At 47.1% G+C, this 70,281-nt stretch overlaps 3 protein-coding genes across 3 annotated transcripts; all 3 read left to right on the top strand.

Moving 5' to 3' along the window:
* The first annotated feature begins 15,008 nt into the window (after positions 1 to 15,008).
* Positions 15,009 to 23,268, top strand: LOC101595748 (serine protease 42). The gene is made up of 5 exons (XM_045136957.1): positions 15,009 to 15,291; positions 16,075 to 16,231; positions 17,115 to 17,377; positions 21,582 to 21,736; positions 23,053 to 23,268. The coding sequence occupies exons 1-5, from the start codon at positions 15,009 to 15,011 to the stop codon at positions 23,266 to 23,268; spliced, it is 1,074 nt and encodes a 357-aa protein (XP_044992892.1).
* An 11,671-nt stretch (positions 23,269 to 34,939) lies between these two features.
* LOC101596041 (serine protease 44) lies at positions 34,940 to 39,996 on the top strand. Its single transcript, XM_045136956.1, has 5 exons — positions 34,940 to 35,240; positions 35,500 to 35,668; positions 36,623 to 36,893; positions 38,124 to 38,261; positions 39,760 to 39,996. Exons 1-5 carry the CDS (start codon positions 34,940 to 34,942, stop codon positions 39,994 to 39,996), a joined length of 1,116 nt encoding a protein of 371 aa, XP_044992891.1.
* An 11,049-nt stretch (positions 39,997 to 51,045) lies between these two features.
* On the top strand, positions 51,046 to 68,215 carry LOC101596332 (putative serine protease 45). The gene is made up of 7 exons (XM_045136955.1): positions 51,046 to 51,128; positions 54,392 to 54,505; positions 54,905 to 55,080; positions 64,718 to 64,865; positions 65,305 to 65,579; positions 67,464 to 67,627; positions 67,936 to 68,215. Exons 1-7 carry the CDS (start codon positions 51,046 to 51,048, stop codon positions 68,167 to 68,169), a joined length of 1,194 nt encoding a protein of 397 aa, XP_044992890.1. The 3' UTR covers positions 68,170 to 68,215.
* Positions 68,216 to 70,281: the final 2,066 nt, after the last annotated feature.

Here is a 70,281-nt window from a genome sequence, read left to right as displayed (position 1 = left end):
AGTCTCAAGGAAGTCTCATGGAGGGGCTGCTTCTGCTAGAAGGTTCTTGAGAAGAACGAGGAAGCCTCCTCTTTCTCCTGATGACCCCCAAAACCTTCCCAGAATCCTATGGGCAGTCACTGTGTCACCTGCTTTTTTTTTTTTTTTTGTAGAGAGAGAGAGAGAATTGGCACGCCAGGGCCTCAGCCACTGCAATCGAACGCCAGATGCTTGCGCCACCTAGTGGACATGTGTAACCTGCACTTGTTTCACCTCCGTGCTCTGGCTAACATGGGATCTGGAGAGTCAAACATGAGTCCTTAGACTTCGCAGGCAAGTGCCTTAACTGCTAAGCCTTCTCTCCAGCCCTCTCCTGCTATTTTTTTTTTTTTTGAGGTAGGGTTTTGCTGTAGCTCAGGCTGACCTGGAATTTACTATGTGGTCTCAGCGTAGACGCAAGCTCACTGTGATCCTTCTACCTCTGCCTCCCAAGTGCTGGGATTAAAGGCATGCACCACCATGCCCAGCTCACCTGCTACTCTTTAAATAAAAAAAAAAAAAAAAAGGCAGGAAGAGAGAGAGAGAATGGGTGCACCAGGGCCTCTAGCCACTGCAAACGAACTCCAGGTGCATGGGTCCCCTTGTGCATTTGGCTTATGTGGGTCCTAAAGAGTCAAACCGGATCCTTTGGCTTTGCAGGCAAGTGATTTAACTGCTAAGCCATCTCTCCAGCCCTCACCTGCTATTTCTGACTCAACAGTTATGGCACAGGATGAGAGAATGGTGACTATTTCTACACTTGGGTAGTGGAGTGAATAGGGTGGCATCTGTCAATGGCCAGAGCTTCTCAGAGATCAGTGGGCACCTTATGGGGCAAGGGGAAGCCACCTCCAGACACTGAAAGTGTGGTCACACCCTGTGAATACAGCACAAGCTTTCTGCCGCTGTCCAAATTGGACCACACTTCACACATCATTCTTCATTTCACATTTTAAAGTATTTTACTTATTTATTAGAGAGAGTCAGAGGAATATAGATGCACTAGGGCTTCTTGCTACTGCAAAAGAGATGCATGAACTACTTCGTGCATCTGGCTTTATGTGGGTACTGGGGAATTGAACCCTGGCCAGCAGGCTTTGCATGCAAGTGCCTTTAACAGCTGAGCCATCTTCCCAGCTCCCACATGTTTTATTTATTTATTAAGTCAGAAAGAGAGAGAGAGTGAGAGTAAGAATGGGCGCACCAGGGCTTCCAGCCACTGCAAATGAATTCCAGACACGTGCGCCCCCTTGTGCATCTAGCTAACGTGGGTCCTGGGAAACTGAACCTGGGTCCTTTGGCTTTGCAGGCAAGTGACTTAACCGCTAAGCCCTCCCTCCAGCGCCCCCCCCCCCATGTTTTAGTTAGTATGCATGCACATGGAGGCCAGAGGAGAACAAAGTGAACACGGAGCTGTGGGTTTTGCCAGCCCAGCGGTTCTCTGGTCTCCACTCCCCTCAAGCTGGGATTACCGATGTGCACGGCCACACCCAGCTGTTTACAGAGAGTCCTGGGGAGTTGAAACTATGAAGTCTCAGACCCTCATGCTTGTGGCAAGCGCTCTTACTCTCCAAGCCAGCTCCCAGCCCGTAGATTTTTTTTAAAGTTTCTTATAAAACTGAGTATAGGAGATTATTCAGCAATTAAAGGCATTTGCTTGCAGAGTCTGCCCACCAGGGTTCAATTCTCCAGCACCTACATAAAGACAGACAAGTATTTTACTGTCATGCCAAGAGAATCTTGGTGCACACCTGTGCACGCACACGCACACACAAGTGAGTATGCTAATAAATACATCATTAAAAATTAAACGGCATATAGCGGTGCACCCTGTAATCCTACCCCTCAAAAGACTGATGCAGAATGATCTCCAACTCCAGGCCAGCCTGGGTTACATATTGAGACCCTGTTTAAAAGAAAAACGAGGGCTGGGTGTGGTGGCGCACGCCTTTAATCCCAGCACCTGAGAGGCAGAGGTAGGAGGATCACCGTGAGTTCGAGGCCACCCTGAGACTACATAGTGAATTCCAGGTTGGCCTGAGCTAGAGTGAGACCCTACCTTGAAAAAGCAAAAATAAAAATAAATAAAGTGAAATGAAAACAAGGGCTGGAGAGATGGCTCAGCAGTGAAAGGCGCTTGCTTGCTAAGCTTGATGCCTTGGGTTGGATTGCCCAGTACTCATGGAAAGCCAGAAGCTCAAAGTACCGCATGCGCCTGGAGCTTGTGTGCAGTGGCAGAAGGTCCTGCTGCGCCCTTACTCACTCTCTCTGTTTACTTTATCTCTGTCTCTCCCAAATAAATAAATCAATAAAATATATTTTTTAAAAAAGAAAATCAAGGGGCTGGAGAGATGGCTTAGCGGTTAAGCGCTTGCCTGTGAAGCCTAAGGACCCTGGTTCGAGGCTTGATTCCCCAGGACCCACGTTAGCCAGATGCACAAGGGGGCACACGGGTCTGGAGTTCGTTTGCAGTGGCTGGAGGCCCTGGTGGTCCCATTCTCTCTCTCTCTGTCTGTTGCTCTCAAATAAATAAATAAAAATAAAGCAAAACAAATTAAAAAAAGAAAGAAAATCAAAGCAACAAAATCTTTCAAACTTACTATTTATTGTTCTTGTTTCTTTTGAAACAGAATCTTTTGCTATATAACCCAGACTGGCCTTGAACTTTCAGCCATCCTGTGACCTCAGCCTCCTCAGCCTCTCCAGCACTCACTGGTGTGTGCCTCCATGGCTGCCTTCAACCTTCCATTCAGGACAACCAAAAAAAAAAAAAAAAATGGAAATTTGTAATAAGCCAAGTTATTGATATTTTAAGTGCATTTTCAACTTAAGGTATTATTATTTTTTAAATATTTATTTATTTTTATTTTAGAGAGAAATAGAGAACTGGCACACCAGGGCCTCAGCCATTGAAATTCAACTCCAGATGCTTGTGCCACCTAGTGGACATGTGCAACCTTGCTCTTGCCTCACCTTTATTTGTCTGGGTTATGTGGGATCTGGGGAGTTGAACATGGGTCTTTAGGCTTTGCAGGCAAGCACCTTAACCGTTAAGCCCTCTTTCCATTCCCTTAAGGTATTAACCAGAGCCCTGATGTCAAAAAGGTATACATTGGGCTGGAGAGATGGCTTAGAGGTTAAGGCATTTGCCTGCAAACCCTAAGGACCCAGGTTTGATTCCCCAGAATCCACATAAGCTGTGTATCTGGAGTTCATTTGCAGTGGCTAGAGACCCTGGTACACTCATCCTTTGCTTCCTCTCTTTTTATCATAAATAAATAAATGAAGAAAAAAAATTTAAGTACTCATCAAAGCTGGGTGTGGTGGCCCCACCTATGACCCCAGCACTCATTTGGGAGGCAGAGGTAGGAGGATCACCTTGAGTTCTGCTGGAGACTACATAATGAATGCCAGGTCAGCATGGGCTGGAGCGAGACCCTACCTTGAAAATAAAAGTACACAATACCCCTGACAACAAATTTTGTTCATTTTAATTGTATATACTTACAAAGTTTATAATTTTTTTAAAAACTATTTTTTTTTTTTTGAGCAGAGAAAGAGGAGAGAAAAAGAGAGAGAGTGAGTGAGTATCAGGCCTCGTGCTGCTGCAAATTTCAGAACGTGCCACTTTGTGAATCTGGCTTTCCTGAATTGAACCCTGGGCCAGCAGGTTTTCCAACCAAGTGCCCTTAATAGATGAGCCATCTCCCCAGCTGGATTTCTTTTTTTTCCTTTTGTTTTTGAGGCAGGATCTCATGCAGTCCAGGCTGGATTAGAACTCACTCTGTAGCTTCAGGCTGGCTTCAAATTCACAGCGATCCTTCTACTTCCACCTCCCAAGTGCTGGGATTAAAGGCATATGCCACCATGCCAGGCAAGTTTATGAAATTTAAATTATTTTTTTCTTTTTAAAAAAATTATTTATTTATTTGATAGAGAAAGAGGGACGGGGAGGAGAGAGAGAGAGAGAGAATGGGCGCGCCAGGGCCTCCAGCCACTGCAAACGAACTCCAGCCGCGTGCGCCCCCTTGTGCATCTGGCTTACGTGGGTGCTGGGGAATCAAACCTGGGTCCTTTGGCTTTGCAGGCAAGTGCCTTAACCACTAAGCCATCCCTCCAGCCCTAAATTATTATTATTATTTTTTCAATCATCACAACAAACCAACTGTAACCTTTTTCTCTTTCCCGGTAGAAGAAGCATCTGTCCTGTGAGAGTTGGGTGGGGGAGAACGCCAAGAAGGAGAAGGCCAAGGGGCAACGAGAGAGGCTGAGGCAGAAGTCCAGCAAAGCCGCGTGTGTATCCAGGGAGGCCGCGGGGCAGAATAAGGAGTGCTGGGGACGCTGATCCAAGTCGTTGGACAGCACACTACCATTGACAATTTGTCTCTCAATGGATCGAGACCTTCCATCACAGCCCTTTTGCCAAGACCACCTCTGAGAGACCTGCTTTGCTCATAACCATGATAGTCTCTGTTGGTCTTTTGCCCTGGGCCTGTGGCATTTGGGACCAGCTCTCTTCTCAGTTGTGGTCAAGTGTAACGTGTGTACAATAAAAGATCTCTTTTGCTGCCTCAGCTGAAGAGGCCAAAAAAAAAAAAATTAGTTTTCGAAGCCATAATTTGCATAGATTTTTTTTTTTCAGATGATGAACGCATGATTAAAGCCAAACAAACAAGAAAGGAAACCTTTGGTGACGTGAGAGAAAATAGCTGGGGAGGCTCTTGGTTTTCATAGTTGAGGAAGAACTAACTGTTAGTGGGTAATTCCTGATCCAAGATGCCACTCATGCAAATGTCTCAGGGCCGGGTGCCCCCCCCCCCCCGTGTTGGCTAATTGTCTTTGTTTTTGTTTTCATGATAGGGTCTCACACTGGTCCAGGCTGACCTGGAACTCACAGCCTTCCTTCTACCTCTGCTTCCCAAGTGCGGGAATTAAAGGTGTGTGCTACCACACCTGATTTATGTTGGCTATTTTGCAGCAATTTTCTATGAAAATGATGTGGTCTGTTCTCACTTAAATAATTAAAATCTTCCTACATCTGTGGGAAATTCCATAATAAATATTTTAAAACGTATTTCCTCATATTTAGTTATTTTTTTTTTTCTTTTTTTGAAGCAGGATCTCACTGTAGCCCAGATTGTCTTGCATCCTGTAATCCAGACTGGCCTTGAATTATGACAATCCTCCTACCTCAGCTTCCTGAGTGCTGAGATTAAAGGTGTGTGCCACCATGTCTGCCTGTCATATTTATTTAAATCTCTGTGTCAGAGACCCCACTTATCTTTAGCTGTTCTATAGTTCTCAGTGTCTATTAGTGGTATCCCAATTACTGAAATCTCCTAAAAACATATTTATATTTATTTATTTATTTGAGAGTGCATGAGAGAGAAAGAGGCAGAGAGAGAAAGCGAGAGAGAGAGAGAGAAGGAGAATGGGTGTGCCAGGGCCTCCAGCCACTGCAAACAAACTTCAGAAACATGAGCCAACTTATGCATCTGGCTTACTTGGGTCCTGGGAATTGAATCGAAGTCCTTTGGCTTTGCAGGCAAGCACCTTAACTGTTAAGCCATTTGTTCAGCTCCCCTGAACCCTTTTTAAAAAAATATTTTATTTATTTATTTGCAAGGAGAGAGAAACACACACACACACAGAATGAGAGAGGGAGGGAGAGAGAGAGAGAGAGAGAGAGAGAGAGAAAGAGCGAATGATTGCACCAGGATCTCTAGCCACTGCAAACAAACTCCAAATGCATGAGCCACTTTGTGCATCAGGGTTTACGTGGGAACTTTGCAAACAGGTGCCTTAACTGTTGAGCCATCTCCTCATCTCCTCTTTTTATTTATTTCTTTTTTTCCAAGGGGAGAGAAAGAGAGAACAAAGTGTGGGGGCGGGGGTTGGGCATGCCAGGGCTCCTAGCCTTTGCAAATGAACTCCAGATTTATATGTGCTACCTTATGAACCTGGCTTTACATAGGTACTAGGCAATTGAATCTGGGTTCTTTGGCTTTGCAGGCAAGTGCCTTAACCTCTGAGCCACCACTCCAGCCCTGAATCTTTCAGTATTTAATAATAAATTCCTAGCAAGTGCTTTGGGGGACACTTCCTTGCTTTAGAATTTTGATGTTTTTCAAGTGGGTATTTTCTGCCTGCTGGTGCTATTCATTGATTGTTTTTCACAGTTGCAGTGCATCAAGTTCTTTCCCTTTCTTTGTATTTTGCTTATATTTTTGGTTTAGATTTTCTCTTTGGCTCCCCTACCCCTCCATCTGAGAGCTGTTTGTTGTACCCTTCACAGTTGTGGTTTGAATACTGGGCACTTTCTGTTTTCTTAAAGAGTTTTATTAGGATATAATTCACATATCACACAATTCACTCGTTTCAAGCGTACATTCCAATGGTTTTCATATGCTCACAGAGTTGAGCAACTATCACCACAATAAATTTTAGAACACTTTCATCACCCAAGAAAGAAACTCTGTAACCATTAACAGTCATTCTCAATTTTTCACCCTCCCTGTCCAACCACCTAGCCTTTTCCCGTCATTCCCCTGGCAATCACGTGTCTACTGTAGGCTCTGTGTTTGCCTATTCTGGAATTTTTTCCCCCTGTACTATCTAACTATAATTATATATCTTTGGAACAGCATCTCCCTCCTGACCCTCCCACTAGCCACCCAAGCTTCTGGTAACCATCATTCTGTTCCATCTTTCTACATGACAGTTTTTAAATTTATTTTATTATTTTAGAATATTTATTTATTTATTGGAGAGCAAGAAAGAGGGAGTGAGAGAGAATAGGCATACCAGGGCCTCTAGCCACCGCAAACTCCAGGCACATATGCCTTGTGCATCTAGCTATCTGGCTTACATAAGTAGTGGGGAATCAAACCTGGGTCCTTAGTCTTTGCAGGCAAGTGCCTTAACCACTAAGCCATATCTCCAGCCCTATTATTTTTTTATTTTTATTTATTTACTTATTTTTGTTTTTTTTCAAGGTAGGGTCTCACTCTAGACCAGGCTGACCTGGAACTCACTATGGAGTCTCAGGGTGGCCTTGAATTCACGGTGATCCTCCTATCTCTGCCTCTTGAGTGCTGGGATTAAAGGCATGTGCACCACCAAGCCTGGCCCTATCATTTTTAAAAAATATTTTACTTTTATTTATGAGAGAGAGAGAAAGAGAGAGAGAGAAAGAGGATGGGTGTGCTAGGGCCTCTAGCCACTGTAAATGAATTCCAGATGCATGCACATGGCTTATGTGGGTTCTGGAAAATTGAACCTGGGTCCTTTGGCTTTGCAGGCAAGCACCTTAACTGCTAAGCCATCTCACCAGCCCTAAGTTTATTTTTGTTTATTTATTTATTTTGGTTTTTCGAGGTAGGGTCTCACTTTAGCCCAAGCTGTATTTTTATTTTTATTATTACTTTTTTTTTCTTGAGACAGTGTCTTTGTCTCCTGAGTTCTGGGATTATATATATATATATTACATTACATGCATATATATTCTTTATTTCAAAATATTTATTTATGTGTGTGAGAGAGAGAGTGGTGGGGGAGAGAGAGAATGGAGTGCACCAGAACTTCTTGCTAATGCAAACAAACACCAGACACAAGAGCCACTTTGTGCATCTGGCTTTACGTGGTACTGGGAATTGAACCCAGGCTTGCAGGATTTGCAAACAAGTGCCTTTAGTTCCATTTCTCCAGTTCATCATCATCATCATCTTCTTTTTTTGTTTTTTAGAGAAAGAGAGAGAGAGAGAATTGGTGTACCAGGGCCTCAGCCCCTGCAATTGAACGACAGATGCTTGCGCCACCTAGTGGGCATGTGTAACCTTGCACTTGTCTCACCTTTGTGTGTCTGGCTTATGTGGGATCTGGAGAGTAGAACATGGGTCCTTAGGTGTCGCAGGCAAGCACCTTAACCACTAAGCCATCTCTCCAGCCCATCATCATCTTTTTGTTTTCAGGTAGGGTCTCACTCTAGCCCAGGCTGACCTGGAACTCACTCTGTAGCCCAGGCTGGCTTCAAATTCATAGTGATTCTTCTACCTCAGCTTCTCCAGGGCTGGGATTGTAAGTGTTTGAAACCACACTTAGTTTTGGTCTGGAACTTTCCATTTTCCTCTCAAGTGCTGGGAGTATAAATATGTGCCACTTTGCCTTTATCCTTTGTATGATTTCTTTTTGAAAATATTATTTCTTTATGTATCTAGCTTTATGTGGGTCTTGGGGAATTGAACCCAGGCTGGCAGGCCTTACAAGCAAGTGCCTTTAACCACTGAGCAATCTCCCCAGTCTCTATTCTTTAAAAAAAATTTTTTTCATTAAAAATTTTATTTATAGCTGGGCGTGGTGGTGTACACCTTTAATCCCAGCACTTGGGAGGCAGAGGTAGGGGGATCAACATGAGTTTGAGGCCACCCTGAGACTACATAGTGAATTCCAGGTCAGCCTGAGCTAGAGTGAGATCCTACCTTGAAAAACAAAACAACAACAACAACAAAAAATTTGCACACATGGTGTGTGTGTGTGTGTGTGTGTGCATGGATGCTAAGGTCTCTTGCCACTGCAAACAAATGCCTTTCTGGCTTTACATGGGTGGCGTGGCTGTAGAATTGAACCCCAGCCAGCAAATTCACAAGCAAGTGCCTTTAACTACTGAGCCATAGCCAAGCCTTTTAAATCTTTTTTTTTTAAAGAAGTGTGTGTGTATGTGTGTGTGTGTGTGTGTGTGTGTGTGTGTGTGTGTGTGTGTGTATTTTGCCTGTGTGTAAGTTCTGTGTGCACATGTATATATGGAGGCCAAGGGACAACCTAGGTGTCATCCTTAGGAATGCCACCCACTTTTAGGACAACATTGTTTATTGGTCTGGAGCAACTGGGCTAGCTAGCCCTGGGGATCCTGCTGCCTCTGCACTCCCAGTGCTGGATTGTTCCGTGGCCTGCCACTGGGCGTTTTTCCACGCTTGTGAGGTAAGCTTGTTACTGACTGAGCTATGTCCCAGCCCTATTCTTTGTATTTCTGTGGTATCAGTTGTAATACCTCCCTTAAAAAATATCTGGTTTTAGCTGGACGAGGTGGTGCACGTCTTAAATCCCAGCACTTGGGAGGCCGGGAGTTTGAGGCCACCCTGAGTGAATTCTAGGTCAGCCTGAGCTAGAGTGAGACTCTACCTTGAAAATCAATCAAACAAACAAACATACAAAAATCTGTTTTTATCATATGTGGATCCTAGCTACAGATGATTGGGCTTCTGCATGAGAAGGAAAATACTTAGTAGCAGAGGCCAGTAAGTTAAAAAGGAGACATAAAGGGAAGAGAAAGGAAGGGAGGAGGGTACTTAATAGGTTGATATTGTATAAATATAAGTACAATGATTGAGATGGGGAGGTAATATGATGGAGAATGGAATTTCAAACGGGAAAGTGTGTGTGGGGGGAGGGAAGGAATTACCATGGGATTATTTTTTTTATAATCATGGAAAATGTTAATAAAAATTAAAAAAAAAAAGGGCTGGAGAGATGGCTTAGCAGTTAAGTGCTTGCCTGTGAAGCCTAAGGACCCCGGTTTGAGGCTTGGTTCCTCAGGTCCCATGTTAGCCAGATGCACAAGGGGGCGCATGCGTCTGGAGTTCGTTTGCAGAGGCTGGAAGCCCTGGCACGCCCATTCTCTCTCTCTCCCTCTATCTGTCTTTCTCTCTGTGTCTGTCGCTCTCAAATAAATAAATAAAAAAATTAAAAAAATTTTTTTTAAAAATCTGGTTTTAGCCAGTCATGGCAGCAGAGGTAGGAGGATCCCTGTGAGTTCAAGGCCAGTTTGGGACTACAGATTGAGTTCCAGGTCAGTTTGGGCCTCTAGACCTCAGATCCTGCCTCAAAACAAAACAAAACAAAACAAAACTCTGGTTTTATTTAATTGAGTCTTACCTCTTTTTTTTTTTTTTTTGTCTTAGTATATCAAAAAGTTAAGCAATTTTATCTTTTTAAAACCCAATTTTGGGGCTGGAGCAATGGTTCAGTGGTTTGCTTGCATGCAAAGTCTTACAGCCCAGGTGTGATTCCCCAGTACCCACATAGAACCAGATGCATAAAGTGGTGCATGTGTCTGGAGTTTGTTTGCAGTGGCTGGAGGCCCTAGCATGCCCATTCTCTCTCCTTCCCTCTCTTTCCTCAAAATAAATATTTCTTTTAAATCCAACTTTACATTTCATTTATCCTTTTTAAATTTATAGTTTTAAAATTTATATTTAAATTTATTTATTTGAGAGTGAGCGAATGAGAGAGAGAGAGAGAGAGAGAGAGAGAGAGAGAGAGAGAGAGAGAGAGAATGGGTGTGTCAGGGCTTCCAGCCACTGCAAACAAACTCCAGACACATGCGCCACTTTGTGCATCTGGTTTATGTGGGACCTGAGGAATTGAACCTCAGTCCTTTGACTTTGTAGGAGAGCATCTTAACTGGTAAGCCATCATCTCCCCATTTCATTTATCTTTTGCATTATTTTCATTGTCTCTATTCCTTCCTTCTGTGCTGGTTTTTATGATTTTCTTCATTTTGGGCTGATTTTTTTTCCCTCTCATTTTCTGTTCCTTAATGTACAATGTTAGGGTGGTTATTTGAGATCTCTCTTTTTCATGTAGATTTATTTTGTGCAATTCCACATATATATATTTTAAAAATATTATTTATATATTTGCAAGCAGATTGAGAGTAGAAAGAGAGAGGATTGAGAAAATGGGCACACCAGAGTCTCTTACCATTGAAATCAAGGTCCAGATGCATGTGTCACTTTGTGGCTTTATGTGGGTACTGGGGAATCAAACCCAGACTGGCAGGCTTTGCACTAACAAGTGCCTTTAACCAAAGGGCCATCTCTCCAGGCCCCAACCCCATATATTTTGATATATTGTACTTTCATCTTCATTTTCCTCAAGAAACAAATTTAAACATTTTCTTTTTAATTTCCTCAAATTAAAAACCATTGTCTATTAAGGAGTATGTTGGTTAATTTCCATGTATTTGTAAAGTTTCTGAAGTTTGCTCTGCTGCTGTTTTCTAGCTTTATACTATTGTGGCCAAAAAGATACTAGATATGATCTAAGCCTATCTCTGAGACTTCTTGTGTGGCCTAACATATGATCTTTCCAGAGAATGTTCCATGTACAGCTAAGAATAATGTGTATTTTGCAGCTGTTGGATGGAATGTTCTCTAGATGTCTGCTGGGTCCCTTTGGTCTAACATGCTGTTTATATCCGATATTTATTTTCTGTCTGGATGATCTGTCTATTGCTGAAAGTGTAGCTTTGAAGTCTATCTTTCTGCTTAGGTCTAATAATCATGTTTGCTTCTTATAGTTGAGTGTTCCAATATTGGGAATATATATGTATAATCTTTTGCTAATTGACTCCTTTATCATTATGTAATGATCATGTCTCTTTTTACAGGTTTTGACTTGAAGTCTATGGTACCTGAGATTACTTACTCCTGCTTGTTTTGTTTAGAGATAGGGTCTCAATGCAGCCTGGGCTGGCTTTGAATTTGCAGCAGAGCAGACGGGGGATGACCTTGTGCTCCTGATCTTCTAGTTGCTAAGTGCTAGGATCACAGGCATATACCACCATATCTAGCTTTCCCTTGCTCCCTCTCTCTTGAAACCAAGGTCTCACTCTGAAGCCTAGGCAATCCCCCTGCCTCAGCTTCCCAAGCACTACGATTACAGGCATGAACCACCACATACAACTTATTCACCTTTTTATTCTTTTCTTTCCCTTCTGGATTATTATTTTTTTCTTTTGCCCAGGCTGGTCTTGAACTCCTGATCCTTCTGTCTGCCTTTGCCTCTTCAGCAATTTCCTACTTGTGTGTGCCACCACACTTGCCTTTTTTTTGGTAAATATTTCATGCATTAATTTTCAAGGGGAGAGAGAAAATGAGCTCTTCAGGGCTTCTTGCCATTGTAAACGAACTCCAGATACATGTGCCACTTTTACACCTCTGGCTTGTTGTGGGTACTGGGGAAATCCATTCCAGGCCATTAGGCTTTGCGTGTCAGCATCTCTAACCACTGACCAACCTCTCCAACTTCCCCATTTTAATTTTAATGTAGTCATGATAGCTGAGTTCTGGAATCTGCCTAGGTGTCTGTCAGCAGATGAATGGATAAAGAAACTGTGGGATATGTACACAATGGAACTTCACCCAGCCATAATGAAAAACATGATAATTTCATTTGCAGGAAAATGAAGGGAACTGGGGACCACCATGTTAAGTGAAACTAAGTCAGACTCAGATAAAATACGTTTTGTCTCTGAGGCACAATCTGCATTTATCTACACACACACACACACACACACACACACACACACACACACACACACACACGACATGACAGGAGAAATGTGACTATTTGGGGAGGAGAAAGATGACCAGCAAGAGGCCAGGAGGAGGTGTGGGGAAGGGAGCAACACAAGGTGAATATGAGCAAGGTACATTGGTATAGATGCATGAAAAGGTCATAATGAAACCCATTATTTTGCACATTAACTAAAAAATAATTTGAAGGGCCGCAGGGATGGCTTAGTGATTGAAGCGTTTGCCTGCCAAGCCAAAGGACCCAGGTTCAATTCCCCAGGACCCACGTTAGCCCAGATGCACAAGGCGGCACACACGTCTGGAGTTCATTTGCAGTGGCTGGAGACCCTGGCATGCCCATTCTCTCTTGTTCTCGCTCTCTTTCTCTCTCCCCTCTTTCTCTGTCAAATAAATAAATAAAAATAAAAATAATTTAAAAAATAATTTGAAAAGCAAACATGGTTGTTTATTATTTATTGTTTTGGTTCTTTCTTGTGTTTGTGTGGGAGGATAAGCAGCAGGCAACTCTAGTTGCTGATGCCTTCCTTCCTTCTTTCGCTCCCTCTATCCCTCTTTTCTTCCTTTCCTTCCTTCCTTCCTCCCACTTTCACTTCCTTCTTGCCTTTCTCCCTTACTTTTCCTTCCCCTCCTCCCCTCCCTTCTCTGGTGCTATGGATTAGACCAAGGGTCTCACACATGCTAAGCAAGTACACTGCCACTGGGCTTCACTTCCAGTCCTGGGTAAGCCTTTTCTGTAGGGGAAGCTTGAGATAATCAAGTCAGGCTGTGTGGCTACCGTGAATGCTCTCAGGCATGGACTTCACATTCTTTCGTTGTTAAATTTTGCTTACAGTAATGGCTGGAGGGTTGCTGGAGAGTTTTCCCCAGCGTCGGTTCCAGTCTTAGCTATGGGTCCTTTCTTTGCACCTGTGCCTCAGAGAGACTGTCTCTCCATGCTTAAAAAAAAAAAAAATCCTTCCAGGGGACTGGGAAATGGCTTAGCGGTTATGGCATTAGCCTGTGAAGCCTAAGGACCCAGGCTCGATTCCCCAGGACCCACCTGAGCCAAATGCACAAGGGGGCACATGTGTCTGGAATTCTTATGCAGTGGCTAGAGGCCCTGGTGTGCCCATTTTCTCTTTTTCTCTGTCTCTTTCTCTTTCATAAATAAATAAAATAAAGATATTAAAAAAAAATCCTTCCAGGGCTGGAGAGATGGCTAAGTGGTTAAGGTGCTTGGCTACGAAGCCTAAGGACCCAGGATTGATTCCCCAGAACACACATAAACCAGATGCACAAGGTGGTGCGTGTATCTGGGGTTCATTTGTAGTGGCTGAAGGCCCCGGTGTGCCCAATCTCTCTATATATCCGCCTTTCTCTCTCTCTCAAATAAAAATAAGTAAAAATTTTAAAAAGTAAAAAAACAAAACAAAATTCGGCTAACAGTCAACTGATATGACTTCTTCCTGGATATTTGCTGGCTGGCTAGTGGCCAGAAGAGATAGGGCTTTTTTCCCTGAGCGCCACACTCTTAGGCAGGTGCAGGTCTTGGTTCTTCCCGGTGGGCCCATCTCAGTGAAAGTTCACCTCCTCCCAGCAAAGAGAGCTCTCTAGGCTGGTAAGCTGCTCCTCTCCCAGGGGCAGAGGTTATCTTCTGCTCTGTTCATCCAGCTTCCACGACTCTCACCCCTGCCCTGTAAGTGACTGGACTTTTCTGCCCCTCACTCTTAGCACAAGGCTTCTTTGTTGCGTGAAGTGGTGAGAAAAGAGACAGAAGCATCCAAAACTGAGTTCATGCCTTTCTTACAGTGGTTTTTTTTAATTTTTTTATTTTATTTTTTCTGTTTTCAGAGGTAGGGTTTCATTCTAGCCCAGGCTGACCTGGAATTCACTCTGTAGTCTCAGGGTGGCCTCGAACTCATGGCCATCCTCCAACCACTGCCTCCCGAGTTCTGGGATTAAAGGCGTGCGCCGTCACGCCTGGCTAATTTTGTGTGTTTTTAAAAAATAATCTTATTTTTATTTATTAGAGGGAGTGATAGAGAGGGAGTGAGGGGGAATGAGCACACCAGGGCCTCCAGCCGCTGCAAACAAAACTCCAGAGGCGTGTGCCACCATGGGCATCTGACTTACGCGGGTCCTGGGGAATGGGACCTGGGTCCCCCACAGGCTTTGCAGGCAAAGCACCTTAACCGTCCCTCCAGCCTGCTAAATTTTGTTTCGCTGTGTCCCATGACTGACGTGGAAGAGCAGCCCATACTCCTTTACCCGATGGGTTTGATCCATATGCTCTATCCATAATACATCCCTATCCAGTCTAGGTCTGGTGAATGAATCCCCATTGGAGGGAACTTCTGGGGAGAACCAGGGTCCCTCACCCCTCACCCCTCACTAGCTGCAGGCACCTCTCCAGAACAAGGGGCCCCACAAGCTCTGCGCCCCAAAGGACACCCAGGCTGCAGCGTGGGCAGCTCAGGGAAGTCAGGACCAGGCTCGCTGCTGGACAGGCCAGAGAGACCCGCTGGCACCCCTGCCCCCCACCCCCCCCAGCTCCCCCCAACCCCCCCCCCCCACCCCCGGGAGTCCGTTTCCCACCGGAATCGAAGGTTCTCGAGCCTGCGGCCTTCACGGGAGACCATGGCGTCGTGGGCCTGCGGCTCCCTGCGCCTTCTGGCCTGGCTGCTCCTGCTCCAGCCCCCCGGGGCCCGGGCCTCCTCGGCCGTGTCTTCCTCCCCTCGCCCGTCGGGGGCCCGGGGGGAGGCGGGGGCGACCTCCCCGGCCGCCCACACCACCACCGAGAGCACGATGCCCCCGCTGCTGCCCTTCACCTCAGGTACCTTGGCAGCCCCGGGGCGGTGCCAGGCCTGGAGCCGGGCTCCTCTGGCCCCTGTTGGGGATGCGATGCTGCCGGGGGACGAGCGTGGGTGTGTGATTGTGCGCCCCCCGGGCCTGTTCAAGGGAGCATTGGTATTGTTAACTACTACTGCGGCCACGACTATGATTATTATTATTTATTTTTTTAAATTACTTTATTTTGGGCTGGAGAGATGGCTTAGCGGTTAAGCGCTTGCCTGTGAAGCCTGAGGACCCCGGTTCGAGGCTCGGTTCCCCAGGTCCCACGTTAGCCAGATGCACAAGGGGGCGCACGCGTCTGGAGTTCGTTTGCAGAGGCTGGAAGCCCTGGCGCGCCCATTCTCTCTCTCCCTCTATTTGTCTTTCTCTCTGTGCCTGTCCTCTCAAATAAATAAATAAATAAATTTTTAAAAAAATTATTTTATTTATTTGAGAGAGGGATGGAGAGAGAGAGAGAGAGAGAATGAGCACGCCAGGGCCTCCAGCCACTGAAAACCAACTTCAGATGCATGTGCCACCTTGTGCATCTGGCTTACGTGGGTCCTGGGAAATTGAACCGAGGTCCTTTGGCTTTGCAGGCAAACGCCTTAACCGCTAAGCCATCTCTCCAGCCCACTATTATTATTATTATTATTATTATTATTATTATTATTATTATTAGCTGACGCTGGGTCACCTGGGCCTCCCATTTCCATTATTATTGTTAATTACCACTAGTGCTACCACCATTTTATTATTATTATTATTATTATTATTGTTAGCTGACGCTGGGTCACTTGGTGCTGTCTGTGGCAGCCCTGGTGAGGTAGAGGTGCTTTGAGGTCCCCTTTCCCACCCTGCTTTCACTCAGTGTGCGGCCATCCCATCATGAAAATCGTGGGGGGAATTGACACGGAGCAAGAGAAATGGCCCTGGCAGGTGAGCGTGCGGGTGAGACAGGAGCACGTCTGCGGAGGGTCGCTCATCGCAGCACAGTGGGTGATGACTGCAGCCCACTGCATTTTCATGTGAGTATTGGCCAAGTGCACAGGTAAGAGCTCTGCAGGCCAGTTCCCGGGGCCCCGTCCCCTCAGATATTCCCAAATTCCATCACCCTGGCAAGCTGGCAAAATCCCAAATGAGACACTGAAAAGGAAAGAGGGATTATGTATATATGTGTGTGTGTGTGTGTGTGTGTGTGTGTGTGTGTATGTATGTATGTGTATATATATATATATATATGTATGTATGTATATATATATATATATATATATTTTTTTTTTTTTTTTTTGAGAAAGAGATAGGGAGGGAGGGAGGGAGGGAGGGAGAGAGAGAATGGACGTACCAGGGCCTCTAGCCACTGTAAAGGAACTCCAGACGCATGGCTTCCTTGTGCATCTGGCTTTACATGGGTACTGGCAAATCAAACTTGGCTTTGCCAGTAAGCTCCTTAATGGCTAAGTCATTGGGAGAGGGATTTTTTTTTTTTTTTTGCATTGATCATCTTGTTTAGTTTTTTAGTAAAAGTCTCAAGATGGGATGGAATCAAAATGATTTTGAGCCGGGAGTGGTGATGCATGCCTTTAATCCCAGCACTTGGGAGGCAGAGGTAAGAGGATCACCACGAGTTTGAAGCCACCCTGAGACTACATAGTGAATTCCAGGTTTTCCTGGATTACAGCAAGACCCTACCTGAAAAACAAAAAGCAAGCAAACAAACAAACAAAAAGAAAACAACAACAACAAAAAAAGATTTTGAGAGATCAATGAAAGGTATTGGCAATAGACATAGCGACAGAGAGAATGGAAAGGGAAATTGGTGGCATGACAGGGCCCGTGTGAAATGGATGGAAAGGACACAAGGAATGCTTCCAAGGGTCTCGAGGAAGGACACGTCCTCTTTCCCAACAGCCGTTTCCGGTATAATGTCAAGCTGGGAGATCGTAGTATTCACACAACAAAAACAAGCCTGGTGGTTCCCATCCAGAAAATCTTTGTTCACCCTCTGTACTCAACAGACTTCACTATGCAGGCTGATGTGGCCCTTCTGAAGCTCCTCTACCCCGTGAACTTTTCTTCTACCATCCACCCTGTCTGTGTTCCTTCAGAGACTTTTAAAGTGAAAGCTGGGATCTCGTGCTGGGTGACCGGATGGGGGAAAACAGGCAAACATGGTAAGACTTGGAGGCCAGAAGAAAAGTCTGGCCTACCCCTGGAATAGAAGAAACAAACGCAAAAGGAGGGCTAAAAAAGGGAGACTGATTGCTTGGCAGGTGGACAAAGGGGGAGGCAATTTGGCAGGAGTCAGGGTTAAAGGTTCCTGGCCAGCATGGGTAACTCCAGGCATTGTGAGATCTTAAAAAAAAAATAAATTAAAAAAAATATATATATATATTGCAGAGAAAAATGGAGAGAGAGAGAGAGAATGGGTGCACCAGGGCTTCCAGCAACTGCAAACAAACTCCAAACACTTGCGCCACCTTGCGCATCTGGCTAACGTGGATCCTGGGGAATCGAACCTGGGTCCTTTGGCTTTGCAGGCAAAATGCCTTAACCACTAAGCCATCCCTCCAGCCCTTGAGTGAGGTCTTTTGATGTAACACAAATACTTGATGGCTGGGGTGGTGGATCAGCAGTTAAAGGTGCTTGTTTGCAAAGCCTGCAGGCCCGGAGTTCAATTCCTCAGTACCTACATAAAGCCAGATGCACAAAGTAGTGCATGCATCTGGAGTTCTTTTGCAGTGACAAGAGGCCCTGGTGTACCCATTAATTCCCTCCCCTCTCTCTAATAAAATATTTTAAAAAGAGGGTTGGAGAGATGGCTTAGCAATTAAGGTGCTTGCCTGCAAAGCCTAAGGACCTATGTTCCACTCTCCAGATCCCATTTAAGCCCGACTCATAAAGGTGAGGCAAGGGCAGGGCTGCACATGACCACTAGGTGGCGTAAGTATCTGGAGTTTGATTGCACTGGCTGAGGCACTGGCAATTCTCTCCCTTCCTCCCCCCCCCTTTCTAAAATATATATTAAAAAAAATTAAAAGAAAGAAAATTGCTTCTCCTGGGAATTGGAGTTGCTCAGGCAGGAAAAGAAACACATGGGTCAAATCTCCTTTCACAAATTTGTGGGGCAATATGTTGGGCTGGTTTAGGGGTATTCTTTTCTCTCCCTCCCTCTCTCCCTCCCTCCCTCCCTCTTTCCCTTCCTTCCTTCCTTTCTTTCTTTCGAGGTAGGATCTCACTCTAGCCCTGCCTGACCTGAAATTCACTATGTCATCTCCGGGTGGCCTTGAACTCACAGTGATCCTCCTACCTCTGCCTCCCAAGTGCTGGGATTAAAGTGTGCCACCATGCTGGCTTTTTTTTTTTTCCCCCCTGAAGTAGGGTCTCACTCTACCCTAGGCTGACCTGAAATTCAGTATGTCATCTCAGGGTGGCCTCAAACTCATGGTGATCCTCCTACCTCAGCCTCCCGAGTGTAGGGGTATTATTTCATTCCTTGTGGAGATTTCTGCTCTTTGGATAATGTAAGTCAGAGCTGCTTCTCCTCGGAAGTACTTGTCTTTTATAGAGTTTTCTAGTCTTGAAGGAATTTGAAGAGCCAGAAGACATCTGTAGGTGAGACCTCTTGTCCATGGAAATCAGGATAGAGTTGGTAACTCTGGGTCTCTCCCACTTTGAGAGCCTGCGATGATTCTGTTGTAGAAAGTAAAGATGTTTGGTCTGGGTATGGTGTTGTTTGCTGATAATTCCAGTACTCAGGAGACTGGGGCAGAAGGCTTGAGAATTTGAGGGTATCCTGGGCTCCTTGGCAAGACCCTATCTCAGCAAAGAAACAAACAAGCAAGCAAGCAAGCGAACAGGGCAGGGACATGACTTGGTAGGTAAAGTGGTTACTGTATAAGCACAAGACTTGGGTTCATATTCCAGAACCCAGGCAAAGCCAGATGTAGTGGTGAGTGTCCGTGAGCCCAACATTCCTATCGTGAGATGGGAGGTGGAGGCAGGAGGGAAACTGAGGACCAATCAGGTCTGGCATACACGGCAGAGAACAGCAAAGAGACGCTGTCTCAAACCAGTGGAAAGTAAGGCCTGACACCCAAAGTGTACTCTGACCTCCACACATGTGGTATGACACACGTGTGCCTGCGAATACTCACATGAGTGTGCACATACACACGCAATTAAAAAATACGGGCTGGGGGCTGGAGAGACGGCTCAGTGGTTAAGGCACTGGCCTACAAAGCCAAATGCCCCAGGTTCAACTCCCCGGGACCCACATAAGCCAGGTGCCCAAGGTTGGTGAGTGTGCCTGGAGTTCGTTTTCAGCAGCTGGAGGCCCTGACGCACCCATTCTCTCTATCTGCCTCTCTCTCTCTCTCTCTCTCTCCCCCCCTTCCTCTCTCTGTCAAATAAATGAATAAATAAAAACAAAACATTTAAAAAAATACGGTCTGGAGAGATGGTTCAGCTGTTAAAGGCACTTGCTTGCAAGGCCTGCTGGTGTAGGTTTGGTCCTCAGTACCCATGTGATGCCAGATGCACAGTGTGGCACATGCACCTGGAGTTTGCTTGCAATGGCAGGAAGCTGTGGCATGCCCATGATGCCCCCTCTAATAAATAAATAAATATTTAAAGAAAAAACTGTAGCCACTGAAAAGTTGCCAATGCTCCAGTGGAAAATCCTCTTCCTAGGCTCATGTAACCCCGATAGCTCACTGGGACACACACACACACACACACACACACACACACACACACACACAATATTGAAGTGTAAGTGAGGAGAAGAAAGGGTTCAGTGGGAGGAGAACAAGAAAAAGTAATGAATATGATCAAAATACATCATATACATGTATAAAAATCATAATTAAATAAAAAAAATTGGGGGCTGGAGGGATGGCTTAGTGGTTAAGCAGTTTGCCTGCAAAGCCAAAGGACCCAAGTTCGATTCCCCACGACCCACATTAGCCAGATGCACAAGGGGGCGCATGCATCTGGAATTCATTTGCAGTAGCTGGAGGTCCTGGCATGCCCATTCTTTTTCCCCCTTCTGTCAAGTAAATAAATACATAAAGTTTTAAAACAAAGAAAAAAACTCATGGGGACGCTGGGGAGATGGCTTAGTGGTTAAAGGTGCTTGTCTGCAAAACCTGCTGGCCCAGGTTCAATTCCCCAGTCACCCATGTAAAATCAGACAGGCATTCATTTGCAGTGGCAAGAGACTCAGGTGCGCTCCCTTTGATATGTACAAGTAAATAATTAAAAAAAATTAAAAGTGGCATCAGGGCCAGGTGTGGTGGCATACTCCTTTGATCCCAGCACTTGGGTGGCAGAGGTAGGTGGATTGGCATGAGTTTGAGGCCACCCTGAGACTACACAGTGAATTCCAGGTCAGCTTGGGCTCAACCTTGCTGTCAAGGTAGAGACCCTACCTTGAAAAATAAAAAACTAAAAAAAATAAAAGAAGTAGTACCAGGCATAGTGGCCCATGCCTTTCATCCCAGCACTGGGGAGGCAGAAGTAGGAGGGTCACTGTGAGTTCGAAGCCAATTTGAGACTACATAGTGACTTCCAGGTCAGCCTGGGCTAGAGCCTATCTGGAAAAACAAAACAAGACAAAAAATGGCAACAGAACAGATGCCTGGGCTAACTTGTCACTATTCCCTGACACTCAGAGTAACCTATGCTTGGTGGATTGCTGTTTCTTGGGCTGCTAAGGCCTCACTTTTCCCTCTTCTGAAATATTCTTCCTGGGGCTGGAGAGATGGCTTAGCAGTTAAGCGCTTGCCTGTGAAGCCCGAGGACCCCAGTTCGAGGCTCGATTCCCCAAGACCCACATTAGCCAGATGCACAAGGGGGCGCACATATCTGGAGTTCATTTGCAGTGGCTGGAGGCCCTGGCATGCCCATTCTCTCTCTCTCTCTGCCTCTTTCTCTGTCTGTCACTCTCAAATCAATAAAAAGTAAATAAACAAATGAAATATTCTTCCTTGTTTTTAGTTTGCCATTTTCGTTTTGCAGTGCTGAGAATTGAACTCAGGGTCTCAAGCACGCTAGGCAGGACAGGATCTCACTAAGTTGCCCAGGCTGGCCTTGAACTCACTCTGTGGCTTAGCTTAGACAGGCCATGGACTTAAGATGTTCCTACCTTAGTCTCTCGAGTAGCCAGGATCCCAGACCTGTGTCACCAGGCCCGGATGGATTTTGACTCTTAGCCTGTTCTCTCCCTATGTCAGTTTTAGGCCTTAGACCCTCCCGCCCCTCCCCCGTCCCCCAGCACCCCGTGTCACTGCTCTGCCTTCTTCCAGGGGCATGGGGGAGGGTCTTGCTGTCGCACGTGTGGATCTATACGTTGCTGGTCTTCTTCGTTGATGCCAGGATCTGTGACAGCGATTCTCCAGGCCGTGGAGCAAAACCTCATCTTTCATGAGGAATGCAACAAGATGTTACAGGAGATCATGGCATCGTCCAGGACTCTGGTGTTGAAGGGGATGATCTGCGCCTACAAAGGACTGGGAAAGGATGCTTGTGCGGTAAGTCCGTAGGTGGCACCCTCTTTATTCCCCTGTCACTCCGGAGGACTCATGGGCAAGAACCCCCTCACGATCCCTTGAGCTAGCTTGGTCTGATCCTTCCAGGTAGCTTCCGGGCAGCCCTTCAGCTTGAGACCTGGCTGCTTGCGTCTCCTTAGTGCTCGGATTCCGGGCCTGTGCCACCGTGTCCAGTTGTCCTGGTCCTTCAAAAAGAGATAGCCCTTGCTGTCTGTGGGTCCTTTTTGGGTGTGGAAAGCTGTTGTTGGGGTAAAGCTGTTAATGTTTTGTGTTGAGGTGTCTCCCAAAGGGACCATTAACCGATATCATCCCTATTAACCCACATTACCACGCTACAACATAAGCATTGTGTCTATTATGCAGTTGTGTAAGGCGAAACCCTAAGACGTGAATTCAAGGTCCTCCGACAAGCACTGCTTTTAGGGTTAGGGGACATGACCAGAGGCTCAGAGGTCTGAGGGCCCTTGTTATGTTCAGGCCAGAGATGGCAGTATACACCTGTGATCCCAGCACTCGGGGGGTTGAGGCAGAAGGATGGACGACAGTTCAGAGTCAGGGCTGGGGACATGGCTCAGTGGTTAAACGGGCTTGCTCTTCAAGCCGGCCAATGAGAATTCAGATTTCCACACACGCAGCTGTCCTCCCAACGAGCAATGGGAGGCAGACAACTAAAGCTCACAGGCCAGCTAGTCTGGCCTTCCCGGCAGCAAGCAACCAAAGAGACCGCATCTCAAACTCCATGCATGCAGTGCGGCATATGTAAGAGAGAGAGAGAGAGGGGGGGGGAGAATCGTTGTGCCAGGGCCTCTCCACTGCAAACTCCCAATGCATATGACACCTTGTATATATAGCTTACATGGGTGCTGGGGAATCAAACCCAGGTCATCAGGCCCTATAAGCAAGGACCTTTATCTTCTGAGCCATCTCTTAAGTCCCCCCATTAACATTTAAAAACTTGAGAAAAACTGAGAGAGAGAATTGGCGCATCAGGGCCTCAGCCACTGCAGTTGTACTGTAGACACTTCCACCACCTAGTGGTCATGTGCGACCTTGCACTTGCCTCATCTTTGTGCGGCTGGATAACGTGGGATCTGGAGAGTCAAACATGGGTCCTTAGGCTTCTCAGGCAGGAGCCTTAGCTGCTAAACCATCTCTCCAGCCCCCCCATTAACTTTTCAATGATTATATTCATATATTCACAAACTTGGGCCTGACAGGGCTTCCCCTGCCCCTTCTAAGCAGTTAGGCCAATCTGATTTGAATCAGTTCTGTTCATGTCATTTTCTTTTTCCCTCCAGGGAGATTCTGGGGGCCCTCTGTCCTGTGAAATTAATAAGACCTGGGTACAAGTGGGGATTGTGAGCTGGGGCATTGGCTGTGGTCTAGAAGGCTATCCTGGAGTTTATGTGGATACTAGCTTCCACAGCAAGTGGCTCATTGCAGTGTTGAACCAGGCTACCTCTGTGAATCCAGTGGCCACCTTCATCTTGTTCCTGTGTCTGCTGACCTCGTGACATCCTGGGGACACTATGATGACCGACTGCGTGCCACTCCCTTCTTGTTTTTGAGTCTCCTATTGAGCTTCTCCTCCTGCCTCCCTTTCCCTGTCAACACCGCCTTTCCTTCAAATTCCAGCTGGGATCAGTGGCCCTGGAGTGGGCCACAGTGGGGTATGGCAGGGAGACTGGGGCCTGAAAAGGGTCCTGACCTGGTGCTCTTGTCTCTTCCTTCAACCAGTCCTGTACCTGGGCTGTGGTTTACCAGGCTAGAAGTGGCTCACGGATGTCTCAGAACACCTGCAGAGGAGAGACATCAGCAGCAGTGGAGCGAGCATGAGGCCTGGCTTTGATTTAATGGCTCTGAGCTAACCACTCAGTTAGCTGGGGGGAGAGAGAGAGAGAGAGAAAGAGAGAGAAAGAGGAAGTGTGGGAAGAGATATGGCCAGTTCCCTGCAGAAGTGTGAGGCCAGGACTTCTACATCTGGCTCAGCATCTGGGGTGGCCGAATTTCCACTTCACCCCAGTGTGAATCCGTGTGGGAGTGCACAGCCTCTGGAACCCAGGCCTCATAGGGCAAACCTGTCTGGCATTTCCTTTCCTCATAATCACATCCAGGGATATCCCAACTTGTGTTGAGGCAGTTTTAGACTGGGGAGATTTTAAATGTCAACCAAATGTTTAGAGATTGTCCTGTGTATTCTTTCTGTGTTGCACCAGGGTGGGGATACTTGAAAGAATTTTACTTACATTAAACCTTTTTTGTTTGTCTGGTTGGTTGTCTTTTTTGTTGTCGTTGTTTCTTTTTTTGAGATAGGGTCTCACTGTAGCCCAGGCTGACCTGGAATTCACTATATAGTCTCAGGGTGGACTTGAACTCACAGTGATCCTCCTACCTCTGCCTCCCAAGTGCTAGGGTTAAAGGTGTGCACCACCATGCCTGGCTCTGGTTGGTTGTCTTTTATTTATTTGTTTATTTGACAGAGAGAGAAAGAGAGAGAGAAAGAGAGAGAGAGAGAGAGAGAGAAAGAGAGAGAGAGAGAGAGAGAGAGAGAGAATGGGCACACCAGGACCTCCAGCCACTGCAAACGAACTCCAGACGTGTGCGCCCCCCTGTGCATCTGGCTAACGTGGGTCCTGGGGAATCAAACCTGGGTCCTTTGGCTTTGCAGGTAAGCTCCTTAACCACTAAGCCATTCCTCCAGCCCTGGTTAGTTGTCTTTAAAAATATATATATATTTATTTATTTGAGAGAGAGAGAGAGAGAGAGAGAGAGAGAGAGAGAGAGAGAGAGTGTGTGTGTGTACCAGGGCCTCTAGCCACTGCAAGTGAACTCCAGAAGCATGCACCACTTGTGCATCTGGCTTACATGAGTCCTGGGGAATTGAACCTGGGTCGTAGGCAAGCGACTTAACCACTAAGCCATCTCTCCATCCCTTGGTTGGTTGTTTTGATACATTGCCTCATGTAGTCTAGGCTGGCCTCGAATTCTCTGTATAGGTGAGGATGACCTTGCGGTTCTGACCCTCCTGCCTCCACCTCCCACATTCTGAGATAACAGGCCTGGAGCACCATGCTCTGGTGATTCTTCTAAACCATAGAGTGAGAGTCCCCTTAACTATCAGTATTTGTGCATGGATATTTATTTTAATTTAATTTTTTAATTTATTGTTTTTATTTATTTATTTGCGAGTGACAGACAGAGAAAGAGGCAGATATATATATATAGAGAGAGAATGGGCACGCCAGGGCCTCCAGCCACTGCAGACGAACTCCAGATGCGTGCGCCCCCTGGTGCATATGGCTAACGTGGGTCCTGGGGAATTAAGCCTGGAACCAGGGTCCTTAGGCTTCACAGGCAAGCGCTTAACCGCTAAGCCATCTCTCCAGCCCAACATGGATATTTATTAAGTATACACATGTGGGCAGGAGCATACCAGGGCTTATTGCCACTCCAAAGGAACACTATATACTCCTGTCGCTGTTTTTGTGCTCCACGTATGTGGGTAACTTGAGAATTGAATCCAGGGTCAGCAGGTTTTGCAAGCAAATGCCCTCAAACACTGAGTAATCTTCCCTCAAACCAGTTCTGAACTTTTTAAAATTAATATTTTTAACTTTACTGTATGAACATATTGCATACCAGTGCATGGATCCTTTAAAATACTTATTTATTTATGAGAGAAAGAAGGAGTGAGAGAAAGAGGGAGAGAGCGAGAGGGAAAGGGAGAGAGAGTGAGAGGGAGAATGAGTATGGGCATGCCGGAGCCTCCTGACCCTGCCAAGAAACTCCAGACTCATGTACTACCTGTGCGCCTGGCTGTACGTGGGTACTGGGGAGTCAAACCCCGACTAGCAGGCTTTGCAGTCAAGCACCTCAAACACTGAGACATTTTTCCAGCCCTGTGCGTGGATCTTTATAGCTCAATTTGCTAGTTCCATCCAGAAAAAAAGTCTCCTGCTACTCCAGTGACGTCTATTGAATTCCAGTGAAGTTAATCCTCCCTCCCCTTCTTCCCTTCCTTCCTATTTCTTTTCTTTTTTAAAAAATATTTTAATTTTAATTATTTGAGAGAGAGGGACATACATAAAAGAGAGAGAGATTATTTGAGAGGGAGAGAGGGAGAAAGAGAGAGAGAATGGTCATGCCAAGGCCTTCAACTTTGTGCATCTGGCTTAGGTGGGTCCTGGGGAATTGAACCTGGGTCCTTTGGCTTTGTAGGCAAATGACTTAACCACTAAGCCATTTCTCCAGTCATCTTTTCTTTATTTCTTTTCCTTTCTTTCTTTCTTTTTTATTTTTTGAGGTAGGGTCTCCCTCTAGATCAGGCTGACCTGGAATTCACTATGTAATCTCAGGGTGGCCTTGAACTCATGGCAATTCTCCTACCTCTGCCTCCTGAGTGCTGGGACTAAAGGTGTGCACCACCATGCCTGGCTTTTTCTTTTTCTTTTCTTTTCTTTTTTTTTTTTTTTTTTTTTTTTTTGAGTGTCTCACTCTGTAGCACTGGATATCCTGAACTCACTGTGTAGAACAAACTGGCCTTGAAGTCATGATGGTCCAGTCCACTTGTTTCAGCCTTCTGAGTGTTGGGATTAGAGGTGTGAGCCACCATGCCCAGCACCCATGAGGTTCTATGAATAACAATGACCCAAGATGACAATGGTTTAATGAAAAGAAAATCTTGGGGCTGGGAAGATGGCTCAGTGGTTAAAGTGTTTCCTTGTGAAGCCTATCAGCCTGGGTCTAATTCCCAAGTCATTCCTGTGAGCAAGACCCAGAAAGTGACACAAGCTGGGTGTGGTGGCACATGTCTTTAATCCCAGCACTTGGGAGGCAGTGGTAGGAGGATCACCGTGAGTTCGAGGCCAACCTGAGACTACATAGTAAATTCCAGGTCAGCCTGGGCTAGAGTGAAACCGTACCTCAAAAAACTCAAAGAAATAAAAAGTGACACAAGTGTCTGACCAGACGCAGAAGTGGTACATGCACCAGGTGTGGTGGTACACACATTTAATCCCAGCACAATAAAACGAAAACAAAAACCCAAAAAGTGGTACATGCATTTGCAGCTACAAAAGGCCCCAGCACAGCCAGCCACATACTCACACATGCAAATTACACAAAATATTTTAAAAATAATTATATCCTGAGAGAGATGGGTTAGCAGTTAAGATAATTGCCTGCAAAACCTAAGGACTCATGTTCTACTTTCTTGGTCCCATATAAGCCAGACGCAAAGTGATGCAATCACACAAGGGGCCACATGCCTGGAGTTCAACTGTAATGGCTGGAGGCCCTGGCATTCCAATTCTCTCTCCCACTCTCACATAAAAAAATGGGCAATCTGTTGGGCTTGCCTCAAAAAAAAGTATATCTTTTTTTGTTGTTGTCCTTTTGAGGTAGGGTCTCACTCTAGCCCAGGCTGACCTAGAATTCACTATGTAGTCTCATGGTGGCCTCCAACTCACAGCGATCCTCCTACCTCTGCCTCCCAAGTATTTGGATTAAAGGCGCTTTTTTTTTTTTTTTGAGGTAGGGTCTCACTTTAGCCCAGGCTTGAGTTGGAACTCATTCTGTAGCTCCAGGCTGGCCTGAAACTCATGGCCATCCTCCTACTTCTGCCTCCCCAGTGCTGGGACAAAAGACATGTGCCCCCCATACCTGGCTCCTCCACCCATTCTTATTTGAGCTGGAGTCTCTTGCTTGCTGTTTTTTACGTGAGGTCCCATGATCCCAGTCGCTGCTCTCCTACTAGACAGGAGATACAGGCACACATAGCCACATCCAGTTGTTGACGTGGGTTCTGGAGATTCAAACTAGGGTGGTCTCAGGCCTTGATACACCCTTATACTTGGTCAGGAAGTGGACTTAACCACTGAGCCATCTCTCCAGCCCCTAGGCTATGGTTTGTGGGACAATTTAAGACATAGCCTGTTAACTGGGCCTGGTGGTACACACCTGTAATGCCAGCACATTGGAGATAGAAGCAGGAGGACCAGGAACTCAAAGCAGGCCTTGGCCTCATAGGGAGTTGGAGGTCAGCCTGGGCTAAATGAGACCCTGCCTTAAAAGAAAAAAAAAGAGAGAGAGAGAAAGGGCTGGAGAGATGGCTTAGCAGTTAAGGTATTTGCCTGCACAGCCTAAGGACCCAGGTTCAATTCTCCAGGTCCCATGTAAGCCAGATGCACATGGTGGCACATGTGTCTGGAGTTCATTTGCAGGGGCTAGAGGCCCTGGAGTGCCCATTCTTTCTCTCATTCACTCTGTCTCTCTCTACCTTCTCCTGTCTCTAATAAATAAATAAATAAATCTTCAAAAAAAACCTACAGAACTTAAAAAAGAGAGAAATAGGGCTGGAGAGATGGCTTAGCACTTAAGCACTTGCCTGTGAAGCCTAAGGACCCCGGTTTGAGGTTCGATTTCCCAGAACCCACGTAAGCCAGATGCACAAGGGGGCCCAAGTGTCTGGAGTTTGTTTGCAGTGGCTGGAGGCCCTGGTGCGCCCATTCTCTCTCTTTACCTCTTTCTGTCTATGCCTGTCACTCTCAGATAAATAAATAAAAATAAACAAAAAATATTTTAAACAAGAGAGAAATAGTGCCTATTTCTATACAAGCTTATGATAAGAATAATTTATTTCACACACCCTCCACTTAAAATTGTTTTCTTTGCAGGGAGGGAGGGTATTACCATGTGATATTTTTTATAATCATGGAAAATGTTAATAAAAATTGAGAAAAAATTGTTTTCTTATTTGCTAGGAGAGAGAGAGAGAGCAAGAGTGAACATGGGTTTGCTAGGTCCTCCTGCCACTGGACATGAACTCCAGATGTACGCACCAGCTTGTGTACCTGGCTTCATGTGGTACTGAGGAATAGAACTTGGGCCACCAGGCTGCACAAACAAGTACCCTTAGCCCCTGTGCCATCGCCCCAGCCCATCCCTCCCTCCTTTTGAGACAGGGTCTCATATAGCCAAGAATGGCCATGAACTTCTGTCTCCAGCTCCTAAATGTTGGCATTATAGGTATGTGCTACCACACCCAGCTTGATGTCTACAGTTTTTAGTATTAAGAAAAAATTAGGGCTGGAGAGATGGCTTGGCGGTTAAGCTCTTGCCTGTGAAGCCTAAGGACACCGGTTTGAGGCTCGATTCCCCAGGACCCACGTTAGCCAGATGCACAAGGGGACACACGCATCTGGAGTTCGTTTGCAGTGGCTGGAAGCTCTGTAATGCCCATTCTCTCTCTCTCTCTATCTGCCTCTTTCTCTCTCTGTCTATTGCTCTCAAGTAAACCAATAAAAATAAACAACAAAAAAATTATTTATGCCGGGCGTGGTGGCGCACGCCTTTAATCCCAGCACTCGGGAGGCAGAGGTAGGAGGATCGCCATGAGTTCAAGGCCACCCTGAGACTACAGAGTTAATTCCAGGTCAGCCTGGACCAGAGTGAGACCCTACCTCGAAAAACCAAAAAAAAAAAAAAAAAAAAAAAAAAAATTATTTATGAGAGTGAGAGAATGGGCACTTAAGGGCCTCCAGCCACTGCAAACGAACTCCAGATGTGTGCACTACTTTGTGCATCTCGTTTTACGTGGGCACTGGGGAATCAAACCTGGGTTCTTAGCTTCACAGGCAAGTGCCTTAATGGCTAAGCCATCTCTCCAACCCTGCCTTTTAAAATATTTTATTTATTTATTTATGAGAGAGAGAGGACTTAAAAAATATTTTTATTTATTTGCAAGTGGGGTGTGGGTGCAGCAGGGCCTCCAGCCACTCTAAATGAACTCCAGATGCATGTGCCACTTTGTGCATCTGGTTTTGCGTGGGTACTGGAGGACTGAACCCGAACCATCATGTTTTGCAAGCAAGCACCTTTAACTGCTGACCCATCTCTCCAGTTCCAAAGATTGTTTTTATTTCATCATTATTATTTTTTTAATGAAAGAAAGAGAATTGGCATGCTAGGGCCTCCAGCCGCTGAAATCGAACTCCAGACGTGCTGCTTGTGCGCATGTGTAACCTCGTGGGTCTGGCTTACGTGGGATCTGGAGAGTCGGACATGGGTCCTTAGGCTTCTCAGGCAAGAGCCTTAACTGCGAAGCCGTCTCTCCAGCCCAAGATTGTTTATAAATAAAAGAATATGTAACAAAGGCTGATATGTAGAGCGTGTCTCATAAGTTTCCACAGTCATCCCTTTTAGTCTTTTACAGGTCTCAGATACGCTTCCAGGAGGCTAGGCAAAATGAATGCCATACAGCTATATGTTGAGTAATTCTCAGAGGTCACACAGTACTGGGAGACGTCCAAGCCAATAGAAGGGACCTCAGTGAGTACAGTCAGTGGAGAACCCACGAGGCTTAAACCCCTAGCATCTGGGCTAAGTTAAAGGAAAGGGGGTTGTAGCAAGCTTAAAAAAAATAAATCCTCTGCCGGCACGTGGTGTCGCATACCTTTAATCCCAGCACTGGGGAGGCAGAGGTAGGAGGATCGCCGAGAATTCGAGGCCACACTGAGACTGCATCGTGAATTCCAGGTCAGGTCAGCCTGAGCCAGAGTGAGACCCTACCTCAAAAAAACAAAATAAATGAATAAATAAAGTAAAATAAAATTTAAAAAAAACCCTCAAATGGATCAAGAAGTACAAGTAGCTTAGATGTGTCAGAGTTTAACATTCCTTAAAGACAGACAATACCCCTCCAGACACAAAATGGCTGGGATCTCCATGACCTCACAGTGCCTGACACTACCTACACAAGACCATCATAAGAGGAGGAAAAGATGATGACATCAAAATAACAGAGAGACTGATTGAGATGGGGAGGGGATATGATGGAGAATGGAGTTTCAAAGGGGAAAGTGGGGGGAGGGAGGGCATTACCATTGGATAGTTTTTATAATCATGGAAGATGTTAAAAAAAGAAAAGACAGTCAATACAACTCAAACAGTCCACAGTGGGGCATTTCACAGTGCTCAGCAATCATTAAATACTTTCACAAATGTGGAAAAAGCAGCAAATGGTGATCTGAAGCAGCATTGTCAACAAAAAGATGCAGAAGTGATAGAAACGATGACACTAGCTAGCAGACAGACTTTAAAATGCCTCTTATTAACACTTAAGGTTGTTCAAGGTTTTCAAAGAAAGTATGAACAGAGAGACAAGTTTAAAGTACAAAATAAACCAAATAGAACTGCTAGACCTAAAAAAAAATAAAGTATCACATCTGAAATGACAAAGTAACTGGATGGCTGGGGCCTAGACGGGACATGGCAGGAGAAATCGTGGCGACATTGAAGGCACAGCAAAAGCACTGTTCAAACTGAAGCACACCCAAGCACACCAGCCAAGAACCCTGGAGTCTAATCATGTGACCTCTGGGCCAGTGTTAAATAGTGTGACTTGTGGACAGCTCTATCAGGGCTGGAGAGATGGCTTGGTGGTTAAGGTTGCTTGCCTGCGAAGCCGAAGAACGCTTCTCCCAAGCTCCAGGTCCTACGTCACCAGCCGCCACAGCGACGCACACACTCGGCGTTACACGTGCACAGAGGGAGGCGCACACACCTGGAGCTCGTTCTTAGCAGCTGAAAGGCCCTGGTGTGCCCATTGTCTTTCTCGCTCTCTCTGTGCTTCTCTCTCTCTCTGTATCTCTCTTTCTCTCTCTCAATAATTAAATAAATAGCCTGGCGTGTGGCACATGCCTTTAATCCAATCCCAGCACTTAAGAGGCAGAGGTAGGAGGATCACCAAGAGTTCAAGGCCACCCTGAGACTACATAGTGAATTCCAGGTCAGCCTGAGCTAGAGGGAGATGGTACCTAAGAAAACCAAATAAAATAAAATAAAATAAAATAAAATAAAATAAAATAAAAATCTGTATCATAGAAGGAAAATGAATGAGATCTTGACCAGCAGATGAATAAATAAGCAGTTAATTTGAAGTAGAGCAGGAAAAGAGATAAGTTGGTATAGAGAATAAATTAGTAAGACTTAAACTCATCCACACCATGGAGTGTAAACAGTTTGAATATTCCAGTTAAAATATTTTTCTGGGCTGGAGAGATGGCTTAGCAGTTAAGGAATTTGCCTGAAAAGCCAAAGGACCCTGGTTCGATTCCCTAGGAGTCACGTAAGTCAGATGCACAAGGAGGCACATGCATCTGGAGTTCGTTTGCAGTGCCTGGAGGTCCTGGCATGCCCATTCTTTCTCTGCGCCCCCACCCCTCTCTCTCCCTCTGTCTCTCAAATAAATAAATAAAAATTTAAAAAATATTTTTCAACTGGAAAAAGGTTCAACTATATGCTATTTGTAGGAATGCATTTTTGAAAGTAATTAAAATAATTTGTATGTGTGAAGGTACTGTGTGTGTGTGTGTGTGTGTGCATACCAGGTGTCTTGCTGTTGCAAACAAACACCCATCAGGCTTTATGTAGGTGCCTAGGAAATTGAACTCTGTGCTGACAGGCTTTGTAAGCAAGCACCTTTAACCACTGAGCCATCTCTCCAGACCCCCCAAATTAATTTACTTTCTTCCACGTGTGTGTGTATGGGTGCACCAAGGTCTCTTGCCACTGCAAAAGAGTGCTAAGCACATGTGCCACTTTTTGCCATCAGCTTTATGTAGGTATATGTGGGTTGGGGGGAGGTGCGGAATTGAACTCTGGCCAACAGGCTTTTCAAGCAAGACCTTTCAACTGCTGAGCCATCTCCTCAGCCCAGGAATGCATTCGAAAATTATTTATTTGCAGGGCTGGAAAGATGGCTTAGTGGTTAAGGCACTTGCCTGCAAAGTCAAAGGACTCAAGTTTGATTCCCCAGGATCCATGTAACACCAGGTCTACAAGATGGCAAATGTGTCTGGAGTTCATTTGCAGTGGCTGGAGGCCCTGGTATGCCTGTTCTCCCTCTCTCTCTTTCTGGCTCTTTCTGTATCAAATAAATAAAAATAAAATATTTAAAAAATTATTTATTTGCATGTGTTTATGTATGAATGTGCCAAGGTTTCTTGCCACTGCAAACAAATGCCAGACACTATTAGAATTCGGGATTGACTAGAGCAATGTGAGAAATACGAGAGCCCAGCGTGGTGGCGCACACCTTTAATCCCAGCCCTCGGGAGGCAGAGGTAGGAGAATCACCGTGAGTTCGAGGCCACTCTGATACTACATAGTGAATTCCAGGTCAGCAATATAAGAGAGAGCAAACCAACACAGACTTTAAAAAAAATTTTTTTTTTATTGGAGGTATAGCAGCTTCCTGGGATGAAATTGCTACTGCTGTGTTGCATTTGAATATGGGAAAGAGTACAGATATATAGGGTGAGGGAGGTGAGGTGGGTTTTGGGAGAGAAGGATGGAGAGCTTAGGTGTTTTGTTTGTTTGTTTACTAATTGCCTGTCCAGGTGGCACGAAACCTCTTGAAGCTGGACCTTTAAAAGCTTGCTTTGTAACAGAAGTCTCTATCATGCTATGGTCTCAGAAAGTTTTATGGCCCACCATAAAACACTTGCACCGCTTTTTAAAAAAGATGTTTCGGGGCCGGGCGTGGTGGCGCACGCCTTTAATCCCAGCACTCGGGAGGCAGAGGTAGGAGGATTGCCGTGAGTTCAAGGCCACCCTGAGACTACAGAGTTAATTCCAGGTCAGCCTGGACCAGAGTGAGACCCTACCTCAAAAAACCAAAAAACAAAACAAAACAAAAAAAAGATGTTTCGGGCTGGAGAGATGGCTTAGCAGTTAAGCGCTTGCCTGTGAAGCCTAAGGACCCTGGTTCGAGGCTCGGTTCCCCAGGTCCCACGTTAGCCAGATGCACAAGGGGGCGCACGCGTCTGGAGTTCATTTGCAGAGGCTGGAAGCCCTGGCGCGCCCATTCTCTCTCTCTCCCTCTATCTGTCTTTCTGTCTGTGTCTGTCGCTCTCAAATAAATAAATAAAAAATTAAAAAAAAATAAAATAAAAAAGATGTTTCATTTGCGGCTGGAGAGATGGTTTAGAGGTTAAGGCATTTGCCTCCGAAGCCTAAGGACCCAGGTTTGATTCTCCAGGTCCCACGTAAGCCATATGCTCATAGTGGCACATGCATCTAAAATTCATTTGCAGTGGCTAGAGGCCCTGGAGTGCCCATCCTCTCTTTCCCTGACTGTAATAAATAAATGAAAAAGATGTTCATCCTCTCTTTCTCTGACTGTAATAAATAAATGAAAAAGATGTTTTATTTTATTTTTATTTATCTGAGAGAGAAAAAGTGAGTGAGAGAGAGAGGAAGAGAATCTGGTTCATGTGGGTCCTGGGGAATTGAACTCAGGTCCTTTGGCTTTGCAGGCAAACTCCTTAACCGCTGAGCCATCTCTCCAACCCCATTTTTTTGAGTAAGATCCTACATGGATAGTTGGGGAATTGAACCCAGGCCATCGGGCTTTCCAAGCTAGTGCCTTCAACTGCTGAACCATCTCCCCAGCCTCCTTGAGCATCTTTTCCTGTGGAAGTTGGTTTTTCTTGGTGTGGTGGCACACTCCTTTAATCCCAGCGTTTAGGAGGAAGACCACTGTGAGCTGGAGGCCATCCTGGGACTACAGAGTGAATTGTAGGCTAGGGTAAGACCCTGCCTCAAAAAACAAACAAACAAAAAAAAACACAAAAAAACAATAAGCCACAGGGCTGGAGAAGATGGCTTAGTAGTTAAGGCGTTTGCCTGCAAAGCCGAAGGACCCCCGTTCAAGTCCCCAGGTCCACTTAAGCCAGCTGCACAAGGTGGCACATGCATCTGGAGTTCCTTTGCAGTGCCTGGAGGCCCTGGAGCACCCATTCTCCCTCTCCCTCTGTCTTTCTCTCAAATGAATAAATAAAAAAGAATTGTTTTTTTAAATTTTATTTTATTTTAAATAACAACTGCACAGCAACAACAGGAGAGCCATGTCTGTCGCAGGGAAAGACCTGCCAAACCTGGGGGAAGCGCTGGTGAACCAAGCCGGCTCCTAAGGGTGACGCCCTGTGCCCTGACCCCGTAGGCTAGGGGTGCTGACTGCCTGGGAGGCACCCCGTGGACCAGGCCAGGTGTGGTGGTGGTGGTGGGGCGAGGCTTGTCCCTGCAGGCCGATGACTGCCACCCCTGCCCCCCGGGCACGTTTCCCAACCGCCCCGTGGGGGAGGTGCCTCGCGAGGGCTCAGGTCTCCGAGGCCAGGCGGTGGCATGGCATCCCGGGCCCTGGGCCTCCAGGCCTGGCTTTTGCTGTCTCAGCTGGCACTAGCCCAGGCCCGGGCAGCTCCCGAGGGCTCCCCTCTTCCTCACCTCCCTTCGGGGGGAGACGCCGCCGAGGAGCCCCGGCTCGACGGGCAGCAGCCGCCGCTCTCCGGGATGCCCAGGACCCCATTGGCGCCCTTTGTCTTTGATGCAGACACATTTGCTTCGGGGGGTCCTCATCCCTACCGGGCTGTGTCTACGGCATTCTCGCCTCTACTACAGACGCCAGTTAAAAAGACAGTTTATGCAGGTGACGTTTCTGGCTCATTGCCCCAAGCGGTGGAGAGCTGGGCCCTGGGCTGGGGAGCATTGGGGGGAGGAGAGGGGGGACCCTTTGTCTTTGTACGGGGAATGACATGAGCCTTGGGTGTAGGGGGGTTCAGCAGTGGACCCAACTTGCCCTTGAGATCTCAGAGGTCATCATCACTCCCTGAGGAGCAGTGGGAGGGGAGGGGTCGTGGTCCTCCCTGGTGGCTCGGGTGTGTTCATCCTCCGCTTCTCCCTTCCCTGACCCACGTCAGCCTGCGGCTTCAGAAGCGCCAGGATAGTTGCCGGAAGGCCCGTGACCGACAAGAAGTGGCCCTGGCAAGTGAGCTTGCAGATCAACGCCCGACACATCTGTGGGGGCTCCCTCATCGGCAAACGGTGGGTGATAACTGCAGCCCACTGTATACTTGGGTGAGTGTTCAGGGCCCTGGGCTTGGGCCCCTGATCAGGCCGTGATGACCTAAAACCGATCCTGTCCTTTAGTCTCCCTTTTGTTTTAAATCCCAACAAAGGAGGCTGGGCGGGCATGGGAGCTCCTGTTTGCAATCCTAGGGGGAGGGAGGCTGAGGCAGGCGGTGGGTTGGAGGCCAGCTTGGGCTGCGCAGTTGAGTTCAGGGCTAGTCTGGGCCACAGTCTCAAAACAGAGAAATGAAACAAACAAACAAATAAACAAAAGGAATGACAGCCCTATCTATGTTTTTGTTTGTTTGCTTTGGTTTTTCGGGGTGGGGTCTCACTCTAGCTCAGGCTGACCTGGAATTCACTATGGAGTCTCAGGGTGGCCTTGAACTCACAGCGATCCTCCTACCTCTGCCTCCTGAGTGCTGGGATTAAAGCCACCAAGTCTGGCTTCTATCTATGCTTTTTAATCCAGCATCAGATGATGCCTGCATTAATATTTCTTTTTAAAAAATTTTTTTTGTTTATTTTTATTTATTTATTTGAAAGTGACAGAGGGAGAAAGAGGCAGAGAGAGAGAGAGAGAGAGAATGGGCGTGCCAGGGCCTCTAGCCACTGCAAATGAACTCCAGATGCATGCGCCCCCTTGTGCATCTGGCTAACATGGGTCCTGGGGAATCGAGCCTCGAACTGGGGTCCTTAGGCTTCATAGGCAAGCGCTTAACTGCTAAGCCATCTCTCCAGCCCTGCATTAATGTTTCTATACATACCCAGGTGACACTGGTTTGGGATCGCACCTGAAGAGTCATCTGGTGGCTGGCTGGGATGATCAGGGCTCCTGCGGGGGGTGTGATTTGGAAGGAGGGAGGTGACTGTTGGCTGGCATAGGAATATGGAGCCAGGCTGAAAGGAAAACATCTCAAACATATGGAGAAGCATGCAGACTCTTTCAGAATCTCTCCACAGCCATGTGAATTACTCGGTGCTGCTGGGAGCTGTATACCTGAACTCCACAATGTCCGTCCGGATCCTAGTGGAAGACATCGTTATACACCAACATTACCATGGGGCTAGAAAACTGGTACATGACATCGCCCTTGTTCTGCTGCAGTCCCCTGTGACTTATTCCACTTATATCCAGCCAGTGTGCCTCCCTGAAAAGTCTTTCAAGATACAAACGGGGACTGCGTGCTGGGTGACCGGATGGGGCAAACTGAAAGAAGAAGGTGAGACTGACGTAAGACTTCCGTAACCTTAGATCAGGGAGCAAGCTGCTTAGTGAAGTTGCCCTACAAATTAGACGGAGGGACAGGGAACCACACTTTCTAGTAGGTAAGTAAGGAAGAAAGGGGGAGAAGGTGCTGCCACTGAGTAGGTGTCTATAAATTCCTATATATTTGTCAGGACTTGAGGTGCCCAACATGGGGGATATATATACTCCAAGGGTGGTTTTCAGTTCAGGGAGATGGTGGCTTGTTTGCCCATTTAAGCTGGGAGTACTTGCCTTGGTAGATAGGAAGTTTCCTTCTTTTCTTTTCTTTTTTTTTAGTGAGAGCGAGAGTGAGAGCGAAAGAGAGAGAGAGAGAGAATTGGCATTCCAGGGCCTCAGCCACTGAAGTTGAACTCCAGATGCTTATGCCACCTAGTGGGTATGTGTGACCTTGTGCTTGCCTCAGCTTTGTGTGTCTGGCTTAGGTGGGATCTGGAGTGTCTACCATGGGTCCTTAGGCTCCACAGGCAAGTGCCTTAACTACTAAGCCATCTCTCCAGCCCTCAGAAGCTTCCTGTTTGTAAGAAGAGGCCAGAAAAAGGAAAACGCAGGGCTGAGAAAAAGACTGGATTTGGTAACTTTGGAGGCACTTCCTGTCCAAGAAAGTAAATAGGCTTTACTGATTCTCAGGACACTGTCACTAGTGTCAGTGACAGAACGTCACATGCTTGGTGATCATGATTTCTCACGACGATAAGGCTTTGTTTGCCTTCTCCTGGGCTGTTCTTATCTCCATGACCTTGGCTTGGGCTTTTATATCTTTCTAAGCTCATGTCAATGTTTGGCCTCATTTTCCTCATTGTCAAAAAGTAGAAGTCATAGGGTTTGGGGAGATGCCTCAGCAGTCAATGCCCGCGAAGCCTAATGACCTGGGTTCCATGCCCTAGTACCCACGTAAAGCCAGATGCACAAAGTAGTGCATGCATGGTCACCTGTTTTGTTTGGTAGTGGCTGGAGGCCCTGGAGCACATTCTTTCTCTCTTTCTCTCTCTCTCTGTATCTTTGCTTGCAAATAAACAAAATATTTTAAAAAATAGGAAGAATACATAATGCCTAAGAGGATACCTTGTGTGAATGCACTGTATTGAGGCCCAAAGAAAGTAACAGTAACACTTGTCACACATCATGTCATTTAGGTACATCCACTCACTCCTGTGTTGTCTCTGCATAGATCCACCGGATGCCATATCAAATCAGCTTCAGGAGGTCGAGGTAAACATAATTCGTTATGAACAATGTAATTCGATTCTCAAAAAAAGTTGGAGGAGACTGTTTAACGTAGTCAGCGAAGGAACAGTCTGTGCTTACAATGAAAAAGGAGGAGACTCTTGCCAGGTCAGTTTATGGGTCCCTAGCCACTCTGCATCGCAGCTGTCTTCTCACTCACCCCCTGGGAGTAGGGCCTGGGTCAGTCCCCAGTTCCTGCACTCATCATTGTTCAATCTTATGGGGTACCGGGGTAAGCCATATGATTCTCCTGGACGAGCTGGACATGATCCTCCATTGTCCAGGAGATGCTGTATGCAGGCATTGGGAGTGGGGAGAAACAGGGAGGTGATAATATAAGTTCTGTGGAGTTCTAAAAAAATTTTTTTTGTTTATTTTAATTTATTTATTTGAGAGTGACAGACAGAGAGAGAAAGAGGGAGAGAGGGATAGAGATAGAGAGGGAGAAGGAAAGAGAGAGAATGGGCATTACAGAGCTTCCAGCCACTGCAAATGAACTCCAGATGTGTGCGCCCCCTTGTCCATCTGGCTAATGTGGGCCCTGGGAAATCGAGCCTTGAACCAGGGTCCTTAGGCTTCACAGGCAAGTGCTTAACCACTAAGCCATCTCTCCAGCCCAAGTCATCTCTCCAGCCCTGCAGGGTTTTTTTTTTTTTTTTTTTTTTTTTTTAGGTAGGGTTTCACTCTAGCCCAGACTGACCTGGAATTTACTATGTATTCTCAGAGTGGCTTTGAACTCATGGTGATCCTCCTACCTCTGCCTCCCAAGTGCTGGGAGTAAAGGTGTGTACCACCATGCCCGGCTTTGTTTTTGTTTGTTTTTGCTTTGAGGTAGGGTTTCACTCTAGAGTAAGCTGACCTGGAACTCACTATGTAGCCTCAGTATGGCCCTGAACTCACAGTGATCCTCTGGCAAATTCTGTGCTTTCATTCTCTTCTAGATGACATGCAATGTACTTGGATAACCAATTTATTCATTATTATCTCAGAAAAAGAGCATCTTTTTCCCCCCTTTACATTCAGTTTTAATTTTTGTTTTGTTTTTGTTTTTCAAGGTAGGGTCTCTAGCCCAGGCTGACCTGGAATTCACTATGTATTCTCAGGGTGGCTTTGAACTCACGGCAATCCTCCTACCTCTGCCTACCGAGTGCTGGGATTAAAGGCATGGGCCACCACACCTGGCTCTTTGTCTTACTTTTGGAATAGTAGATATTTTTCATTTGTTAAATAACTTCAATTCCAAGGGGTTGGAGTGATGGCTTAGAGGTTAAGGCAACTTGCCTAAGGACCCAGGTTCCATTCTCCAGTACCCATGTGAACAAGATGCACTAGGTGGCGCATGTGTCTGGATTGCATTTGCAGTGGCTAGAAGCCCTGGAGTGCCCATTCTCTCTATCTGCCTCTCTCGATCTCATAAATAAGTAAATAAAATATTTTAAAAAATTAACTTCAATTCCAAACTACCCTAATCACAGGAACCAGGGCTGGCAAGTGCCCCGGGGAAGGCTGGTGTGTGCCATTCTTCCCCACACCTTAAGATGCAGTCAGTCAACTCTGCTGTGGATGAATTCCATTCAGTGACATTTACTTCTCTCTCTTCCTGCAGGGAGACTCTGGAGGACCCCTGGTCTGTGAATTTAATGAGACATGGCTGCAGGTAGGAGTTGTGAGCTGGGGCATTGGCTGTGGTCAGAAGGGATTTCCTGGAGTTTATACCGAAGTGAGTGTCTACAAGGACTGGATCATCAGACTACTGAGTGGAGCTTTCTGTTGGACCTCACCAGGCTGCCGCATCTTATGCCTGTGTCTGGCGATGTACTTGGGCATCCTGGCGATCCTGTGACCCCCTCTGGCCCACCGTCCTCCTGTTTCTGACTCTCCACCAGGCTTCTCCTCTGACATTCCTTTTCCTTCTCAACGCCTTTTCTTCAAACTCCAGCTGGGATCCATTGGCCCACGTGGCGGGGAGACTGGGAACTGCAGTGTGTCTCGGCCTGGCTCTCTGGTTACCCGCCTTGGTTGTACCCACAATTAAGGGCTGTGCTGTGCCTGGGGAGAAGGAGGATGGGGGAACAAACCCTATGCAGAGGTCCATCCAGCCTGCTAGGTGGCACAAGACGACTCGTGGGTGTCTCGGAGAACATCTGCAGAGGAGAGACAGCATCCGCGATGAAACAAGCGCTAGACCTGGCTCTGTAGAGACCACGTTAGGCACGTTCATGATGAGAGACAGAGACAGAGAGAGAGGGAGGAAGAAGAAGAAGAGGAGGAGGAGGAGGAAGAGGATGAGGAGAAGGAGAAACGAGAAGTTCTGCACGCTCCCTGCACAGGAGTGAGCCCGGGACCTCATATAAGGCTCAGTGTCCGGGCCTGGCAGAAGTTCCCCAGAACCCCAGCGTAGCTCCACCTGCGAGTGCGTAGCCTCTGCCACACAGGCCTCATGGGCAAGCCTGCCTGGTACTCTCTTCCTCAGTGCCCTGTGGACACATCCAGGGACACCCCAGGTTGTGTAGCAGCAGTTTTGGAGTGGGGAGGTTTCAGATCCAACCTAAAAAGAAAAAAAAAAAAAACCCTTAAAAAAAAAAAAAAGCATAGACTGTGTCGTGTGTGTCTGAAGCTCTGCTCATCTGGAGCGCTTAACTGCCTGTCTCACACTCTGTAGAGAACTGGGCCACCATTTAGTTAGGAAAGTTATTAAGTCTCCATTAAATCCCTGCCCGTTTAAATAGGATGGGCGGGCCTGAGCCAGTGCCTGTGTTCCCCATTTATCCATCGGCATCTCTGTAGCTTGGGGAGCTGTCATTGAGTGCGGCAGATCCCCCTCCCCCCCCGCAGTCAGGGACGGGAGAGCCCGAGGGTTCAGAGGGCGGACCATGGCAATCACACACCCTGGCACCTGTCCTTGCTGCCTGTACCAGGAAGGTTTTGAGGAGACACTATGGGCTCTGGGCTGGGCCTTGAAAAAGCCCAAAGAACTGAAGACTTTGGGCTAAAGGGAGGTAAGAGGGGCCGTGTGTGTGTGTGTGTGTGTGTGTGTGTGTGTGTGTAAGATAGTGACAGAGAGACAGATGGAGGATCAGCTCTTCTTTCCAATATCAGACTAGTGACCCAAGAGCCACCAGGGCTGATGACCATCCTTTAGCCTTCCTGGCTAGTGCGGGAGATCCCACCTAGCAGATGCTTTCAGCAGGCAGTCTGACAGCCCAACCTGCTGCCTGGGGAAGGCTAGGTCTTGGACCCTCTGCTTTTCAAAAGCTGATAGCCAAACAACTTTCCATGGAAGTTAACTCTATTCTGCGCTGTTGCTGGGAATGCCAGTTACCGTTTCCCATTCCCTTCTTCCTTTCTGCTCCTTGGTTGAGACTCCGTATAAGCACTGCATCCTCTGCCAGGCTGTGTAATTAGTATTTCGACATAACATCATAACTGCCTGGAATATCATAAGAGGGGGCCCTTGTAGACATTATATGTCTCCTAATGACAGAATATAGCTCTCGTTGTCTTCTTAAAAGAATTGAACCCGAGTCCCAGTGTGGATCTACAGGGAAGAGAGGAAGCAGAGGAATGGTCATGAGCACACGCCACAAAGTCCAAACTATGAGATGCGCTACAGGTCAGGTTGGGTGTAAGGGACAGAAGGAGAAAGTATAGTCACGGCTCTAACAATATACCAAATGCAGAACTGGGGAGATGATGGCTAAGCAGTTAAAGGCACTTGCTTGGAAAGCCTGCCAGCCTGGGTTCAATTCCCCAGCACCCACATAGAGCCAGATGCACAAAGTGGCACATGTGTCTGGAGTTCATTTGCAGCGAAAAGAGTCCCTGGCATGCTCATACTCATTCTCTCTCTCTCCTTGCAAGTAAATAGATAAAATTACTTTTTAAAATAACTAAGTAGGGGCTGGAGAGGCGGCTTAGCAGTTGAGGCGCTTGCCCGCAAAGCCTAAGGACTCACGTTCAACTCTCCAGGTCCCAGGTAAGCCAGACGCACAAAGGGATGCAAGCACGCAAGGTCATACATGTGCACAAGGTGGCGCCCGTGTCCGGAGTTCGAGTGCAGTGGCCAATTCTATCTCTCTCACTCTCCCATGAAATAGATAAGTAAATAAAAGATATATCAAATGCAAGAACAGTCATACCAGACTAAAGTGTACTTCCCAGGGGAGCATGCTTGGGTGCTAGAATGATAAAGAAATACATAGGACGACCTAACAATCATACTCATGGGCGCATTTGAGAGCAGGAGAGAACTAGGTCACAGGAAGCACATGGAAGGGCTTCCTGCATGGATCTTAAATTGCATACACGGTCACTTGATAGTTACCAAAGCTGTGTATTTATTTTGCTTGATTTTGTGTTTAAGTTTTTTAATTTTTAAAATTTATTTTAAAGAGAGAGAAAATTGGTGTGCCAGGGCCTCAGCCATTGCAATCGAACTCCGGAAACTTGTGCCACCTAGTGGGCATGTGAGACCTTGCACTTGCCTCATCTTTGTGCGTCTGGCTTATGTGGGATCTGGAGAGTTGAACACGAGTCCCTAGGCTTCACAGGCAAGCGACTTAATGGCTAAGCCATCTCTCCAGCCCTGAATTTGTGTTCTAATTTTATAATATGAATAGTTCAAAAGTTAAGATAAGGAACTGTAAAGATGACTTTTCAATTAAGGTACTTGTCTGCAAAGCCTAAGGACCCAGATTCAATTCCCTAGTACCCATGTAAAGCCAGATGTGGCTAGAGGCCTTGGTGAGCCCATTTTCTCTCTCTCTGACTCTCTCTCCCTCTCTCTCAAATAAATAAATAAACAATTTTTTAAAAGTTAGAATAGCTGGGTGTGGTGGCGCATGCCTTTAGTCCCAGCACTTGGGAGGCAGAGGTAGGAGGATCACCATGAGTTCGAGGCTATCTGAGACTATATGGTGAGATCCAGGTCAGCCTGGGTTAGTGTGAAATCCTACTTCGAAGAGCCATAATAATAATAATAATAATAAAATAAAAATAAATAAAATGAAATGATTTTTTTAAAAAGTTAGGACTGGGCTGGAGAGATGGCTTAACAGTTAAAGCACTTGCTTGTGAAGCCTATGTACCTAGGCTTGATTCTCCAGTGCCCATGTAAGCCAGATGTACAAGGGGGCACACATGTCTGGTGTTCTTTTACAGTGGCTAGAGACCCTAATGCACCCATTCTTTCTATGTATCTATCTGCCTCTCTTTCTCTAATCAATAAATAAATCATTTCTTTTTTTTTGTTGTTGTTGTTTGCTTTTCTAGGTAGGGTCTCACTCTAGCTCAGGCTGACCTGGAATTCACTATGTAGTCTCAGGGTGGCCTGGAACTCACGGTGATCCTCCTACCTCTGCCTCCTGAGTGCTGGGATTAAAGGTGTATGCTACCACATCTGGCTTTTTTTTTTTTTTTTAAGTTACAACTCACAAGTAAAAGTTCTGCTGTATAAGGCTTTGTGGGGTGGGAGGCCAGTGAAAATTGTTATTATCATTTGTTTAATGCATATTGGTCTTCAGGTTGTTAATTTCTTCCTGTAGTATTATTGGTATTTTAGTATTTTAGTATTGTTATAGACATGTATTTCAGTTAGACTTTCAAATTCTGGAGTATCTATTAAAACAGATTAATTGTTTAATACATGAATATATAATAAACTGCACATATTTAAAATGTTCAATAAGTTGTGATATATGTGCATGCATGTGTAACTGTTATACAATCATGAAAGCCAATATTTCTTTTATTTATTTATTTATTTATTTATTTGAGAGCAACAGACACAGAGAGAAAGACAGATAGAGGGAGGGAGAGAGAATGGGCGCGCCAGGGCTTCCAGCCTCTGCAAACGAACTCCAGACGCGTGCGCCCCCTTGTGCATCTGGCTAACGTGGGACCTGGGGAACCGAGCCTCGAACTGGGCTCCTTAGGCTTCACAGGCAAGCGCTTAACCGCTAAGCCGTCTCTCCAGCCCCAATATTTCTTTTTTTAAAAAAATATTTATTTATTTTAGAGAGAGAGACAGAGAAAGAGTCAGATAGAGAATGAGTACACCAGGGCTTCTAGCCACTGCAAATGAACTCTGGATGCATGCACCACGTTGTGCATCTGGTCTATTTGAGTCCTGGGGAATTGAATCTGGGTCCTTAAGGTTCTCAGGCAAGCGCCTTAACTGTTAAGCCATCTCTCCAGCCCAAAATAAATATTTCTATTACCTAGGCGAGGTGCCTTGTGCTTTTTGGCAATCCCTCTTCCCCTACCCCTTTTGGCTTCACAATTCCTCAAATTTTATATAAATGGGAATATAGGAGCTTCTTTTTTTTGTTGTTGTTGTTTTCTGATTTTTTGTTTTTTTCCCGAGGTAGGGTCTCACTCTAGCCCAGATTGACCTGGAATTCACTCTGTATTCTCAGGGTGGCCCCCAACTCACAGCGATCCTCCTACCTCTGCCTCCCAAGTGCTGGGATTAAAGGCATGCGCCACCACACCTGGAAGAATATAGAGTATTTAAAAAAATAGTTATTCATTTATTTCTGAGGCGCAGAGAGAGAGAGAGATAGAGAGAGAGAGAGAGAGGGAGAGAGAGAGGGAGAGGGAGAGAATGCACATACCAGGATCTCTTGCCACTGCAAATAAACTCCAGACACACGGGCCACTTTGTGCATATTGAGTTGAAATGTTCTCTGAGTCTGAAAATAGGCACAGTTCTTCCAGGAACAAATAGAATGGGCGTCCTCATACCCCTTCTACAAGGCAGGGAAGAATCGCTTTCTTATCCTTCAGTGGGAACAGTTTTATTTGAGTCCTGCATCGTCTGCCCAGGAACTGTGTATGTGTGTGGGTGTGTGTGTATGCGCACACACGTTGGGGGGGGGTAGTTAGTTATGCAAATGTCCCAGGAGAGCAGATAGATCAGGGAAGGTATTTCATAGCATTGGTCTTCTTAAGCCTGGATATGGATATTTCAAAATAACGATGCAGCAAGACAAGAGACTTTTTCAACTGGGTACCAGTTTAAAATAAGAAGTCTGACTGCACTTACTAAATTATTGCCTAGTATTCCAGAAGGGCGTCTGTCACCAATGTGTTGGACGGAATCAAAATTTAGTGCGAATGTAAATAAGGATCCCAAGCTGTGGGGATGGGGAAAGCAAAACCAAGTCACGATTTGCCAGTCTCTGCTTCTTTATGGCTAAATATAAATTAAGCTAGAAAGACCTAGAATAGAAGCAAACCTCAAATCCTGCTCTTTTCGGAGTCCATTTTAAGAAAAGCCGAAGTTTTATAACTGTTGTTGATGGTTTCTGGATATTAAATAAGTTGACAAACATATTTTTAATTCTGTATTGAAAAAATATTTGGTGCTGCATTCCTGGTTTTATTTGCTGTTGGGGCTTGAACCAAAGGTTTTGTGCATGCTAAGCAGGTACTCAACACACTGAATGATGCCCAGTCCACTTTTCATTTTTATAATCTTTAAATTTTAATTAATTTATTTAACAGAGAGAGAGGGAATGGGCACGCCAAAGCTTCCAGCTACATGTGCCACCTTGTGCATCTCACTTTACGTGGGTACTGGGGAATTGAACCTGGGTCCTTTGGCTTTGCCAGCAAGCACCTAAACTGCTAAGCCATTTCTCCAGCCTTACTTTTCATTCTTATAAGGCAATTTTTAAAATTTTAATTAGTTTTTTTTAAATGAGGTATGGTTTCACTCTAGTCCAGGCTAACCTGGAATCTGTCGTCTCAGGGTGGCCTCGAACTCATGGTGCTCGCCTACCTCTGCCTCCCAAGTTCTGGGATTAAAGGCAAGGGCCACCACACTCAGCTAAATTTTAATTAATTTAAGAGAGAGAGAGAATGGGTGCAGCAGAGCTTCCTGCCACTGCAAACATACTCCAGACACACACGCCACATTGTGCATCTGGCTTTACGTAGATACTGGGGAACCAAACCCTGGCTGTCAGGCTTTGCAAACAAGAGCCTTTAACCACTGGACCCTCTCTCCAGCACTAACTTAAAAATATATTTATTATTTATTATTTATTTGAGAGAGACAGAGAGACAGGTAGAGAGAGAAAATGGGCATGCCAAGGTATCCTGCCACTGCACCACACTATTATTAAATTGTGTGTGTGTGTGTGTGTGTGTGTGTGTGTGTATGTGTGTGTGTGTGATGAATGTGCCCACGTGGAGCCCCATGCACTGTTGGTGCCCGTGGCTTCAGCAGGGAGTGGGTACTTGCTGGCTGTGGTTCAAGGGATATCCATTCCTTTTCCCCTGCTTATTCTTACTGGATCCAGAGTCTTTTACTTTGACATGCTGGCGAGATACCAGTAGTAACGTTGTGGAAAAGCTCCAAACCTCAGCCTGTCACCTTTTCTATTTTGACATCCATACTTCCATTAGTTTCTTTTTTCCTTTTTTTTTTTTTAAGGCAAGCTCGACAGACTGGCCTTTTCTTTCCTTCCCTTTTCTTTTTTTAGAGAGAGAAAGAAAAAGAGAGGAAATTGGCATGCCAGGGCCTCTAGCCGCTGCAATCAAACTCCAGACTTGTGCACCACCTTGTGTGCATGTGCAAACTTGAGTATGTGTCACCTTGTGCATGGCTTATGTGGGATCTGGGGAGTCAAACATGGGTCCTTAGGCTTTGCAGGCAAGCGCCTTATCTGCTAAGCCTGAGTTTCGTTTCCTCCTCCTTCTTTTCCTCCTCCTCCTCCTTCTTCTTTTTCCTGCTTTTTTGAGTTAGGGTGTCACTCTAGTCTCTGTAGTCTCAGGGTGGCCTTAAACTCACAGCGATCCTCCTACCTCTGCCTCGCAAGTGCTGGGATTAAAGGCGTGCGCCACTATGCCTGGTTTAAGGAAGATATATTTTTGCCTTCTTTGTTCATTTATTTGTTTATGTCAATATGAACTCATAAATATTTACTTTACATCTTGGCTGTTATTTTATTTATTCTTTTATGATGTGCTGGGAATTGAACCCAAGGCCTTACACATGCAAGGAAAATACTGTCCCCAGCACCTATTGGCTTGTAATCAAATATTACATTGTTTATTATTTTCTTTGAAATATTTTTGTTTATTTATTTCCAAGCAGAGAGAGACAGAAGAAAAAGAGACAAAGAGAATGTGTACGGCATGGCCTCCAACCACTGCAAATAAACTCCAGGTGCATGTGCCACTTTGTGCATCTGGCTTTACATGGATACTGGGGAATCAAACCCAGGCAGTCAGGCTTTATAGGCATTAACCTATGAGCCATCTCTCCAGTCTCACTCCCCCGCCCCCCCAGGGTTTACAGGCTGACCTGGAATTCACTATGCATTCTCAGGGTGGCCTTAAACTCACAGTGATCCTCCTACCTTTGCCTCCCTAGTGCTGGGATTAAGAGTGCGCCACCACATCCAGCTAACCCTTTGTATTTATTTATTTATTTTTTTTTTCGAAATAGGGTCTATAGTCTCAAGGTGGCCTCAAACTCACAGCAATCCTCCTACCTCTGACTCCCCAGTGCTGGGATGAAAGGCGTGCGCCACCACACCTGGCACCCTTTGTATGTTTAAGCACATCCTGTCCTTTCTTTCTGGCACTGTAAGATGTTCCAGGATTTTCTTGTAATTTCCCAGCTCTCAAAAAAAATCAGCATTTGGGCTGGAGAGATGGCTTAGTGGTTAAGGTGCTTGCCTGCAAAACCAAAGGATCCAGGTTCAATTCCTAAGTACCCATGTAAAACCAGATACACAAGGTGTGCATGTGTCTGGAGTCCATTTTCAGTGGTTAGAGACCCTGGTCTGCCCATTCTCTCTCTCAAAATAAATAAATAAAATATTTTTTAAGACCAGCAATTTCCACCCCCTTTTGTTTTATTGTTTGTTTTTGTTTTGAGGTAGGGTCTCCCTGTAGCTCAGGCTGACCTGGAATTCCCTCTGTAGTCTCAGGATAGCCTCAAACTCATGGTGATCCTCCTACCTCTGCCTCCAAGTGCTGGGATTAAAGGCGTGCACCACCATGCCCGGCCCCAAATCAGCATTTTTTTTCTAAAGAACTTTGGCTTCTTTACTTTTGAGTTTTTATTTATTTACTTATTTGTATGTGGGTGCGTGCACATGCATGCGCCCAGGTCTCTTGCTGCTACAAATGAGGGCACCGCCTTTTATTCTACTTTACATGAGTGTCTGGAGAATTGAGCCCAAGCTAGCGAGCTTTGCAGAGAAGCACTATCTCCCCATACATTGCCGTCAGGTTTGCATTGCTGGCAGAAATCACCCAACCAAGAGCAGCTTATGGGGTGGGGGGGGGAGGTTTATTTTGGCTTACAGACTCAAGGGAAAGCTCCATGATGGCAGGGAAAATGATGGCATGAGCAGAGGGTGGACATCACCCCCTGGCCAACATAAGGTGGACAATAGTAACAGGAGAGTGTGCCAAGCACTTGCATGGGGAGACTGGCTATAACACCCATAAGCCTGGCCCCCAACAATACACTGCCTCTAGGAGAGTTAATTCCCAAATCTCCAACAGCTGGGAACCTAGCATTCAGAATGCCTAAGTTTACTGGGGACACCTGAATCTCAAGTGAGGGGGTTAAAGGTATGTACCATCACGCCCAGTGACAATAACTTCTATTATGCAGATCCTTAAAATGGTCTACAAAATAGGACAAAAAATAAAATTTGAACGATAGAAAGATGGGATGGAGAGATGACTTAGTGGTTAAGATGCCTGTGAAACATGAGGATCCAGCTTCAATTCTCCAGTACCCACATAAGCCAGAGGCACAAGTGGTACATACATGTGGGGCTTGTTTGTACTGGCCAGAGGCCCTGGTGTGCCCATTCTCTCGCCAGCTTGCTCTCAAATATATAAATAAATAAAATAATTAAAATTTTTTTTGTTTATTTTATTTATTTATTTAAGAGCAACAGAGAGAAAGAGGCAGAGAGAGATAGAGAGAGAGAGAATGGGCGCGCCAGGGCCTCCAGCCACTGCAAACGAACTCCAGATGCGTGTGCTTCCTTGTGCATCTGACTAACGTGGGTGCTGGGGAATCGAGCCTCGAACCGGGGTCCTTAGGCTTCACAGGCAAACGCTTAACTGCTAAGCCATTTCTCCAGCCCATAAATAAAATATTTTTAAACATTGAAGGCTGGGCATGGTGGCACATGTCTTTAATCCCAGCACTCTGGAGGCAGAGGTAGGAGGATCACCATGAGTTTGAGGACAGCCTAGGACCACAGAGTGAGTTCCAGGTCAGCCTGGGCTACAGCAAAACCCTACCTCAAAATAAAATAAAATAAATAACTGAGGGTGGTGGTGCACGCCTTTGATCCCAGCACTTGGGAGGAAGGGGTGGGAGGATCGCCATAAATTTGAGGCCACCCTGAGACCACATAGTGAATTCAAGGTCAGTCTGGACTAGAGCAAGATCCTACCTCAAATAACCAATGTGTGTGTGTGTGTTTGCGTATTTATGGATAAAACCAGAAAGCAAACAAAAAGAGCCACAGTGACTATAGTAGGACCATGGGCTAACACAGGAACATCACTGTTTTAAAGTGCACGAGAGTCATTATCTATTCCAAGTCCCTCCATGAGAACACTGCCTGGCTAGCTTTTGGTGGGTGACTCAGCTGAAGCCCACAGCAACCCCATTAGAGAAGGCATAGGGCCTCTCACCCTTAAGATGGGGCTGGTACCTTTCTGACGCTAGCTGTCTGAAAGTCTCTGAGATTTCTGCCTTTGAAAAATTAACTTATTTAATTGAGAGAGTGAGTGAGAGAAAGAGAGAGAGAGAATGGGCATGCCAGGGCCTCCAGACATTGTAAACGAACTCCAGACACATGCACCACCTTATGCATCTGGCTTATGTGGGTCCTGGGGAATTGAACCCGGGTCCTTAGATTTAGCAGGCAAATGCCTTAACCGCTAAGCCATCTGGCTTACATGGGTCCTGGGGAATCGAACCTGGGTCCTTTGGCTTTTCAGGCAAACGCCTTAACTGCTAAGCCATCCTCAGATTTCTGTAGAAGGCAACGTCCCTTTGCTGATGCACAGGACTCCCATCCCTCCTGCTGTGACTAATACTCAGAGTGACAGATGTTTGGTTGTCACATCTCCAGCTGTCAAATCCTTGTCTGTCCTTCTCCTACAGGACAGACGCCATGTTAGTGGCCTATCTTTTTATTTTTATTTTTTCCTTTTTTAAAGGACTCCGTGTGTTCCACAAGCTCAGTAACATCTGTAGATACTGGTAGCTTCTCTCCTCCTGTATAGATCCACTTAATCCCAAATCATCTTTCTTTGGTCTCAGCACCTTCTCCAGATCCTCTTCTGGAAGTTGAGCATGCATTTCCCCCAGAAGAACTGTAATCAGTTGATCCAGAAAGAGTCAGGAACATCCGATGACCCAGTGCTAAAAGGAAAGACCTGCGGGCCTCACGAAGCAGGGTGACGTCATTTGGGTCAGTTCATGGGCCTCTTGTCCCCTGTGCATTTTTGTAGTCCCCTCCATGGTTGCTCATGAGTTATTTGCTACCCCTAGTCACCTTAGCTGAGCTTTCTGGGGCTAACCCCCATGACTCCCACGGGCCGGCCAGGGCTAGTTTTTCTTTATAAAGGAGACAGCCTTTGCTGTTGGGGGGGTTCTGCCAGGGTGTTTCAAAATTGGGCGTGGTTGCCGGGCATGGCGGCATACACCTTTAATCCCAGCACTTGGGAGGCTGAGGTAGGAGGATCGCTGCGAGTTTGAGGCCATGCTGAGACTGCACACAGATCAGCCTGGGTTAGAGTGGTAGCGTATCTCAAAAAAAAAAAAAAAAAAAAAAAAAAAAAGTTGGGGCTGGTAATGCTAACAATGTTTTGCATTGAGTTGTGTACGGCACTCGCTATGCCAATGGTGGTGTGGACCCCCATCATCTCCAGTAACCTGCGTCACAGCCTTGCAGTGTTTGTCATGCGCCTCTCCGAGACGTGATTTCGAGGTCCTTCTCTAGGACTCCCAAGGCCACACTAGTCCCTCTGTGCCAACCTGCGTCTCTGAGCAGATGGTGCTTGGGCTGGGTGTTAATGAGTGACCATTTAGATGCACGGAAAACAGGATGGGGTTGTAGTGACCGGACATAGCACACGCAGGGGCTCAGAGGCCTAAGGACACTTCTTACGTTGGGGTAGCAAATGTGGCCAGAGAAGTAGGTTAAAGTCAGAGCACGTCCAGGCTGGAGAGCTAGGCCAAGTTTTTAAAAATTTTTTTTTTGTTTATTTTTATTTATTTATTTGAGAGTGACAGAGAAAGAGGCAGAGAGAGAGAGAGGGAGAGAGAGAGAATGGGTGCGCCAGGGCCTCCAGCCACTGAAAATGAACTCCAGACACGTGCTCCCCCTTGTGCATCTGGCTTTCGTGGGTCCTGGGGAATTGAGCCTTGAACCGGGATCCTTAGGCTTCACAGGCAAGCGCTTAACCGCTAAGCCATCTCTCCAGCCTAGGCCAAGTTTTTTGACTGGTCCAAGCAGGACACGGAAATGGGGGCTTGGGTGAGCACGGTCAGATTTGCCTTTTGGATAAAAACCTAGGTTGTGGGCTGGAGAGATGACTTAGTGGTTAAAACATTTGCCTGTAAAGCCAAAGGATCCTGGGTTCGACTCCCCAGGACCTACATAAGCCAGATGCACAAGGGGGTGCATGCATCTGGAGTTCGTCTGCAGTGGCTGGAGGCCCTGGTGTGCCCATTCTCTCTCCCTTTGCCTCTTTCTCTCTCTCAAATAAATAAATAAATAAAAGTTAAAAAGCACCCTAGGTTATATGCTGCCTGGACTGAAGTCTTCAGAGCTTGTTCCATCATCTAGAAGATTCCACTGTGTCCTGAGCAGACCAGGGGCAGTGAGGTGGGGAGGGAGGCGTGTTGGAGGGGGTTGGTCATGGGCCTTTGGAGTTAGGTTAGGGTGAGCCCGTGCGGAATTGTGTATGAAGTGGAGGGTTTGGTTCTGTCTTGGACTCTTGAACGTAGCGCAGCTGACTTTTGGAGAGGGTTGCACGAGATTGGGGCAGAGAGAAATTTTAGGGTAGAGGGAAGGACTCCAGCGCCTCTGTGCAATGGTTATACTGAAAATATTTAAGATTCAGAACTGACCGATCTGAGCGGATGCCAGCCTGGTGCTGGCATGGGCCCCTCGGGATGCTTAGTCTTATGGAGGGCACCTACTGTCGCAGGGTGATGGTAGGTTTGGAGGCATCATCAGGGAGAGGTTGGCAACAGCGTGGTGCACTTACCTTCTCATTGCTTGGACAAAATATCCAACCCAAGCCCGGTGTGGTGGTGCACACCTTTAATCCCAGCACTCGGGAGGCTGAGGTAAGAGGGTCGCCATGAGTTCAAGACCACCCTGAATTCCAGGCCAGCCTGGGCTAGAGTGAAACCCTACCTTGAAAAACAAACCAAAAAAGACTACCTTCTCTCTCTACCAGTCTCACTTCTATTTCTCTCTCTCTCTTTCTCTCCCTCTCTCTCTCTCTGTGTGTCCTGAATCATTAAATTCAATTAGGTTTGCTCGCATTAGCATGGATGGGCACCTTACCAGTGGCTACAGCACTGAGGAAATTGTCTGCCCTTACCCCAGCAACCATCAACTGTGTATGGCCTTGCTCTTAGCCCTGTGGTTCATGCTGTCCTTGTGTGAACATCCCCCGAGGGCTCCTTAAAATCCACTTTACTGCTGGACATGGTGGCACATGCTGTAACACCAGATGCAGAGTGATACAGGCAGGACGATCACCCTAAGTTCCGGGCCAGCCAGGGCTACCGAGTGAGGCCGTCTCCAAAAATAAAACAAACACTGAAACCACATGACTGGTTCCACCAGGGAAGTTTTCAATCCTGGATGTCTGGGGCAGGGCCGGGGAACGAACACATTTCTAACAAGTTCCCAGGAGCTGCTGGTGCAGCTGCTCAGAGACCTCACTTTGAGAACCAAATACTAGTCAAGAAAAGACCACCTTCTCTCTCTTTCTCTCTCTCGGGCAGGGTCTCGCTGTAGTCCAGGCTGACCTGGAATTCACTGTGTAGTCTCATTCTGCGCCTCAAACTCACAGCCATCCACCTACCTCTGCCTCCTGAGTGCTGGGATTAAAGGCGTGTGCCACCACTCCTGGTCTCTCTTTTTGGTCTTCTTTTAATTATTCACTTGAGAAAAAGGAGACAGAGAGAGAGAGAGAGACAGAGAATGGACATGTCAAGGTCTCCTGGCTCTGCAAACTGTAGATGCATGTCCCACTTTGAGCATCTGGCTTTTTGTGGGTACTGGGAAGTCTCTGTCAGGCTTTGCAAGCAAGGACCTTTACCTCCTGAGCCATTTCCAGTCCTGGGCCATCTTCCCTTGACTGACTTGGTGTCTATGTGGCACATAATACCTCTACTCACGTGGGTCCCCAGAATCGCTCTGGACACCTGGTGCTAAACAAGGGAGACAAGAATATTGATGGCTACTTCCCAGTCTCTGAGGCCCGGCACATGTAAGAGAGCATCCTTCTGCACGAAGCCTTGTGGAAAGCCCAAGGGCCCCCACCAGCCAGCGTCCCTTTGCAGTGGCAACCATCTGTAACGTTGATGGTCTGTGGATGAGTACACATGCCCTTCTTTCCTCAGGTCTCTCTCTCTTTGGTTTTCGAGGTAAGGTCTCACTCTAGCCCAGACTGACCTGGAATTCACTCCGTAATCTCAGGGTGGCCTCCAACTCATGGCGATCCTCCTACCTCTGCCTCCCCAGTGCTGGGATTAAAGGTGTGAGCCTCTCCGCCGGGCTCTCAAGGTCTCTTTGATTGAGTCTTAGGTCCATTTCAACTACTGCTTTCTCAAAGCCATCTTCTGATATATTCCAAGTCAGTAGCGGCTGTGAAACTGTTGGGCACTAGGATGTAGTCTGACGCTGGACCACAAGGTGCCATTCCCTAACCCTCAAGACTAGGTTCTGGTCACACTGTCAATATTCGGAGGCAGTTGGGGTGGGGGGAAGGAGGGCGGTGGTGTGCTTTCATGAATCTGTGATCCTAGGCTCAATGGATCCGAGATTATCTTAAGGACCGGTCCTGGGGTGTGTGTGTTGGGGGGGGCGAGGGCGTTGGCGGGGGTAGGGTCGTCAGGAGAACCTGCAGGCTGAGCAGGGGGCCGTGGTCAGGACTCCTAGCGTGGCGAGTCACGTGCCCGAGACCACTGACCTTCACCGCCCTGGGGCACGTGCCAGCCCGCGGCAGGTGGCGACCTGCGGGCCTCATGGCTTCCTGGCTGAGCGGCCCGGGCGCTGCGCCCCGAGCCTGGGTCCTGACCTGCTGTGTGCTGGTGGTGCCTCCGAGCCGGGGTGAGGCGGGCGCCTCCAGGCCCATCTTTCCTTCTCTCCGTCCCCCGCCTCCCGTCCAGCACACACGCGGTCCTGGTCAGGGTGACTGTCCCTCTCGTCCACCTGGGACGTCCGCGCCGCCATCCCCCCCCCCCCCAGCACCGCACGGTCCCCTCGCCTCTGCCACCCTCTCCCGGGGGATCTTAAGCTCCTGTTTTCTGTCCTCTGGTCACACGTGGCCTCCGGACTCGTGGGGACCAGCAGAGTGGACCATCCTTGTCTTCTCTCCCCTGTCCAGCCCCCTTCCCCAGCCAACCCTTGCCCATCAGGACACCGAGGCTAACGTCCAGACGTTCCCAGATGGCCCCTCTCCCCCAACACCTTCTGAACCCCTGCACCCCGGCCTGGTGCTCCTCCCAGGGGGCTGGCCCCCCCCCCCTCCGCCCCATCCCCGGGACCCTGCTCCGAGACCTTCCTGGTCTCCTTTCCTGTCACAGCGGCCTTCGGGTCCACAGCCATCGCTCCAGACCTGACCCTGCCCTGCCACACCAACATCGCTGGCTTGCCTGGGCAGGGCAGCATGCCCCTTGTGCCAGGTGGGCCCCAAGCAGAGCCTTTCCTGTGCTGTGCTGCTTCTAGAACTCTCTCGACCATCCGCACATCTTTTCCTCCCCCTCTGTTCAGCGCCTTTCTCCGCCCATCCCTCCTGGTTCACTGCCAGCTTTCCCTTTCCCAAGCCATCCTCCCAAGCCATCCGTATCCATTCCAGCGCCCTTGTCCTTCTTTTGTCCCTGATCTTTCCCTCCTTTTTTTTTTTTTTTTTAATTCCTGTGACTTCCTTTTTTTTTAAAAAATCATTCTTGTTCCATTTTTTCCTCCTCTTTTCTTTCCCTTTTCCTCTTTCTCTCTTTTGCCCCTCCCTCCGTTTTTGTTTTGTTTTGTTTTTTGAGGTAGGGTCTCATTCTTGCCCAGGCTGACCTGGAATTTGCTTTGTATTCCCAAGCCAGCCTCCTACCTCAGATCTCCTTGAGTGCTGAGATTAAAGGTGTGTGCCACCATGCCTGGCTTTTTGTTTTTCTTTTTGTCTTTTTATTTTATTTTATCCTTTCCATTTTTAGTTGTTTTTAAAATATTCATTCATTCATTTATTAGAGAGAGAGAGAGAGAGAGAATGGGTATACCATGGCCTCTAGCTACTGCAAATGAACTCCAGATGGATGTATGTGCCACTATGTGCATCTGGCTTATGTGGGACCTGGAGAATCAAACCTGGATCCTTAGGCTTCATAGCCCTGCACCTTAACCGCTAAGCCCAAGTTTTTTTTTTTTTTGTTTTTTTTTTTTAATGAGAGACAGAAGAAGGGAGGGAGAGAACTGGCATGCCATGGCCTTCAGCCATTGCAGTTGAACTCCAGACCTGGAGAGTCAAACAAGAGTCCTTAGGCTTCACAGGCAAGCACCTTAACTGCGAAGCCATTTCTCTGGCCCTTTAGATTTTTTTTTTTTTTTTTTGAGGTGAGGTCTGGCTCTAGCCCATACTTACCTGGAATTCACTATATAGTCTCAGGATGGCCTTGAACTCATGGCAATCCTCCTATCTCAGTCTCCCAAGTGAAGGTATGTGCCACGACACTCAGCCAGTTTTTAAAAAATATTTTATGTATTTATTTGAGAGAGAAAGAGGGAGGGAGGGGGAGAGAGAGAGGGAAAGAGGGAGGGAGGATGGTCACACCAGGGCCTCCAGCCACTGCAAATGAACTCCGGGTATATGTGCCACCTTGTGCATCTGTCTTTATGTGGGTACTGGGGATTCAAACACAGATTCATAGGCTTTCTGGGTAGATGCCTTAAAGGCTGAGCCATCTCTCTGGCCCCTCATTCCTTTTTTTTTTTTTTTTTTTTTGAGCTAGGGTCTTATGCTAGCTCAGGCTGACCTGGAATTTACTCTGTAGTCTCAGGGTGGCCTCGAACTCACAGTGATCCTTCTACCTCTGCCTTCCAAGTGCTGGGATTAAAGGCATGCACCACCACGCCTGGCCATTCATTCCTTTTTTTTTTTTTTTTTGACACAGGGTCTCATGAAACCTAAGCCATCCTCAAACTCACTATGTAGCCCAGACTGGCCCTGAACTCCTTAATCCTCCTGCCTCCACCTCCCAAGTGCTAGAATTATAGGCATGTGCCATCATTCCTGGCTTCCTGAGTCTCATTGACTCCAGTTGCTGTCTCCTCTTTTTTCCATGTCCCCCTCGGGTCACCCAAACTCTGCTCATCCCTGGCATGGGGGAATTTCCACAGTTGCTCTCTGACCCTCTGCCCCTTCCCTGCGTGGACTTGGTTGCCCTGGCACTGTGCTGCCATCTATGCGATACGTTAAACAACAGTGTGGAGGTGCCACCTGCTGGAACTCTCCACCTCAGTGACCCAGAGACATCTCCCCTCTCGGGAGTCCAAACCAGACCTTCCTCTTCTAACCAGCTGGCTTTTCTTTCCTTGTTCTCTAACTCAGTGGATGACAACCAGTGCCATCCTAGGCTGACTCATGTCCTTCAGTGCCGACTAGCTCATTGAGTTCATGGTGTCTAGTTTTATTTATTTTTTTAAAAGTTTTTATTTCTATTTATTTATTAGAGACAGAAAGAGGGAGGGAAAGAGAGAGAGAGAGAGAGAGAAAGAGAGAGAGAATGGGCACACCAGGGCCTCCAGCCACTGTAAATGAACTCCAGATGCACACGCCACCTTGTGCATCTGGCTTATGTGGGACCTGGAGAGCCGAACCGGGGTCCTTAGGCTTCACAGGCAAGCACTTTAACCGCTAAGCTATCTCTTCAGCCCATGGGTTTTTTGTTATTGTTGTTATTTATTGGTTTGTTTCTTCAAGGTATGGTCTCACTCTAGCCCAGGTTAGCCTAGCACTCACTCTGTAGTCCCATGCTGGCCTCGAACTCACCGTGAGCCTCCTGCCTCTGCCCCCCGCACCCCGAGAGCTGGGACTAAAGATAAGCGCCACCACAATCCATCTTCATGGTGTCTGTCCTCACAGCCACTTCCTCGCTCAGATCTCATTGCTTCCCTGGGTCCTCAGGGCCTCTGGTGCGATCTCACTGCCGTCCATCTTGTCCTTGTCCTCTGCTGCTTTCACAAGTCTGACCCTGTCACCCCTGTCACTCCAGCTTCTTGGCCTGTCCTCCCCACACGTCACCTTCCTCTTAATACCACAGACATTTCTTTTGCCTTCTGGAGGCTCCAGCAGGCATAACGATTATTTTTTCTTTTTCTGCAAGGAATGTCATTATCATTTTTCTTTTTCCTTCTCATCTTTAACACCTAGCCAGTATTCAGTCAACATTCTCTTCAGGATGCACCTCCTCTGGGCTCACCTGATGGCCCTGGCCCCGTGCTGATCTCACGTAGATGATGATGTATCGGCTTCTGTGTGAATGGCAGGTGTACCTGGTGTCCCAGTCTTTGACTCAGATTGGGAACAGAGTGTGTGTGTGTGTGTGTGGGTGTGTTGGGTGGGGGTCGGGTAGGGACTCTTCGGTGCAGGAGTGAATGGGCTAAGAAATGAACAATGCACCTCTTTGCTGCCATCCTCTCACACTTTGTTCCCCCTTCTTCCTTCAGGTTATTCAGAGAACAGGACCAGTCCAGGTGGGTCAGTGGGTCCCTGCCGCAGGGAAAACTTCCGCTCCTAGGAGGACCCGCCCTGAAAGGCCCTGCTTTCATAGTGTATCTGGGGTGACAGAAAGCAGTGATCTAAGAGGCTTGCTTCCTAATTAGTAATACCTGTAGCTGCCAGGCCGTCCACACACCTTAACTGTTACGAAGAAAGAGGCCCTGGGCCTCCCGTGGGAATGCAGAGCCTCTTTGAATTCAGTCCAGGCTGTGGGACCCTCAGCGCCCCCTCCATCTGACAAACTGCTGTAGACCCTTCCTCACAGCTATAGAAGGAGCCTCCTGGGCTCTGGGGAACTTGTTTGCAGCTCTTGGGGCTTCCTGTCTCTTTCCTTAGACTGTGGGAGAACACGTAGTTGAGTTGCTCCTTGGTCCATTCTTATCTCAGGTCCTCCCAGGTTCCCATCCTGATCCAGCGTTGACCGGTCGATTCTTTTTTATTTTTTTTACTTATTTATTTATTTATTTGAGAGCGACAGACACAGAGAGAAAGACAGCTAGAGGGAGAGAGAGAGAATGGGCGCGCCAGGGCCTCCAGCCTCTGCAAACGAACTCCAGACGCGTGCGCCCCCTTGTGCATCTGGCTAACGTGGGACCTGGGGAACCGAGCCTCGAACCGGGGTCCTTAGGCTTAACCGCTAAGCCATCTCTCCAGCCCGACCAGTCGATTCTTTAAGTTAGTTGTTCCCGCGTCGGTCCCGGCCTCACGCCTCGTCCCCGGTCTCCTTCTCTGACCTTTCTTACATGTGTTCAGTGTAGTCAGTGTGTGTGTGCTTGTAAAAAGGCTTTACTGCTATTGCGAGTGCATGCATTTTTCACTGACGTACATGGCATGGCATCTGATGCCAGATGTCTTTCTGTTTCCTCTTCTTTTCATCCAGTCCCATTTAAAGATTTGTTATTTGGAAATGATTAAAATTTTCCATTGATTTTTTTTTTAGTTAGCATACAAAATTATGAATACCATTATGACATTTTCTTTATATTTATTTACTTATTATTTATTAATTCATGAGAGAGAAGGAGGCGAGAGAAAAAGAGTATGGGCCTCTTGCCACTGCAAACAAATTCCAGATGCATGGCCCACTTTGTGAATCTAGCTGCATATGGGTAATAGGGAAGTGAACCCTCAGGTTTTGCAAGCAAGCGCTTTTAACCCCTGAGACATGTCTTCAGCCCCTATCAAGTCTCTTAAAAATGCTGATGCGGTGCACGCCTTTAATCCCAGCACTAGGGAGGCAGAGGTAGGAGGATCACTGTGAGTTCAAGGCCACCCTGAGACTACATAGTAAATTCCAGGTCAGCTTGGGCTAAAGTGAGACCCTACAAAAACAAAACAAACAAACAAACAAAAAAGCTGATGTGGAGTGCCAGACATAATCCCAGCCCTCGGGGAGACAGAGGTAGGAGGATCGCCATGAGTTCGAGGCCACTCTGAGACTACATAGTGAATTCCAGGTCGGCCTGAGCCATAGTGAGAGCCTACCTTGAGAAACAAACAAACAAAAAAGCTGATGTAGAGAAAGCCAAATATCACATGCTTTGTGGGTCCTAAATACTGCTTAGATATGTAAAACCATGTAGGTGCCTGTGACATGAATATAGAAGCAAAACTGTATGAGAATGAAGGCGCTAAAGGGAGAGGAAGGGCTCAAAAGGGGATGAGAGCAGGGGTGATATACTCAAGTGTATGTCTGAATATGTCCTTGTGAAGCCCCTTACCATGAAGAACGAATATATGAAACAACAAGAAAGGGCAAAATAAGGTTGGAGAGGTAGCTTAGCGGTTAAGATGCTTGCCTGCAAAGTCTAACCACTTGAGTTCAATTCCCCAGTACCCACATAAAGCCAGATGCACAAAATGATGCAGGCACCTGAAGTTTGCAGCTGCTGGAGGCCGTGGCATGCCCTGTTCTCTCTCTCTGTGTGCTTACAAATAAATAAAAATATTTTAAAAGTTCAGAAAGGGCTGGAGAGGTTGCATAATGGTTAAGACACTTGTCTGCAAAACCTAAGGACCCAGGTTTGATTCCCCAGTACCCATGTAAGCCAGATGCATAAGGTGGTGCATGCATCTGGATTTCATTTGCAGTGGCTAGAGGCCCTGTTGCGGCATTCTTTCCTTCCTCTCTTTCCCTCTAAAATAAGCAAATAAAAAAACATTATAAAGCTGGGCATGGTGGTGCACACCTTTAATATCAGCACTTGGGAAGCAGAGGTAGGAGGATGGCAATGAGTTTGAGGCCACCCTGAGAATATATAGTGAATTCCAGGTCAGCCTCAGCTAGAGTGAGACCCTACCTCGAAAAAATAATAAATTTTTGTAAAGACAAAATGGTGTTAGGGATATGGCTCAGTGGTTAACAACTCCTGTGCAGGCAGGAGGAAGCCTGAGAGACCGTTCAAGTTCAGTTCCCAGGACCTGTGTGACCAGTTGGGCAGGCCACGCGTGTCTGTGACCCCAGCCCCGTATGGAAGGAGAGACTTGAGAATTCCTGGAGCACACACACACACACAAATAGCAAGCCCCAGGATCGGTAAGAGACACCATGTCAAGGACAGGCAGAAGAGCAGGCATGTGACGTTCTGCTCCTGCCTCCAAAGGTGAGCCCAGGGGACACTGCTTGAGCACATGAACGTGCACATACCACACACCTCACCCCCCACCCCACATATCACACACCCCCCCCATATATACACACATCCCCCCCCACAAATCACACCACACACACATATACACAAGCAATAAAAGGCAAAATGTAAACATAAAATTCCAACGTAAAAAATGAATCTGTAGGTTTATTCTGGGAGAGATCACATCATTTGGTCATGTTGTTAACCAACAAGCAATGTTATCTTCTGTCTTTTGTTAGAGTTTTTTTACTGGACCGCCATTTAAAATTTCCATGTGCTTTATAGTAGTTTGTTACTGAAAACGTGTCTTGAATATATTTTCTAGTGGGTTTTGCTCGGAGAGAGAAATGTTAGTTATTTTAAAAGTAAATTGTTGCCAGGCATGGTGGCGCACGCCTTTAATCGCAGCACTGGGGAGGCAGAGGTAGGAGGATTGCTGTGAGTTCAAGGCCACCCTGAGACTACAGAGTGACTTCCAGGTCAGCCTGGGCTAGAGCAAGACCCTACCTTGAAAAACAAAACAAACAAACAAAAAAAAAAGGTAAATTGTTTCTTTGAAATGCATATAAAACACACAAAATGAGCTGAGGGGATTGCTCAGTGGTTAAAGGCACTTGCTTGTAAAGTCTGTTGACCCCAGTAACCATGTAAAAGCCAGAAACTCAAAGTGGCACATGCATCTGGAGTTTGTTTGCAGTGGCAAGAGGACCTGGTGTGCCCATGTGCATGCATGCTCTCTCTGCTTGCATATATATATATATATATATATATATATATATATATATATATATATATATATATTTTAATAGAGCAGTACTGCCAGGCGTGGTGGCGCATGCCTTTAATCCCAGCACTTCAGGGGCAGAGTAGGAGGGTCACTATGAGTTCAAAGAAACCCTGAAACTACATAGTGAATTGCAGGTCAATCTGGACTACAGTGAGACCCTACCTCAAAAACAAAACAAAATAAAAATAGGGCAATACAGAACTAGAAGCCTCATGGACTCTTTAAATTTTTTCCTCTACTTCCCTCTCATCCTGGCTTCTGGTAGTGTAGTTTTTGGTGTGTGTGTGTTATTTTGTTTTGTTTTTTGGTATGTGTGTGCTATATTTATTTTAGGTTTGTAACATATAACTTTTGTGAAGTTAAGGATTTCCCTTCTCTTTCTGGTTTACCAAGTAAGGGGGTTTTACTCTGTTTGAAGTCATACATATGTTTCAAATTTTTTCAAATGCCTTTTTACTCTGAGAAAAGCAGCCGATCCCTTTCTTTGCGGGTTGTTAGAGCCGTTTCAGTGGAGACTGCACTGGAGTTTTTCCAATATGGGACTACCCTGCCACTTCTGAGACAAGACATTTTGGACACTTTTTTTTTTGTATTTCAAAATACCGTGATGCCTGACACTTAGAGTCTCTACACCTGTGTCCATTCTTACACCCGTACAACGCGGCTGGCAGAGCAATGGGCGCTCTGAGTACATGGGCTCCAGACTGTTCGGGGTAAGTCTGTGGCAAGCTCCGGTGGCCAGACTTGGAGGAGACTGGCCATTGGCCCTGGGAGGTGAGCCTCTGGATAGAGGGACCCTCATTGATCCCAGCTGGGTGGTATTTGGCATCCATGGGATCTATGGATAAGTGTGGCCCATATATCCAGGGCCTGGAAAAAGTCCATAGCTTTTCTTTTTGTCTTTTTTCTTTTTTTTAAGGCTTTTTATTTATTTGCAAGGGGGTGGGGAGAAGAGAGAAGGAAGAAAGGAAGGAGGGAGAGGGAGGGAGGAAGAGACAGAGAAAGAGGTTGAGAACTGGTGTGTGGGTGGCCAGGGCCTCTTGCTACTTTTTGTTGTTGTTGTTGTTGTTTATTTTTATTTATTTATTTAAAAGTGACAGAGAGAGAAAGAGGGAGAGAAAGAGAGAGAGAGGGTGCGCCAGGGCCTCCAGCCACTGCAAACGAACTACAGACACGTGCGCCCCCTTGTGCACCTGGCTAACGTAAGTCCTGGGGAATTGAGCCTTGAACTGGGGTCCTTAGGCTTCATAGGCAAGCGCTTAACTGCTAAGCCATCTCTCCAACCCCTCTTGCTACTTTAAAAAAAAATTTTTTTTCCTTTATTTATTTGAGAGTGACAGACAGGGAGAGAAAGAGGCAGAGGGAGAGACAGAGAGAATGGGCGCTCCAGGGCTTCCAGCCACTGCAAACGAACTCCAGACACGTGTGACCCCCTGTGCATCTGGCTAACATGGGTCCTGGGGAATCGAGCCTTGAGCTGGGGTCCTTAGGCTTCATAGGCAAGCGCTTAACTGCTAAGCCATCTCTCCAGCCCCCTCTTGCTACTTTTAATGAGTTCCAGATGCAGATGCACTTTGTGCCTCTGGTTTTACGTGGGTACTGGGGAATCAATCCTGGGCCAGCAGGTTTTCACACAAGCGACTTTGATTGCTGAGCTATCTCCCGATCCCTCTTTTGCCTACTTTTATTTTTTTGAACCAGGGTCTCACTTTAGCTCTGCAGTTCAGGCTGGCCTCCAACTCATGGTAACCCTCCTGCTTAACTAAGCCTTCCGAGCACTGAGATTAAAGGCTTGTGCCACGATGCTCAGTCACCCACAGCTTTTTTTTTTTTTTCTTTTTAAATAATATTTATTTGAGAGAGAGGGAGAAGGAGGGAGGGAGGGAGACAGGCGCACCAGGGCCTCTAGCCACTACAAATGAACTCTAGACACATGAGCCACCTTGTGCATCTGGCTTATGTGGGTAACTGGGGAATTGAACCTGGGTCCTTAGGCGTCACAGGCAAGCGCCTTAACTGCTGAGCCATCTCTCCAGTCCCGTAGCTTTTCTTGACAGAACAGTATGAGGATCTTTTGCATCCAAGAGATGTATCAGGAACCAGGGAGATAGCTTGGTCAATAAACTGCTTGCTTTGTGTAAGCACAGGGGCTTGAGTTTGACCTGCAGAGCCCATGAGGAAGGCGGGAAACCCTGGTGTGGGGACGTGTGTTTGGAATCCCAGCAGCGAGGAGGAGGAGACAACATATCCCCGGCGCTCACTGGCCAGCAAGTTTAGATGAATTATGTGAGCTTCAGGACAGACAGAGACCAGGTCTCAAAAGAAGGTGGTCAGCAGTCCTGAGGAGCAACACCCAAGACGTGTCCGCCAGCCTCCACACATACGTGCACCTGTACACACATGCTAAAAAGAGAGAGATGCCACAAACCTTTTCGAGGCATGGTCCACATGCAAGAAATGCATTTCCTATCTCAAGACTCTAGCCGTACTTCTGCCTTTTTTTTTTTTTGAGGTAGCGTCTCACTCTAGCCCAGGCTGACCCAGAATTCACTATGGAGTCTCAGGCTGGCCTCAAACTCATGGCAATCCTCCTACCTCTGCCTCCCAAGAGCTGGGATCAAAGGCGTGCGCCACCATGCCAGGCCCCTGTGGCTCTCTTGCTGTGATGTCTCCATGTCTCTGTCTTGAAGTTTGTTTGTTTTTTTTTAAATAATATTTTATTTTACTTTATTTATTTGAGAGAGAAAGAGAGAGGGAGAGAGAGAGAGAGAATAGGCACACCAGGACCTCCAGCCACTGCAAATGAACTCCAGATGCATGCGCCCTCCCCCCCCCGTGCATCTGGCTTACATGGGTCCTGGGGAATTGAACATGGGTCCTTTGGCTTTGCAGGCAAGCGCCCTAACCACTAAGCCATTTCTCCAGCCCTGTCTTGAAGTTTCTGTGTCTGCAATTGTCATTTCCTTTCTACCTCCGTGCTTTGGGGCAAACCACTGTCCTCACATCCCTCTCAGTCCCCCCCTCTTTGACATGGAAAGAGCCCCTGCCTCTGACCTCATAGGCCGACTTGCCCCCAGTCATTCTGGTCTTCCTTTCTTTGGTGACTGCCCATTCTGGCATGCTTGTCCCTGAAGTTTGCGGCAAGCCCTGGTGGCCAGAGAACTTGGAGGAGGCCCGCCATTGGCCCTGGGAGGTGAGCCTGCGGACAGACAAGGAGCACGTGTGCGGAGGGGCCCTCATTGCTCCCAGCTGGGTGGTGTCCGCCGCCCACTGCATCCACGGGTGAGTGTGGCCTGAGTGTCTGGGCCTGGCTCAGCTACCCGAGGTCTTTGGGGACACAGCGTGAGGGAGGAGGGCCCTGGAGAAGAGTGGGAAGGGGGACAGTCATGCTCAGGATCTCACAGGGCCCAGAGTCTGTGTTATAAACTGGGCAACAGGAAAACCTAGAACACCCTCCCCACACACAACTTACCCACAGGCTGGCATCCACGAATACCACCCCCCACACGTGCAGTGCAGCAGGTGGGCCAGGCCACTTTGAACGGCTACGGATGCCAACGAGAGGGCCCTGTCGTATCTCTGACATCCACAGTCCCCAGGTTGGATTCGGCCACGTGGAATGGACAGAGCAGATCAGACGGGACTTCTGAGAAGGGCAAGGGGTCCAGGGAAGTGGCTTGGGAAGCTGACGTCTCCCGGTGGGATTCTCTGTCTCCTGCAGCACCGAAGAGTACTCCGTGATGCTGGGCACCAATGAACTGCAGCCTCTGGACCCCAGAGGGGCAGTCTGGGTTGCCGTGAGTGACATCATTGTGCACCCCAGGCACTGGGGATGGACCTTCCCTATAGGTGACGTTGCTCTTCTCCATCTTCATACCCCTGTCACCTTCAGCAAGTACGTGCAGCCCATCTGCCTCCCAGAGCCCAACCTCAACTTGAAGGTTGGGACAGAGTGCTGGGTGACTGGCTGGGGCCAGGCTAAGCGGCGCTTCTCAGGTAAGTGGGCATGACATGCCTTCTCAAGTGGGCATGGCACTCCTTCTCTTGGGGGCTTTCCTAAGTCCCTCCCTGTGACGCTGTGATTGTGGCCTCTGGCCCCTAATTCTTGGGATGCGTTGGACCCATTCCTGGTAGGGTGACTGTTGTCAGGGTTTAAGCAGGCACCTCAGTCAGGCTGGGTGAGCGTCATCATCTGCCTCCTAGAGAAACTGAGCCAGTGACCCATCAAGTCACTCCTCTCTTGCCTCTCAGTCACTTTGCCACACTCAGACTCTGCTGTTGGAAATATATTCCCTGCCTAGAAGAAAGTTACAGCTGATATGGGGGAGGTGGGACACAAGTGAACAATGAAAATGGTAAAAAAACAAACAAACAAAAAACCCAGATGTATTACATCTGCAATCCCAGCACTTGAGAGACAGGAAGATTGGGAGTTCAAGGCCTTCCTTGGCTACGTAGTGAGTTTGAGGCCAGCCTAGCATACATGAGAGCCTGTCTCAAACAAAAAAAAACTAGTAATAATATATTTATTTATTTATTTGAGAGAGAGAGAGGGAGGGAGGGAGAGGGAGAGAATGGGCACGCCAGGGCCTCCAGCCACTGCATATGAACTCCAGATGTATGCACCACCTTGTGCATCTGGCTTACATGGGTCCTGGGGAATCAAGCCTCGAACCGGGGTCCTTAGGCTTCACAGGCAAGCGTTTTACCACTAAGCCATCTCTCCAGCCCCAATAATATTATTTTAAAATAAAATAAATATTCTGGGCGTGGTAGCATACAACTTTAATCCCAGCACTCGGGAGGCAGAGATAGGAGGAGCTCTGTGAGTTCAAGGCCAGCCTAAAACTACGTAGTGAATTCCAGGTCAGCCTGGGCTAGAGTGAGTCCCTACCTTGAAAAAACAAAATAAATTAATCAAACTAAATAAATAAAAAAGAGATAGGGTTGGATGTGGTGGTGCTGCCTGTAATCCCAGCACTTGGAAGGCAGAGGTAGGAAAGGGAGGAGGATTGCTGTGAGTTTGAAGCCAGCCTAGGACTACAGAGTAAGTTCCAGGTCAAGCTGGGCTAGGATGAGACCTTACCTCAAAACTCACTACCACACTAGTGAAATGAGTGCACAGTAGGTTCAGTGAGAGACCCAAACTCAAAGAATAAAGTGGAGAGCAGTTGAGGACGCCCAACACTGACCACTGACCTCCCTATACTTACACACGTGTGCATGCCCACCCACTGACTCTCACACACACACACCAACACTCATATACACATGTACATCACACACACATATACACATGCATATAAACAGAAAGATAAAGAGAGCCTGGTGTGGTGGCGCACGCCTTTAATCCCAGCACTTGGGAAGCAGAGGTAGGAGGATCAGTGAGTTCGAGGCCACCCTGAGACTACATAGTGAATTCCAGGATAGCCTGTCAGCCTGGGCTAGAGGGAGACCCCACCTCGAAAAACCAAAGAGAGAGAGAGAAAGCATAAAAGAAAGAAATGAGGCTGAAACATCTTGTCAGGGGTTGAAGCTGACCTCTGACCTGAGATGCCCAAAGGAGAAGCGGGTGTCAGTCGGGGTGTGGGAAACAGCCAGTGTGAACCAAGGTCACAGAAAGACCATGTATTTGCCCCAAGGTGTTAAGGGGCAGCGTTGGGCCTTGCTGGGTTCTGCAACCAAAGCTTCCCCCAGAAGGAAACCCTGAATCAAATCCCCTCCCAATGACAAGGATCTTTCCATTCAGGGGAGGGACCGAGTGTGTGACAAGGTAGCGCCGAGCTGACCTGGAGGCTAGAGGGGACAAGACCCAGGGCCAAGCCAGGGCTCAGGTGTGAAGAGTGACCGGGTGTGAACCGGGTGTGATCTCCTCCGTAGCCAACACTACGCTGTTGCCAGAGCTGCGGGAGGCGCAGGTGTTCATCATGGACAACAAGAGGTGCAACCGGCTTTACCACAAGCCGTCCCCCCACCTCCGTATTGCCTCCCTTATCCTTGGGGACATTGTCTGCGCCACCAACTATGGGGAGAACTTGTGTTATGTGAGTCTCTGGGAGGGGTAGGATTCTGGTAGCTTTTCTTCTAGGGATGAATTTGGGGGAGGGGGTCAGAGGACTGTTCCCTGAGGCAGGCTGGCCTCCCTCCCTGTCATCTGTCACCAGGCTCTACTTTCGCCACCCTTTCCCCCGTGGCTGACACCAGCTGCAGCTCAGGGGTACAATCTCCACTTGAGAGGTCCCAGCTGGTGAGATCCTTAAAGAGTGACTCTTGCAAGCTGAATGGCGAAGGTAGACAGTTGTGGGTACCCTGGTCCAGCCCAGCCTCCCTCACCTGCTCTGTCTTTGTCTAGGGGGATGCTGGGAGCCCGCTGGCCTGTGAAGTAGAAGGCAGGTGGATTCTGGTGGGGATACTGTCGTGGGAGAAAGCCTGCGCCAGACCCCAGAATCCAGGCGTGTATACCCGCCTCGCCAAATACAGCAGGTGGATCAAGAAGCAAGTGAGCCACGGAGTGCCCTCCGAGCCCTGTAGCTCCTTCTGGCTCCCGTTCCTGTCCTGGGTGTTGCATTCCCCCATGGGCCCGTGACTGTCCGCACCCCCATTGCTCTTGCTGTCTTGGCCCTGCAATGACCCCGGATGGAAGTGTGAGCAAAGTCACGTGTCCATATTCCACACAAGTCACTGGGGGTGGGGGGGAGGGAGACAGAGTGGCACCCAGGGAGCCCAGATCCTGCTCTGTCATCCCAGCAGGGAAGGGTATGGTCGATGACTGACCCCAGGGGACTAGGAGAACAAGCGTGTGGTTTAGAAGGTCCTGCAATCTGAAAGCAGAAGAGCAGGCATTAAAATCTGTGCAAACGGGAGCCTGCTATTTTGTCGTTTTCTGTCTTCTGGGGTGGCGTGGGGAGCTGGAGGGGGTGGGAAGGTAACGCCCCCTGGATAATTCCACCACATGGCATCCCAGTTTGGGGCTCATGGTTTTCACTGTATTTCTAGGGTTCAGGCCTGCAGCCACATTGTCAGTGAGCAACTGAAACATGCATGTGGGCTGATAGTAGGAGCGACCCCTATTCAGTACCCCAAACTCAGTGTTCTTTCTTTATTTGATAATTTACACACACACACACACACACACACACACACACACACTGTACTTTTTATATTTATTCATTTACTTATTTGAGAAGGAGAGAGAAAAGCAGAGAAAGAGAGAAGAGAATGGGCACGCCAGGGCCTCCAGCCTCTGCAAACGAACTCCAGACGCATGTGTCACCTTGTGCATCTGACTTATGTGGGTCCTGGGGAATTGAACCTGGGTCCTTAGGCTGCGCAGGCAAGTGCCTTAACCAGTAGGCCATCTCTCCAGCCCATGATATGTAGTTTGATCATAACCCCCTTCCAGTACTTTCTTTTGTCCCCCGACCCCTTTCCACTGAGCCCTCTTGTTCTTCCCAACTAGTTTCCCTTCTATTTTGATGTCTTTTTTTTCCCCCTCCTCCTTCTTCCATGACATGTTGGTGGGCTCAATGTTATGTGGATCTGTGCAGGTAACAACAGCCGCAGTGAGGTCATGAATGCAACTGCCACTTTGTGTCTGGAAGGCGACATTCCAGGGAACTTCTCTCTTCTTGTTTGTTTTTTGAGGTGGGGTTTTACTCTAGTCCAGGCTGACCTGGAATTCACTGTGTAATCTCAGGGTGACCATGAACTCACGGTGATCCTCCTACCTCTGCCTCTCGAGTGCTGGGATTAAAGGCGTGTGCCACCACTTCTATTTGATTTTTAAGAAATATTTTTTTAATTTATTTGTGTGGGTTCATCAGGGTTTCTTACCACTGCAAATGAACATCAGATGCTCACACCACTTTCTGCATCTGGCTTTACATGGGTGGCAGAGAGCTGAACCCAGGCCAGCAGGCTTTGCAGGCAAATACCTTTAACCTCTGGGTCATCTTCCCAGCCCTGGTCATTCTGTTTTAGTGCTGCTGGGGATTGTTGAAAGCCGGGCCTTGAGTGTGCAAAGCCATTACTTTACCACTGGAGTGCAACCTTAGCCACTGTTTGTTCTCCTTGTTCTTCTATTTGACTAACACACACACACACACACATATATATATTAATTTTTAATTTTATTCATTTATTTATTTGAGAGAGAGAGATACAGAAACAGGCAGGTAGAGAGAGAGAATGGAGCTCTGAGGCCTCCAGCCACTGCAAACAAACTCCAGATGCATTGTGCCCTTGTGCATCTGGTTTATGTGAGTCCTGGGGAATTGAACTGGGATCCTTTGGCTTTGCAGGCAAACACCTTAACAGCTAAGCCATCTCTCCATCCCTTGACCAGCATATTTTTATTTAATGCTTCCTCCTTCCCCTCCTTCCTTCTCTCTTCTTCCCCTCCTTCCTTAATCCTTCCTCCCTTCCATCTTATTATTTTTGTTTTATTTTATTTATTTATTAGAGAGAGGGGAGAGAGAGAATGGAAATTCCAGGGTCCTTAGCCACTGCAAATAAACTCCAGACATATGTACCAGCATATGCATCTGGTTTTACATGGGATCTGGGGAATTGAACCTGGGTCCTTTGGCTTTACAGGCAAATGCCTTAACCTCTAAACCATCTCACCAGCCCATCTTTTCTTATTTTTTGTGATACTGGCAATTACACCCAGGGCTTCATATATGCTAGGCAAGTTCTC

Source organism: Jaculus jaculus, chromosome 17, assembly GCF_020740685.1.
Source record: "Jaculus jaculus isolate mJacJac1 chromosome 17, mJacJac1.mat.Y.cur, whole genome shotgun sequence".
NCBI classification, from domain to species: Eukaryota; Metazoa; Chordata; class Mammalia; order Rodentia; family Dipodidae; genus Jaculus; species Jaculus jaculus.
Note: the sequence above shows the minus strand (reverse complement) of the source record. Positions and strands in the feature narration are given on the sequence as shown.

Coding starts and splice junctions, on each gene's coding strand:
- LOC101595748 (XM_045136957.1), top strand. CDS start 15,009: ATGGCGTCGTGGGCCTGCGGCTCCCTGCGCCTTCTGGCCTGGCTGCTC. Junction 15,292..16,074: donor GATGCTGCCGGGGGACGAGC/GTGGGTGTGTGA, acceptor GCTTTCACTCAG/TGTGCGGCCATCCCATCATG. Junction 21,737..23,052: donor TGGGAAAGGATGCTTGTGCG/GTAAGTCCGTAG, acceptor TTTTCCCTCCAG/GGAGATTCTGGGGGCCCTCT.
- LOC101596041 (XM_045136956.1), top strand. CDS start 34,940: ATGGCATCCCGGGCCCTGGGCCTCCAGGCCTGGCTTTTGCTGTCTCAG. Junction 35,669..36,622: donor GCAGCCCACTGTATACTTGG/GTGAGTGTTCAG, acceptor ATCTCTCCACAG/CCATGTGAATTACTCGGTGC. Junction 38,262..39,759: donor AAGGAGGAGACTCTTGCCAG/GTCAGTTTATGG, acceptor CTCTTCCTGCAG/GGAGACTCTGGAGGACCCCT.
- LOC101596332 (XM_045136955.1), top strand. CDS start 51,046: ATGCCAATGGTGGTGTGGACCCCCATCATCTCCAGTAACCTGCGTCAC. Junction 65,580..67,463: donor GGCTAAGCGGCGCTTCTCAG/GTAAGTGGGCAT, acceptor TCTCCTCCGTAG/CCAACACTACGCTGTTGCCA. Junction 67,628..67,935: donor ATGGGGAGAACTTGTGTTAT/GTGAGTCTCTGG, acceptor GTCTTTGTCTAG/GGGGATGCTGGGAGCCCGCT.